This window comes from Myotis myotis, unplaced genomic scaffold (assembly GCF_014108235.1).
Source record: "Myotis myotis isolate mMyoMyo1 unplaced genomic scaffold, mMyoMyo1.p scaffold_m19_p_2, whole genome shotgun sequence".
In the NCBI taxonomy this organism is placed as follows: Eukaryota; Metazoa; Chordata; class Mammalia; order Chiroptera; family Vespertilionidae; genus Myotis; species Myotis myotis.
In genome coordinates, this window is record NW_023416324.1 from 194,334,289 (window position 1) to 194,406,377 (window position 72,089).

The 72,089-nt window shown below is 43.2% G+C and overlaps 2 protein-coding genes and 1 long non-coding RNA gene across 7 annotated transcripts; all 3 read right to left on the reverse strand.

Moving 5' to 3' along the window:
• Positions 1-19,868: 19,868 nt before the first annotated feature.
• On the reverse strand, positions 19,869-23,762 carry LOC118677610. Its single transcript, XR_004974434.1, has 3 exons — positions 22,149-23,762; positions 21,516-21,597; positions 19,869-19,918 (listed from the first exon to the last, which is right to left on the reverse strand). It is a non-coding gene; the product is annotated as an uncharacterized LOC118677610 (long non-coding RNA).
• Positions 23,763-23,827: 65 nt separating this feature from the next.
• On the reverse strand, positions 23,828-31,405 carry LOC118677449. The gene is made up of 2 exons (XM_036352575.1): positions 28,258-31,405; positions 23,828-25,693 (listed from the first exon to the last, which is right to left on the reverse strand). Exons 1-2 carry the CDS (start codon positions 28,258-28,260, stop codon positions 24,845-24,847), a joined length of 852 nt encoding a protein of 283 aa, XP_036208468.1. The 5' UTR covers positions 28,261-31,405; the 3' UTR covers positions 23,828-24,844.
• Positions 31,406-35,307: 3,902 nt separating this feature from the next.
• Positions 35,308-57,706, reverse strand: MFSD1 (major facilitator superfamily domain containing 1). 5 transcript variants are annotated; one of them, XM_036349914.1, is made up of 17 exons: positions 57,432-57,500; positions 54,310-54,362; positions 53,810-53,859; positions 53,361-53,473; positions 52,177-52,219; positions 51,381-51,448; positions 49,481-49,589; positions 48,071-48,173; positions 45,970-46,068; positions 45,437-45,548; positions 44,449-44,505; positions 43,954-44,110; positions 42,581-42,678; positions 41,949-42,061; positions 39,953-40,000; positions 38,387-38,444; positions 35,308-37,037 (listed from the first exon to the last, which is right to left on the reverse strand). In XM_036349914.1, the coding sequence occupies exons 4-17, from the start codon at positions 53,468-53,470 to the stop codon at positions 37,034-37,036; spliced, it is 1,179 nt and encodes a 392-aa protein (XP_036205807.1). In that variant the 5' UTR covers positions 53,471-53,473; positions 53,810-53,859; positions 54,310-54,362; positions 57,432-57,500; the 3' UTR covers positions 35,308-37,033. The 5 variants fall into 5 exon arrangements, with proteins under 5 accessions (XP_036205807.1, XP_036205805.1, XP_036205806.1 ...); XM_036349912.1 differs by lacking the exon at positions 53,810-53,859 and having other exon boundaries at positions 57,432-57,705; XM_036349913.1 differs by lacking the exons at positions 35,308-37,037; positions 53,810-53,859 and having other exon boundaries at positions 38,383-38,444; positions 57,432-57,706.
• Between the last annotated feature and the right edge of the window lie 14,383 nt (positions 57,707-72,089).

Consider the following 72,089-nt stretch of genomic DNA (forward strand, 5'->3'; position numbering starts at 1 on the left):
AGATGTTGGTGGACCACTACCAGCCTCTGTCCATAGCAATTTAATTAATCTCTTGTTTTCAGAACATTTTCTTTAACTCAACTAGATCGCAATGTCCTTAACAATAAGGCCTGTCTTCTTTACTGCGCTTTATGACATCTAGTATACACCGAGCATCCAATAAATGATGTAGAGAAAGAATTAATGCATAATAAACAAGCAAATTCTTAAAACCTTGGTAGCATATATGTAGCATATATTCTTTTCATGGCTTTGCTACACACAAATAGTGTGACCATAAGATGATTTCTTTTTCCAGTGTATATTATAAGAAAATAAAGACTTTTCAAAAGCCATGATTATAACAGCGTTAGAAACAGATTGGTTTTTCAGCAAACAATTCAGAACCTATGTACCCAAAGGAGGGTCTTCACCTTCAAAACAATCCTCACAGCCCACTGCACATCCCTTACAGTAGCCAGTGGCATTGAGTCTTCCATCTTTTCGGGGTATGTTTGGAATTTGGAAGCAGGGAAGTGGTCCAGGATCAAATCTAATGAATAACACATTAGATGATCCAGCCATACTATGCCATTTCAGTTTCTTTTAACTATAATGATATAGTAACTGGCCTAGATTTCTCATATGCTTTTAAAATGCCTGCAGGAAGTAATTTCAAGAGTGTGATTCCTAAAATGTTTTCTAGAATGGTGAATTAGTTAAATGTCATAATTAGTGGTTATTTAGCATGCTTTGTTATTTCAGTAGAATAATAATGTAGACATAGAGAAGTATATTAGAATGATATATATGTATTTATACATGTGTACAACTGTGTGTATATGTATACACATTCACACATTTATATATGTACATTTGCATACACACACTCATGCATGTGTGTGTCCTGCTATTATTTGATGAACAGGATTATCCAAAATGGAGCAAAACTTTTACCAATCCAGACCTTCATAATGTAAAGCTTTACTGGGCTCCACATTATCACAGATAGTTACTGAAAAGCAAACCAAAACAAACAAATGAAAAGAAAATACTCCAATAGGCAACTAAAAATACAATAACAATATAATCAGTTTCAATCATGTAATAATGTCTTTGCAGAGAAACTGAAGGCATTTTATAGTCATCAATTTTCCTAGGGGAAAACATAGGCCACATCTCTTCTGCCAGCAATTCTTGGCTGTTTATGCAATGCCGAGCCATTATCTGATATGTGAAGAATTTTTTATTAACCACAAGGAAAAAAATGAATCAATAATGTTGCTTAGAATGGACACAGCACTTCTAATCTTCCTAGCACTTTACCAACATTGATGAAATAAGCCTCACATGGTCCCAGTGAGACTAAAAAAGAGAGTCCGACTCTTTCACTTGGGGAAGAAGACAGAGCTAGGAGGTCAAGTCAATGGCCTTCAGCTCCGTGGGGAGTCAGGGTCAGGGCCAGCACTTAGGTGAGAACGCAGCGTGTGGAGAAACCAGCACTACACCCCACAAACTCAAGCCCCCCACTCACCTTCTCATGCTGTCTTCAGAGAACAGTGGCCTTGAAGCCTGGGCGCCCCACTGTCTGAGGCAGCATGGAGAATGTGTTTTCAAGTCAAATATCTATCAATCAACACACATCGATTTTCTTTAATTATCTCCACAGGGCAGACTTGATTCCAAAGAGCTTATGTAATTTGAAAAATGTATCACCTATTTGTCAGATATGTATAATTTATGAAGTCCTTTCCACTCAACATCCATAGTCCAAAGCCAGCAATTTTTGAGTTATTAACATGTTATTAGACATCTCCTATGAAGATTCACAGACTTTCAGCCCCTTACGGAAAAGCAAGAGAGACACTACGTAAATTTTCTCTTGCACTATTGAGCAGAGAGGATTCTGATTCCATCACTGCCCTGTGAATCCTTTCCAAGGAAGTGCCTGATAAATGAAACAATCCAAAAATTACCCTTACTTTACTAATTAAACAATTTGGTTTAAAACAAGCCTGCTTTAGGTAGACTTCTACTTTCCTGGAATGTGTTTCAGAGATTACCTTTCCATGCATAGCACTTGCCAATATTGATATTAAACTCAACAGAAACTCTTGGGAATTTTTATTGCCAACATATGCTTCTGAATTAGAGGCCAGATCATCTATTTTATAGGTGACGGACTTAAAAATAACTACTAATACTGCATCATTCCTTTTATGTTATGTGTCATTTATTAATACTAAGTAATGTTAAATTTAGATATGTCCCAAGAACATAGGAACTTCTATTAATCGAGTAAGATAATTAACTGTGTAGCTATTATTATCTTATGTACAGCAAAAATGAAGCAAGATTAAATAGGCATATCGCCATTCATAAAGAGGGATAAGTGAGTGTTAGAGTGTGACCTGATTCATTTAACCTCTACAATTCTAATTTCAGGTTAGTTAGTGAGAGTTAATAAATATGTATTGATCATACATCCTAGGAACTATGCCCAGCACCGGGGATCCAGCAGAGGTGAGACCAGCACAGACGCCAGGAAAGGGGATCAGGAAAGATGTTCTCTTTTGCTTTGTTTTTTTGTTTGTTTGCTTGCTTTTAATATATTTTATTGATTTCAGAGAGGAAAGGAGAGGGAGAGAGATCGACACATCAATGATGAAAGAGAATTATTGATCGGCTGCCTCCTGCATGCCCCCTACTGGGGATCAAGCCCTCAACCTGAGCATGTGTCCTCACCTGGAGTCGAACTGTGACCTCCTGGTTCATAGGTCAACACAACCACTGAGCCACATTGGCCAGGCAAGGAAGATGTTCGTGAAGAAGCACCCAGAGTTTAGAGCTGAAGAAACATGAGGGATAACAGTAAGCCAGGCAGAACTTCCAGCCTCTCTGAAGACCCCGGTGGGAGAGAACAGGGACTGTGGCAGGAGAAGAGAGAAGTCCAACAGGCAGGAGAGAAGCCTGGGCCAATGCTGCAGGGCTGCAGGCCACCTGAGGCTCATTCATTCTGAGGACAGCAGGAGGCCATGGAGGGTTTTGAGCATGGGGGTGGCAGACGCAGGGGAAGGGCCTCAGGGACATGTGAAACAAATTATTATGAATGAAAAAGCCCTGAGAGTCTAGCTTTTTTTCAAAAGCTATCTCAAATCTGAGTTTGAGGTGATGTTTTTAAATTAAAAAGAAAGAAGAGGTCACCTTCTCAAAACCACATGAAGTAATAAAGCACATCTACTAGAGGCTGTTTTTCACAGTCAATGCTACTCCATCTCTCTGAGGTTTATGTGAGGAAAAGGGGGAAAATGGGGAAGGGGGATGACTCTGTTATTATTAAACTAGAGGTCCAGTGCACGAAATTCATGCACTCAGGGGTGGGGGGTTCACAGCCCTGCCTGCACCCTCTCACAGTCCGGGGCTCTTGCAGTCCAGGACCCCTCGCTCCTTACTGCTCGCCTGCAGCAGAGGCAGGAGAGGCTCCCACCACCGCCGCTGCACTCACCAGCCGTAAGCTCGGCTTCTGGCTGAGCAGTACTCCCCCTGTGGGAGCGCACTGACCACCACAGGGCAGCTCCTGCATTGAGTGTCTGCCCCCTGGTGGTCAGTACGCATCATGGCGACTGGTTGTTCCGCCGGTCATTCTGCTGTTCAGTTGATTTGCATATTAGGGCTTTATTATATAGGATATTTCCCATATATCAAAAAGCATAAAGAAACAATAACAAATACCCTCAGGCCATCAGCAAGATTTAGCCAAGGTTAACGTCTATGATATTTGGTGGTGTGTATTTGTTTGTCAGTTAGTTTGTTTAGAAATAAAACATTACAGACATAAACTAATCCCCTTGGTATATTTTTTCCCTTCCTTCCCCAGAGGTAACCATTATTCTGAAATTCTTGTATATCCTTCTTCTACATGTTATTTTTATTATAAATGTGTGTAGCTATATGCAATACTGAGTCTTGTATTATATGTTTTTAAACTTCAAGTACATTGTTTCATACTGTTTGTACAATTCTGCACCTTGCTCTTTTTCACCCATGTTTTTGAGATATATTTACATTGATACATATAATTCTAGTTCATTTATATTACTGCTGCATAAATATTGTATGATTCCAGTACAATGTATTTATCAGTTCTCCTACTGGTAAATATGTAGACATTCTTTTCTTTGCAATCACAAACAATACTGCAGTGAACATCCTTGCATTTGTCCATCTCTTGATGCACATGTGGGGGAGTTTCCCTAAGGAACAACATGTATGGAAAATGTTTTAACAGATTAGAGGAAAGTAGTCCACTAAATTGAAGTAATATTCTAATTGCTAGTAGTGATAACGATGAGAGTGATGTGTTTGGATAGTTCAAAGCCACCACTTGACCTATATTCAAAAATATATTAAATCACTTAGACTGAGATGAAAAATGGGCATATGGAGGTCAAGCAGAACTTGGTCAAGTTTTTCATTCAGTGGCTGAAGCTCTGCAGGGTCCGATCGAAGCTGAAAATGTGGTTGAAAGAGCTGAGCATTTCTAATTTAAGATATATGCCAAGTAGACCCAAATAGCAAGGGGAAAAATGGGAATAGATGTACTGAGAGAAAAAAAATCTTGACAGGTTCAAGTTAGCATCTCACTTTCCCAACCCTTGAGGCTTATTTAACATGAAGAATCCTACAGAACTAGCTATAGACCAACGGGTTTTTCAAAGTCTGATTTTTTTCCCCTTAATTTTTTTTCTTCCAAAAACTAACAATTTAGGGCCAGGCTGGTGTCAGGGTTTCCATTCACATCCTACTGCTGCTTTTTTCATCATCCCTCATTGACAATACTCAAACAGCCACCTTGTCAGACTTGCCCTTTGGCTAACTGAACCGAGAATGAAAAATCCTTCTAAGCTGAGCAGCAGTCCCATGTGGGTGAGTGGCAAGGTATCAGTGGGAGAAAATAAGTGCAGATCCATCCTCTCTAATGTTGGCTCAGGGTGAAAATCTTAGATCTCGCCTCCTGCCTGCAAAGTGCAGAGCACCACTTTCTAACAGCCCAAGGAGGCCCTGCACATCAAGCCCTCAATGCTGCCTGTCACTCAGACACACCACCAGTGTGCACTTGGAATCAAAGGAACATGGACTTTTTTTATTTATAATGAACTCAGAGACCACTTCATTTAAGCCCTTTGTTTTGTAGATATGGGAGCACAGAGATACTAAATGTTTTGTCCAAGCTCATACAGGAAACTACTGGCATACAAAAACTCCACATTCTCGGTTTCATGCTCTTTGTCCTGCATCATGCAGCTTGTATATAATGCTAATGCATTATGACAATTACAAATATTCATTCATTTTAAAATTTTCATTCATTAGAAGTTGCCAAAATTTTTCAGCAGCAGTACTTTTAGATCACCATTAGATAGTTCCCTTGGAAGATTATACTAACACTAGCGGCCCGGTGCACAAAATTTGTGCACTGGAGGGGGGGGTCCCTCAGCCCGGCCTGCACCCTCTCGCAGTCCAGAAGCCCTTGGGGGATGTCTGACGGCCCCACAAGGAATGGGCCTAAGCTGGCAGTTGGACATCCCTAGTGCTGCCTTGGATGTGGGAGTGGCTCCCACCACTGCTGCTGTGCTCACCAGCCATAAGCCCACCTTCTAGCTAAGCAGCACTCCCCCTGTGAGAGTGCACTGACCATCAGGGGGCAGCTCCTGCATTGAGTGTCTGCCTCCTGGTGGTCAGTGCACATCATAGCAACCAGTCGTTCCGCAGTTTGATCGATTTGCATATTAGCCTTTTATTATATAGGATTCTCAATAATTTGCTCTGCCTCCCTGGATTAAACTGTCCCATTCATGACAGGCTTGACCATGTGACCTGCTTTGGCAAGTCATGTGAATAGAATTGAATCATGCCATTTCTAAGCATGTTTTCTGTCTCTCTCTTCCCCTGCCCCTCCCCCTCGCCCATGCTGTAAGAAAAGCACATCCTAAATAGGGACCACTCCTTCAGCCTGAATCCCAGGATGAAGAAGAGGCATAGAGAAGAGCTGACCCTCACTCACATCAATACATTGTGAATGGAAACAACCCTTTACTGTTTTAAACCATTAAGATTTTAGGTTTTTCTGTTATTGCAGCATAACCTAGTAAAAACTGACTGATACAGTTACTAACAAACAGCAGAGACAACAAAAATGCTTGGTCAGTCATCCCAAAACAATTCATAAATTATGAGCAGAGATCAACCTAACATGTTATTTTTATAGATGAAGGCAAGTCATAGTTCACTTTTTCCTTTTATTTATTCACTTCCACAATGCACAGAACTTCCGTTCCAGGAGCAGTGTGAAACATTGACTGTGGGATCACTAATAGGTGCTTTTCACTAATTCTTCTCAAGAACACACACCTCATATCAAAGGAATTGAGACTGTGAATGTGAAAATGCAATGTTCCACCTCATCACCAATGGTTCCTATAAAGGAGGCTGAAGAGAAGGGGCCATAGAGAAGCTCAAAACAACAAGAGCCAAGACCCTCAAGGCTGAAGGCTCAAGCTACTTATCTCTATGCCTACCCATGACCTAACAACCACTCTGTCAGAGGCCAGCCTGCTATCGTCTGTAGGAATCCAGCAATAAAAGTCCATCCTGAGCAAGACACTTGTCTCTAATCCTTCATGCAGCTGAGATCTGTTGAGTGCCTACTGTATCCAAGTCAGTTAGGCCTGTTAAGATATAATAAATAAATAAATAAATAAATAAATAAATAAATAAATAAAAAGACAAGGTCCTGACCTCAATTAATTTATATTATATTTTTTTTTATTTATTTATTTATTTATTTATTTATTTATTTATTTCGGTTATTCCTCACCAGAGGATATTTTCTGCATTGCTTTTAGAGTGGCAAGGAGGGAGGTAGGGATAGAAGCATCAATGTAAGAGAGACACTGCGATTGGTTGCGTCCTGCATGTGCCCTGACCGGTCTGGGGATTGAACCTGCAACCCAGGTACATGCCCTTGACAGATAATCAAACCCAAGACCTTTCAGTGTGTGGGGCTGGTGCTCTAACCACCAAGCTGCGCCGGCCTGGGCTAAGTTATATCTTAATGAGAGGCAGACAAAAACCAAACATATGAAAACATTTGTGAAAAATATGGGAAGTAAATAAGGTGCTACAGTAAGGAATTTCAGCACAGATTGTTTTAGATAGTAAAAACCCCTCTCAGAACATGACATTTCAGCTAAGATAGGATACAATGAATTCAACGATGCAGAGAAAGAACTGGGGAAAATGCTTCAAGTAATGGAGGCGGGAATCTCCAAGACTCTGGGACATGAATGAGCATGACATGTTCTGGGAGCAAACAGCTTTTAGAAAAATGGACTTCTTATTTGGGTCCTAGGACCAAACTCAGCACCAGCAAAACCCAGACTAAATGAGAGTCAAGTTGTTGTGGACTGTGGGGAAACACACTTTCTAGAACACTTTAACAGCTAAAGGCAGACACACTTTTGAGGCTTAACTGAAATACAATAGTTCTCCCCCGGCACCCTTATCCACAGTTTCACTTTCTACAGTTTCAATTATCCACAGTCAACTGAAGTCCAAAAAATTACATGGAAAATTCCAGAAATAAAAAATGTGTAAGTTTAAATTGCACACCATTCTGAATATTGTGATGAAATCGTGCACTATCCCACTCCATCCCATCCAGGTCGTGAATCAACCTTCTGTCCAGCATGTCCACACTGTAAACACCACCCACCCCTAGTCACTTAGTAGACATCTCTGTTATCAGAATCACTGTCACAATATTGCAGTGATTGTGCTCAAGTAACCTTACCGTCAGAAGGGCAATAATAGCCCAATGCTTTGTCATAATGCCTACATCATTCAGCTCATTTCATCTCGGCCTACGGGCATTATATCATCTCCCATCATCACAAGAAGAAGAAGGATGTGAGTTTAGTACAATAAGATACTTTGAAAGACACAGAGAGACCACATTCACACCATTTTTATTACAGTACTAGAGGCCTGATGCACGAAATTTGTGCAAGGGGCTTGGCCCTTGCAGCTGCGGCAGCTTGCCTCGGCCCTTGCAGCCCCAGCTTCATCTGGAAGGTCATCCAGAAGGACGTCCGGAAGGTTGTTTGGCTGTCCGGTCGAATTAGCATATTATGCTTTTATTATTATAGATATGTTTAGAATTGTTCTAGTTTATTATTAGTCATTATTATTATTTTACCATGCCAAATTTATAAATTAAACTATCTATCATAGGCATGTATATATAGGAAGAACTAGTATATATAGGGTTCATTACTAACTGTAGTTTCAGGCATTCACTACGTCTTCAAATGTGTCCCCCACAGGTTGTATTGACTCTCCTCCAATGAGGATGTGGCTTTGCTGATGCAGAATTTAGTTCAAACCTGGGAAATCTAAGTGCACAGGACACAGAATATTAGGCTAAGTCTTGATGTAGGTCCTATGTGTAAAAGAGTTGTTGTACAGCAAAAACCTGGCTGTTTTCTTAGGACCAGAAAGACCCTATCCTATTCTAGTGGACATTACACTGAGGAACCAGCAATGAGGCAAAGCCCAACCAGAATACCCTGCATCTGCTCTCATGTTCTGTGGCCAAAATTTTCCTGAACAGTTTCTGGGTCCTGACTATACCAATCAGAACATGCACACATGCATGTGTGTGTGTGTGTGTGTGTGTGTGTGTGTGTGTGTGTGTTCTCCAGTTGCCATTCCATAACCTACCTGACACCACAGTGAAATTTTGGGTAAGGAGAGAACTACTGTATTTCAGTAAAGCCTCGAGCTGGGTTGGCTGCAGCCCTGTGACTGAGGATTAGAATGGAAGATGTGAGATTGAATTGCGAGGTAGGGACAAGACTATGCAGGACCTTGTTTATAGTCCTGGGAAGACATTTGAGGTTTATTCTGAAGAACAGTAGGAAGAAAGATGAAAGTCTTTAGAGGGCACCTGGTCTGATCTATGCTTCATGTATATCTGTGCTTTGCTTAGAGTAGAAGAAAGGGTGGAGACTAGTGAGGGGTACAGTTGAAGTGGGCGGGGCAAGAGAATAGAGTGGGTAAGACCAGGGTGGTGGCAGTGAGTAGGCAAAAGTGGCTGATTTGACAGGTATTTGATGGAACTTGGTGATGGACTACATGGAGAATGATTTCCCGGATGTTTGCTTGAGAGACTGGACACTGAACAGTGCCATTTACTGAAACGATGAAGACTGTTGACCAGAGACAGATTTAGTGGGAGAAAAAAACAAAGAAGTTAGAAGCTCACTCTGGGCCACATTAGACTGGTGAAATCTGTAAAATATCCAGATGGTGCTAAGTGAGACATACAAGTCTGGAGCTCAGAGCATAGAACAGGGCTGTGGATGTGGATTAGGGAGTTATCAAGACATGAATGCTGTGAAGAAAACAAGCTTATATACTGTTAGACTTTATTCTTCTAGAATCACAAATTTATTTTTCTCAGCTAAATCAATAACCAGAAAACCCAGACAAAGGACCTTATGGTCTCTGACTAGAAATTGGGTTTATGAATTTATGTAGAAATAGAGTTATGAAATAAAGTTAGCGAGGTCATTAACAGTGTTGGTGGGCACGTGGCAGCTTAGGTATATAAATTCAATTTCCCACCCAGACATATTCTAATATAAACAGTTTCTTATATAAGATGTATAGTGAGTAAATTCAATTCCCCACAACAAATATGTAAAACAAGTTTTGCAGTAACTATAGCCTCAAGGTTAAAGATTGTATTCTATACATGATTATAATAAACCTCTGTAATAAAGGGGGAAATATCTCAAGAGATTTCCTTACGTTCCCAGGAAACAAACCAGCTGTAAATTCAATTTCACAAGGAGAAAAGCAAGTACATATAGATCTAACCTTAATAGGACTTTTAACCCACCTGGCCAATACATTTTATTCTCTGTGGTAACTATATGATAACTCTTCAACCTTGTCTCTTATCTTTGGAGCAAAGGATAAGAAGTAGCTTGGTGCTTTGCATTCTCATATAATACACTTGTGTCAACTATCTTTTTTCCTCTCAAGATTTCCCATTAAATACTATTTCTCATTAAATTCCACAGCCTACAATGTCAACTACCATGTTAGCTGAGGTTGACTCCACGTGCCTTCCTTGGGCTATGTTAATCTAAGCTTTCACTACAGACTGGATGAAATCACCTTGAGAGGAAGTATAGACCTGGAACGGAAAAAGGTCTGGAGCTGGGCCTGGAGGGACTCCAACATTATCTCAAGTTGAGAAGGGTAAGAGAGTGAAGGAGAACGAAAAACGTGAAGTAGGATACACATTAGAAAAATGTGGTGTCAGGGAAGTTGTAATGGGCATTTGTCTTTGCTGCCCAGTATTCAGTCCCTTTCTTGCGGTAATAGGAACACAGATATGCTCACTCTAGGAGCAAGGAATGTGGGTGAAGTTAACTCTCCCTTAAGTCGTAGGGGCAGAGAATTTAACAAAGGCCTAGCCAGTGGTCGGCAAACCGCAGCTCGCAAGCCACATGCGGTGTGGCTCCTTTGAGTGTGGCTCTTCCACAAAATACCGACTTCTGCGCATGGGCCATGAAGTTTCAATCGCACTGTACATGCGTGCCTGCACGTGGTATTTTGCGGAAGAGCCACACTCAAGGGGCCAAACCGCATGTGGTTTGCAAGCTGCGGTTTGCTGACCACGGGCCTAGGCCAATCCATATATTCCATCCTCTTGGCCACCGTGGTTGGTTCAGGGATGAACACAGTTTAGGACAAGACCCTATGACCAATCAGTGCTAATCTCAGGACTTCCTGCCGGAGACATATCTTTTCCTACAGGATTTGCACATAATTAAATGAAAGAGTAGAGCTCATGGCAGCCTCTCCTCTACGAGGGGAGAATGTCTATGAGAATGGAGCCCATTTGGAGGACGTGGAGCCAAGAAATAAATAGAAAGCAGTCTTAGTAACATCACCTGAGCTCCTGCCTCAGACCATACCTAGAGCCAGCCTCACCAAGACAATGATTATATGAGCCAATAAATTATCATTTTGCTTGGCCATCTTTGGCATGGGTTTCTCTCACCAGCAATGAAGTCCTAACTAACAGAGAAAGCAAGAGAAGTGACTGCTACAAGGAGTGCCCAACATCAGCATATCATGATTAGAGGTTTAAATTGAGTCAAAGCTTCCACAGAATTTAGCAACATGGAGGCCATCAGGAATCTGGGCAAGATCAGCTTCAGTGCACAGGTGGGCTGGAAACCAGATTCAGGGGATCATGTGGGAGATCCGCCATGCACATGTATTATCAATCATGGCTCCTAATTGATAAAACAGAGCAGGAAGAGTCAGAGAACCAGGAGATCTGGACTCCAAGTACAGATCGTCCACTAACCAGCTGGGGGGCCTTGGGCAAACTGCTCACTTAACCTCCTGCGGTTTAACAGTTTCCTCACCTAGCAAGTAATCAGCCTTGCCTTACACCCAGGGGCCCTGTAGCACTAAAATTCTCGGTATTTTGTTATTTTCAGCAAAGTTATTCTGTTCTGAAACTTCATGGGAGAAGAAGTCATCCATTAACATTCTCACTAGGTTCTCTCCTGTGCTGCTAAATTAAATTCTCCTTGGCGCAATTTTCATTTCATAGAAGCATTTCACTGAAGGCCATGCTGTGGTCAGCTTGTGTAGAGCATGGGGTATTGATCTCTTTTCTGCAATCACCCATACTGACATTGTCCCCACATGTCTTCTCTGTTTTGAGGTCCGTATTCCATTTCTACTCATTGTTGTTCTCATTGTTTATCAAAGACACAAGATATGGGCTCCAGTGTCTGTTCAGGAGTTTCACAGGCCTCTTGAGCCTCCAAAAGACAGAGGGCTTTGCTGATTAGCTTTCATTCTTAGCAGAATCTTTTCTGAAATGTTGACCATGCACTGCTTTTTACGTCACACCACAGACCAGTCCAATGGCAAACTGGACGTTGGCCACGAAGCAAAACACGCACAAAAGGTCAGCAGTTGTTAAAACGCATCCCTTATTCATCTCAATCAGGAGCAGGACGGGAGAGGTTAATTTTTCAATGGGGTAACATACTGTATATATCAGCACTAACAATGAGCTTTTATTTCCCTGAGTCAGCTTTAAAAATAATGTTGACTTTTATGGCCAATACATTATGGATCACCATATTTATGTCAGGATGTATTGGCATGAAAATAAATCAGTGAAAAAATTAATACAGGAGCCTTGTGTTTAAATGAAACTCCTCGCAACTCCACACCTTCCCCTCGTATTTCACCAGAGCGCGTTCCCAGACCTCATCGCTGACATGTTTTACTGAACATGACATCAAGGCCTGTTTCATTCTCTAGAACTACTGGTTTTAATCGGTCTTACACATGATGAGGTTCAAAAAAATATCCACTTGGTACTTTCGCGATAAACATACATAACTGCATTCCATCATTAACAGGACTGTCGATTCGAATGTATGGTTTATGCATGAACAAAATATCTCCGTGTCAAAGCTCTACTGGTACACAATTGATAAATGAAACTCTTTTGTGTTGGAGACCAACTCCAAATAGTATATTTGCTACCCACAATTGTTTTAGAGCCATGAGAAGTGTCTGAGTATGTGTTTTAGAAAGCAGGCTCCAAATCTAGACGCTAAAGAAAAATGGAGTTTGGTGAAAAAGAAAATTCACTCTCTCAAGTGTCTTCTCTTTCTAAAGCTCTTCTGTACTCATAGGATGCACCAAAGGCCAGCTGCCCACAGTGCCCTCTGAGAGGAATGCGTTTCTCAAATCCCCTGCAGAAAGAGCAACTCTCAATGTTCACTATGTTGTGTGGTCTTGCTTCCAACTCTGCGATCCATCATAGCAGCCCAGGCCATGATGGAGGGGCCACCCCGCCAGCCAATATGTGAGAGAGACACAGTGTGTGTGTGTGTGTGTGTGAGAGAGAGAGAGAGAGAGCACGCGCGCTTGCACACGCACATTAAAAGGGGATTAATTAGAGGAAATATTTTAATATTGCTATTTGCCCTTTCTCTATAATAGAAGTGTCAGAGATGAAAGAAAATTAGTAAAATGTATATGAAAATCTTCCACCTGTCAGAGTCTGGGGTGCACCGGGACCCAGAGTCAAGTCCCCACCCACCCACGTGCGCCTCGAAATCGCGTGAGACCCAGACCTGGCCAGCCCCACCCCCATTAGGCTAGACCCAGACCTGGCCGGCCCCACCCCCATTAGGCTAGATCCAGACCCGGCCGGTCCCACCCTTCTCAAGCCCCACTGGGCGGGATCACAGCCTCAGGTCCCCTGGCTTGGCGCCAGATGGGGGACGCAGCCTGAGATCCCCCATCAAGCCCTGCCAGGCCGGGGGCGTGGTCTGAGATCCCCCATCAAGCCCCGCTGGGCAGAGGGCACAGCCTCAGGTCCCCTGTCAAGCCCCAACAGGAGGGGGGCACAGCCTCAGGTCTCCCGTCAAGCCCCGCTGGGTGGGGGGGAGCAGCCTGAGGTTCTCCAGCCCAGTACTGGGACAGGGGGCACACCTTGAGGTCCTCCGTCAATCCCCGCCAGGAGGGAGGCATGGTCTGAAGTCCCCTGTCAAGCCCTGCCAGGCGGAGGGCGTGGCCTCAGGTCCCCCGGCCCGGCACGGGGGGGGGGGGGGGGGAGGTGTGACCTCAGGTCCCCTGGCCTGGCGCTGGGGTAGGGGGCATGGCCTGAGGTTCCCCCATCAAGCCCCACTGGGCAGGGGGTGCAGCCTGAGGTCCCCTGTCAAGCCCCGCCAGGCAGGGGGCGTGACCTCAGGTCCCCTGGCCCAGCGCCGGGGTTGGGGGTGCAGCCTCAGGTCCCTTGGCCTGTGCTAGGGTGGGGGGCATGGCTGAGGTCTCCCATCAAGCCCTACCAGGCAGAGGGCATACCTTGAGGTGCCCTGTCAAGCCCTGCTGGGCGGGGGGGTGCGGCCTCAGGTCCCCTGGCTCAGTGCTGGGGTCGGGGAGCATATCCTGACATCCCCTGTCAAGCCCTGCCGGGTGGGGGGCACAGCCTGAGGTCCCCTGTCAAGCCCCATGGGGGCTTGGGGGGCGCAGCCTCAGGTCCCTGCTGATTGCTCATTAAGGCTTGTTGTGGGAATTCTGCCTCCCCTGTGGGCACAGCCATCTTGTGTTACAGAAACCCCCTGCCTCTGCTGTGGGTGTCACCATCTTTGTGGTGGAGTGATGGTTAATTTGCATATTTCCTCTTTATTATATAGGATGTAAAGAACTCCTAGAAATCAGTTACCAAAAGACAGACAACCCAATAGGAAAAAAAAAATAAGCAAGAAGAAACTAGAAGAATCACTTCACACAAAAGGATACAGCTGGAGCCCCTCATCCCCCACACAGAAGCAACACAGAAGAGTCTGGGGAGGGAGGGGGCATCTTGCAAGGCAAAAGAAAAATGGGGTTGGGCGAGAGATGAATCTTTTCTGTGTGGCTCTTCTTTCTGATGCTCTCCTGTCTGCAGAGACCATGCCATGCACCCACCGTGGCCTGGCCAGTGGGAGACGCAGCTGCTGAACAAATGCTTCTTTCTGGCTCTGAAGACGCTCCTAAGGTTCACTGATTCAGGCTCTCAGAGGACAATCCCTTGGGCCTGAGCACTCAGTTGCCTTTGGTGGGCTAATTCAACACCGCTCCACCCAGTCTCCCGTCCCCCCTTCCTCATTGCACAGGTCACGCTGCTGGCCCCTCACTCTTGTTCCCTAGGATTGCACTCCCAGATAAAACGGCCGCACAGTGAACCTGGGCTCTGCTTTCTGGGTGACTGAGGCGAGGACAGCATCATTCTCCTCCTCCCCCACTGCAGAGCCATTGTGGAGTCTTCCCACACCACCCCCACCCTAGCAACACCCTAGCAACAGGAAAGGCTATGATGGTGGACAGAACATACAGTGTGTTACCACGTGAACGGCATTTTAGGGGCAGGCTGTGCAGGGAATTGGCTGCCTGAGGGGAAGAGTGGATCCAAGAAGAGGTCCTGGGATACAAGCCCTCTACTCTGAAATGCCTTGGGCAACTCACCGCTCAGCCTAGAGCCCCGGGCTCTGCTACTGATCTCCTCTCTTGCTCCAAACCAAACCAGCTTTCTACATTTCTCACACAGCACACAGGGAAAGAGTTGTGATGCCTTTAAAGGTCTTTGTCTGATGCTAAGTGAAAGGCAAAGGAAAAAGTTTAATAAAGACTCCCTTTTAGGGTCATGAGCCCAGAGGCAAAGATGGACTTCTACAACCACAAGACTGTATAGCTACTGTTCTTTTACTGCACCATTGATTAAAGTTAAAAATTCTGGGCGCTCTCCCTCCCTGGAGCACACCTGTGCCTTTCTCTTTTCCTTCCTCTTCCCTTTCCCCCTCCCCACCCCAGGCACCCCCTCCATACCCAAGCATCCCCTCCCACCTCAGGGACCCCCTCCACACCCCCTCCACACCCAGGCACCCCCTCCCACCTCAGGGACCCCCTCCACACCCAAGGCACCCCCTCCATACCCCAGGCACCCCCTCCCATCCCAGGGACCCCCTCCAAACCCAAGGTGTGTTACCTTTATCTTCCTCACTCCCAAGCTCGAAGGGCCCTTCCTTTGCCTCTATAACGTGTTCCTAAGCCCATTTCTTTCTTCTATGAATTGCTTCTTCTACCTCTGTGATTTTATAAACAAATATTCTCTTTTTAAAAAATTCTGATTCCAAAACTATTTGGGGGATCATCATTCGTACAGATGGAGTGAGAGATTATTTTTTTAGCAGCAAGCTTTCCGGCAGTCACATCAGTTGCAGAGCAGCACCTTCTCTGGTGACAAGACAATGCCAGGCAGTATTTCCCATCACGCCCTGTGTTTACACCCATTTGAAGCTGCCAATTATGTCAGATCCTTGTCAACAGAAAACAAAAATGGTGCAAGCTGCTATTTAAATTAATTATTGACATTAAGTAGTCCCTGTCTCTAGATCATTATGACTGGACAAATTATTATGACCACCCCATCAATACTTCATTGGGCCACCTTTTGCCTTCAATACTGTGGCGATTCTTATTGGCATTGACTCCACAAGATGTTGAAAGGTGATGCGAGGCATCTGACACCATGCCTGATGAATAGCAGTGTCCAGTTCTGTGAGATTTGATGGTTGTGGAACCAGCTGCCTGATGGCTCTTTTAACTTCGTCCCACAAATGCTCAATTGGATTGAGATCTGGTGATTGTGGGGGCCACCTAAGCAAGGTAAAGTCTCCCTCATGTCCTTGAAACCACTCCTGCACAATACGAGCACCGTGGCACGGCGCATTGTCTTGTTAGGAGAAGCCATCTCCATTGGGATACGCCATCAACATGATAGGATGAACTTTATCAGCAATGATACTTAGGTATGTTGTGCTATTCAAACATTTATAATGATCTGGCCTTGCAGCAACTTCAGCGCGAAATAGCTAATTTGCCTACAAACATCAGGTGGTCATAATAATCTGGCCACTCAGTGTAGATAGATATAGATATAGATATAGATATAGATATAGATATAGATATAGATATAGATATAGATATAGATATAGATATAGATATAGATATAGATAGATATAGATAGATAGATATAGATATAGATATAGATATATAGATACAGATATAGATATAGATATAGATTAGAGGCCCGGTGCATGAAATTCATGCACGGGTGTGGTCCCTAGGCCTGGCCAGCAATCAAAGCACGAGCGTCTGGCATGGAAAGGCAGGTCCCAGCTGACCTCTGGGCCCTGGACAGCACCTGGGCCCCCGGGCCCCCGCACACCTCCTTCTGCCTGAGTCATCAGGCCCCTTCCTGGTTCCCTCAGCACCTGGGAGTCGGGTGGCGGTCCCACCCCTCCACCACCACCACTGGTTGCCATCTGCAGGGCAATCGGTGGGGCGATCAGGCACTGCTCACACCCACCTTGACCTGGCACTGCCAGCTCAACTGCTCCACCCCGCCGGGGTCCTGCTCTCATCGAGGCCAATCGGGCCGGCAGCACCTCCACTGCCACCCATTGCCAACGCAGCATTGCTGACGCCCGCCATGTTCCACGTCGCCCCCTGGTGGTCAGCACACATCATAGCAAGCAATTAAACTCCCAATTGAGGGGACAATTTGCATATTAGACTTTTATTATATAGGATATATATATATGTATATGTATATACATACATATAGGAATCTGGGAATTTGCTGAGTCTCTCTACTTTGTAAAAGTAGTTCAGGCTTGGCTGAACCACTGAGCCCTGCCAGTATGGCTCAGTGGTTGAGCATTACCTATGAACCAGGGCACATGCCGGGATTGCAGGCTTGATCTCCAGTAAGAGGTGTGTAGGAGGCAGCCATCCAATGATTCTCTCTCATCATTGATATTTCTCTCTCCCTCTCCTTTCCTCTCTGAAATCAAGATATATATATAATTTTAAAAGTAGTCCAGGTTTTCCCCAGATCATAGCATATAGAACTTTCACAGGACCTCTCTGAACCTTGGTTTGCTTAGCTGTAAAATGGGAGAATGCCTGCCATGCTTATTTCACAGGATCCTTTGGAAAATCAATCACAGTAACAGATTGCTTTCACTAACTGTAATACCAATTCATTGTGCAAATTGAACTGTAACTGTAGACAAAAGACCCAGAGGAGGTGGTTTGTTGGTGGAATTTCTCTATGTTCTCAATGAATCATATCTCACCCACAGCTGCTATTCCTGGACTTGAGCCCTACCCCAATTCCTGCTTCCATTTGCAGGAGAAAACTGCAATCTGTCTGTCGGTCTTCCACGCCATCCAGTGGTCTGTTGGCCAAATAACACCAACTTATCCAGTGGATTTGAAAGACTTGGGGAGAGTAATTCAAAATAATTCAGACTACTTAAATCTACCACTTGATTAAATGTATTTGGGGCCCCCATTTTTTTTTAATTAAATCTTTATTGTTCAGATTATTACATTTGTTCTCTTTTTTCCCCCCCATAACTCCCCTCCTCCCAGTTCCCGCCCCACCCTCTGCCCTCACTCCCCACCCACTGTCCTCATCCATAGGTGCACGATTTTTGTCCAGTCTCTTCCCGCATCTCCCACACCCCTTTCCCCCGCAAGAATAGTCAGTCCATTCCCTTTCTATGTCCCTGATTCTATTATAATCACCAGTTCATTCTGTTCATCGGATTATTTATTCACTTGATTCTTAGATTCACTTGTTGATAGATGCATATTTGTTGTTCATAATTTGTATCTTTACCTTTTTCTTCCTCTTCCTCTTCTTAAAGGATACCTTTCAGCATTTCATATAATCCTGGTTTGGTGGTGATGAACTCCTTTAGCTTTTCCTTATCTGTGAAGCTCTTTATCTGACCTTCAATTCTGAATGATAGCTTTGCTGGATAAAGTAATCTTGGTTGTAGGTTCTTGGTATTCATCACTTTGACTATTTCTTGCCACTCCCTTCTGGCCTGCAAAGTTTCTGTTGAGAAATCAGCTGACAGTCGTATGGGTATTCCCTTGTAGGTAACTGAGTTTCTTTCTCTTGCTGCTTTTAAGATTCTCTCTTTTTCTTTTGCTCTTGGCATTTTAATTATGATGTGTCTTGGTGTGGTCCTCTTTGGATTCCTTTGGTTTGGGGTTCTCCGCGCTTCTTGGACCTGTAAGTCCATTTCTTTCACCAGGTGGGGGAAGTTTTCTGTCATTATTTCTTCAAATAGGTTTTCAATATCTTGGTCTCTCTCATCTTCTGGCACCCCTATAATTCTGATGTTGGTACGCTTGAAGCTGTCCCAGAGGCTCCTTACACTATCCTCGCATTTTTGGATTCTTTTTTCATTTTGCTTTACCGGTTGGGTGTTTTTTGCTTCCTCGCATTTCAAATCATTGACTTGATTCTTGCGCTCCTCTGGTCTGCTGTCGGGAGTCTGTATAATATTCGTTATTTCAGTCCGTGTATGCTTAATTTCTAGTTGGTTCCCCAATATAACATCAAGGGTCTCATTAGTTTTCTTGTAGATCTCATTAAGTTTATCGGCAGCTTCTAAACAGTTCTTGAGAGACCTTAAAAGTGTAGTTCTGAATTCTATATCTTCCATTGACAATTTTGTCCTGTTTCTTTGTCTCCGCATTTTGTTATGCTTCCTTGGTGCACCCCCTAGTGGTCTTTGTTCGCAGTCTTATAGTTAAACCTTGTTGTAGCTAATACCAGGGAGGGTTTGACCTCCAGGCCAAGTGGCTATGAGAATCAGCTGTGTCTGCAGTGAAAGAACTTCTGTCCTCTAGGGAGGTGTTAATCTGGTGTTTGCCTGAGACTATCCGGCAAATGCCTCTGTGCAGGGCTTGGGCGGGGCGGGTCGTACAGGATCAACAGGGTGGGCCAGAGAGAGCAGTTATGGAGGCTCTCAGTCCTGTCCCCAGGGGCTCTGCCTCTCTGAGTCCCAGCACCCTCTGCAAAGCTCGGAGAGAAAGCTGCACTCGCTCTGACCGAAGCCAGACAGTCCCGCTTCTCCCGTTTGAGTCTGGGTCCCTAGACTCGCCGGGATCTGGAGCTCAGAGTCTGCGACTCCCTCCTGATTGAAAACGCCAACCGCGCCCTCCGCCGCCAGCCCGCTCCGCGCACTCCGCACCTCAGAATTTGACTTCAGCACTGTGCCTCCTCTGAGTGTCCGTATGCGTTTCTCTTTCCTCCTAGTTGTAGGACTTCCACTCAGCCAGCGTTCCTGTGGTTCTGGGTGATGTCCCTTCCATCTTTCAGTTTCACTTTTGAAGTAGTTGTTCAAGGCAGCAAACTCCGGCGTTAACCTATGCCGCCATCTTGGTTCTCTCCTGGGGCCCCCATTTTTAAAAGCTTGTTGAAAAATCAAATCATTAAATTGTGATATGAACAATAAATCCCTAATTTATCTTTGTAAATTAAGAAACGCATACATGAATCAACAGTTTTTCAGAATAACTTCTAAAAACAAATTCTTATTGTCTATTAAATAGCTTAGTTGTTTACAAACGGTCTCCAGATGCAAGTAAAATATTTAATATTAAAAGGAAATTCATATATTTAAGCATATTTATGATACAGTAGTGGCATTTTAAAATGAAAATGAGCAATGCCTACTTTTTTGTCTCAAAATTTTTGACCCAATCACTCCTCTACAGTTGAAAAGCAGTAACATTTTGTTGTCACTCAAATTTATTCATAACTTTTCCTTTATCCGAGCTCTGGAAACATGTATCATAAATACTTGTTAAAGAGAGAACAGTGCTTTCATCTTAGCTATGTCATTTCTCTGAGCAGTGATAACTATTTCAGACCATTAAAGCGCCAAAGACCTCTTGTCCCCTTTGGAAGAGGTCCACCGTGCTACTCAGGGGCCAAGGCTGCTCCCAGGAGGATTTGCTGTTCAGCAGGGGCCAGAAATGGACCCAGGCTCTTGGGGCCGCACAGTGGGAAGAACACTGGGTCCAAGGTCAGAAGCCTTAGTGCCCATTTAAACCAGAGTTGGTCTGGATTCTCGCTTCATTCTTTTCTCAAGGCCCCCTCCCCAGTGAGCTCATTTAAAAGAAACAAATTCCAACTCTAATTTGTGTCTGTCTTTTTTAAAGCTCTTGAAGAAATGGTGATAAAGAGGGGAAATTGCATTCTGCAGTACACACTCACTTTCTAGAAGTGTACACATCTCTTCTCCTTAGAATCCCATCCACCATGGCCACTGTCCCCCAAATTCTCTCCTTTCTAACCCCCAGCTGGCCTCTCCTTCACTCTGGGTCTTTTCCTTGATTCTATGAATAGCTGCATAGCCTCCACTTCTTCATCCCAATGAATGCCTCTAGGGAGGCAGGAGAGAATTCTGGGAGGACAGAGGCTAGAGAAGGGACCTTCCAGGAGGTCAACATTGTCACAGCTTTTGGCGGGTAAATTAACACTTTATGGCCTGAGGTTTTCTCCCTCTTCCTTTCTCCATAATAACTTCAATGATGCACTAGTCTGAACACTGTGTAGTTCTTTTACACTTATGCCCTAAGAAAGGTCATCCTCTCACATAAAAAGCTGTCCCTCCACACTGGGTAGGCCTACAAGTGTGTGAAACGTGTCTTAGTCTGCAAGCTGCTGTAACAAAATACTACAGGCTGGATGGCTTAACCAACAGATAATGAACTCCTCACAGTCCTGGAGACTAGGAAGTGTAAGATCAGGAACTGTAGGGTTTAGTAGTGCCTGGCTTGCAGGCCACCTTCTCACGGGGGGGGGGGGGGGGGGGATCTACTGTCTTTTATTATAAAGAAGCTAATTCTATCAGATTGGGACCCATTCTTATGACCTCTTTTAACCTCAATTACTTCCTTACTCCAAATGCACACTGGGGGCTAGGCGTTCCACCTCTGATGTTGTAGTGGACACAGTTCTGATCACAGCAGAAGGTAATAACCAGGAAGAAATGTGACCTTACCCAGCTCAAGTAGCGAAGCCAGACCTGACCTCCCATCTTCTGACATAAGCCAAAGAGCGCTGGTTCCCTGGCACCACAGTCTCTAGGACAACAAGGAGAAAGGGGAGAGGGGGTACAGCATGTGTTGGATTTCTCCTTGTGGTGCGTGAGCCTCTCCTCACTGATTCTCGGAGCAACCTCACCAGAGAGACGTCCCACTCTACAGCTGAGGAGTCCCTGGCTGAGACAAGGTGATTTGTTTCAGATGGTCCTTGTGGTCCTGGCAGAGTGGGACTTGAGTGCTTTGGACCACCCACAGCACGCCGTGAGGGGCGGGCACAGGATGCCCGGCAGGAGACAGCCCACTAGAGTAGAGGGCGCCATGAGCCTACGGGCGTGTCTTCTCTGACCCTCCTCCATGAAACGGGACACTAATGCTTCATCTCAAGGCTGTTCTGAGATTAAATAAGACCATGGGTGTGAATTGCTGGCCGAACCAGGGCTCCACCAGGCTGCTTCCCTCCCGGCTTCCCTCTGAGAGCCCTCCCAGACCTGGGAAGGCAGCTTCGCCTGAAATAACTAAGCACCTGCCAGCCTCCCACATGCAAGATTACAGGGAACAAAATGAATGAAAACTCCATTCCTTTTACTCACCAGCCAAAAAGTCCTGCCCTCCCAGCGGGGTGGATTCTAAAGCCAGTGGGCGAGCTGTCCGTTCCTTGGCAGGCTGCAGCAGGGAGCCACTGCCCACAACCTGGGAACACCAGTCCCAGCCTTCAAGCTTCAGGCTTCAGCCCAGGCACAGGCCTCACTCCCCACCCAGCCTCAGCGACACCCCCGACCCCTCCTCAGGCTCATGCCCATGTCCAATCAGTCCTGTCGCTCCTGCCTTAGCAGCGTCTCTACGGTCAGGTCCTCCTCTCTGTCCACCTTGCATGGCTTCACCTGGGGTCCTGAGCATCTCTCATGCACATGCCCCCGCTTAGAGTCTCACTGCTCCAGGCCCATCCCGTGCTGCTGCCTCCGGTCATCTCCCTCAAGCAGAGCCTATCCCATCACCGTCCTGCTTAAGGAGATGCCCCCTCCTTATGGTGGCATCCTTGAGTTTCATGCTCCACGCTGGCTCTCCTGCCATCCCAGGACACTGAGCCCTCCCACCAGCTCCTTGCAGGCGCTCCCCACCCAGGAACACCCGACCCTCTCTGCCTCACAAGCTCCTCTTTGCTCTCCCAAGCAGCTAAGCAGCTCACAGGGCACCTGGTCTAGGAAGCCTCCACTCCACCCTCTCAGGGGAGAACTACCACATTCTGCTGGTTTTCACAGCATTTGGACCATTTTTCACATTGTCTGACCATTAGCTTCTGGGCTCTGTCTTCCCTGCCGGACTGCGAGATCCTGGGGCACAAGGGCTGTTTTATTCATCTTTGCAGTCCCAGTGCCTGACTCAATAGATGCTCAATAAATGTTGACTGACTGAATGAATGAGGTCTCTTCTTTTTATTGTGAATGAAGTTCTATACATTTTAAGTTCAAAATCAACCTTCAATGTATCTGAAATTACCTATCTTAATTTTTTCTCTCTTGCCCTGTATTCATTCATCTTTCTGAATGTTAAGTCCTAGAAATAAACGTCTTTCCATCCCTGTAGGCTCCATGTTGATTGGCTGACCGACCCACTGACTTCCCAATGGGACCAAATCTGCGGGCCCTACACACAGCTCCCTTGGCTGGTGGCTCTGCCCATTGGATCTACTCTCTCCGCAGGGATGGGAGTAAGGAAGAAGCCGCACCTGGCTTCATGGCTCAGGCTTGTTTTCTTGGCTGCTCAGGGTGCTGAGGTGGTTAATAGGCAAATCAGTCTCCGTATTCAAATACGCAGTTAATAAATCCTGAAAGAGATACAAATCCAAATCTTCCAGCAGCGCCTGTAGGCAAAACCTGTGCTTTTCCTAATCCCCCTTAACCCCTAAGGATCACCATCTTTTCCACCATGGCAAGTGGGCTTAGGACCAGATGGTGGGCAGCATCGCTCCCTGAGAATTCGAGCCTGGGAGATCTCCCCTGGGAGATTTCCTGACTCTATGCAAAGGATTCTCACCAGGGGAGGAGCCATGGCTGGAGGCTGTGTGCCCTGTTTAAATGCAGCAGCACCTCTACCGGCTACCATGTGCACCTGAGCTTCCTAGCACAACCCAGCCCGCAGCGGAGAGCATACAAGCCATTGCAGGGCCAGCCCTGGGACCTGGTAAGCCTAGAAGCCCTCGTGTTGAAGACACGCGTTTAATTCCCCCCTCCCCCCCCCCCCCCCCCACCTACCTCCGGAGCTGGTCTCTCTCAAACTAGGACTCTGACCACACTTTGGAGTGGAACCACACGTATGGTACAGAGCTGCCAGATCCAGGTAGAGGCTGATCCAGCCAAGGTCATGATGCTCTGCAGCCCCCCCCTCCCCTTTTTTTTAAATCCATCTTTTTTAAAATATATGTATTTTTATTGATTTCAGAGAGGAAGGAAGAGGGAGAGAGAGATGGAAACATCCATGATGAGAGAATCACTGATCGGCTGCCTCCTGCAAGTCCTCCACTAAGGGTCGAGCCCACAATCTTGACCAGAATCGAACCTGGGACCTTTCAGTTCGCAGGCCGATACTCTATCCACTGAACCAAACCAGCTAGGCCCCTTTTTTGTTGTTGTTAATCCTCACCCGAAGATATTTTCCCATTGATTTTTAGGGAGAGTAGAAGAGAGGAGAGACAGAGAGAAACATTTATGTGAGAGAAACACATGGATTCGTTGCCTCCTGTGCGAGCCCTAACTAGGGCCCCGGGTCAGGGAGGAGCCTGCAACCAAGGTACATGCCCTTGACCGGAATTGAACCCCAGGACACTTTGGTCCACGGGTCGATGCTCTATCCACTGAGCTAAACTGGCTAGGGCTGTGGTCCCTTTTGCTTCCCCCCAGGGGCAGCAGGAGCAGCAGGAGCAGCTGGGCTCCCAGAAGGAGCCTCCCAGGAGATGGAGAAGCTGGATACGAATGCCTCAGAGGAACAGGGACTCTGCCAGCTCTCGGAGGACTACAAGCAAATCTACCTCCCCCTGACCTACAGCATCATCTTCCTGCTAGGGCTGCCCCTGAACGGCAGCGTCCTGTGGCTCTCCTGGCGCCAAACCAAGCGCTGGAGCTGTGCCACCATCTACCTGGTGAACCTGATGGTGGCCGACCTGCTGTACGTGCTGACGCTGCCCTTCCTCATCGTCGCCTACTCCCTGGGCGACTGGTGGCCCTTTGGGGAACTGCTCTGCAGGCTGGTGCGCTTCCTGTTCTACACCAACCTCTACGGCAGCATCCTGCTACTGACCTGCATCTCCGTGCACCGCTTCCTGGGCGTGTGCCACCCCCTGAGGTCGCTGCCTTACCGGACCCGCCGGCACGCCCTGCTGGGTGTAGCTGCCACCTGGGCCCTGGTGGTCCTCCAGCTGCTGCCCACACTGGGCTTCGCCCACACGGCCTACATCGGCGGCCAGATGGTCTGCTACGACATGACCAGTCCGGAGAACTTCGATCGGTTTTTTGCCTACAGTATGGTTCTGACGTTGTCCGGCTTTGTCATGCCCTCCTTGGTCATCTTGGTGTGCTACTCGCTGATGGTCCGGAGCCTGGCCACGCCGGAGGAGACCCTCGAGAGGGCGGGGAACACCACCCGGGCCAAGTCCATCCGGACCATCCTGCTGGTGTGCAGCCTCTTCGCCCTCTGCTTTGTGCCCTTCCACGTCTCTCGCTCCTTCTACATCACACTCCGCTTCCTGGCTTCCCAGGACTGCCAGCTGCTGACGGTGGGCAGCATGGCCTACAAGGTGTGGAGGCCTCTGGTGAGCATGAGCAGCTGCCTTAACCCGGTCCTGTACTTCCTGTCGGTCGGGAACAACAGAGTCAGGCTCTTCCAAAAACTGAGGCATGACAAGGCGGGCGAGCACCCAGCTGGAGGCAAGGGAGAGAGACCCCGGGGTGGGCAGATCTGGGTAGTGCCAAGATGAAGGTGGGGGAAGCGAGCTCCAAGATGTTACAGTTACAATGACTTGGTGGAAGACAGTCCTGTGCTGATGGGAGAGGGACTCACGATTGCCTAGTGGTGTCCTGCTGGAAAGGGCTGTACATTGATGTTGAGATGTCAAAATAATATGGAGAGACCTATGTGGAATCTAATGAACAAAATAAACTAATGAACAAAACAGATCCAGAGACATAGAAGCATGGAACAGACTGTTGAATCTCAGAGGGAAGGCAGGGGAGGGTGGGTGGGTGGGTGGGAGGAGATCAGCCAAAGAACTTGTATGCATATATGCATAACCCATGGACACAGAGAATAGGATGGTGAAGGTTTGGGGGGTGAGGGGACGGACGAGGGGGGAGGGGCTAGAAGGGATCAATGGGGGACGTATGTAATACTTTCAACAATAAAGATTTAATAAATAAGTTTTAAAAAACATACACAAAATTGGCAAAAGAAAAGAAAGAATATGGAGAGAGCCACCAACACAAAGGAAATTTTTATTTTAATGACAGCTGACATTTATCACATCATTCAGGCCTTTCAGCTCAAATGTCACCTCCTCAGAAGCCATGCCAGCCTATCAAAGCTAATGTTGGTATCTCTTCCCATAACGCAGTCACTGTATTTTCCTACCCATTGTCTTGTTAACACTTATTAGTATCTGGGCTTGTTAACTAGTTTACTTATTTATGATCTGTCTCCCCCCCCTAGACTATGGGCTACTATAGGACAGGGACCTGGTCTGACTACTGTGCCTCTAATGCCAGTCTCCACAGCAGGGCCCAAGACATGGTGAGGGCACAGGATAAGGGGGCTGAATGAATAAGTGAAGGAATAAATGGATGGGTGAGTGAATTACTATGGAATCACTATGAACTGCTATGTAAGAGCACTTTACATGGAGTAACTCACTGAATACTCACAACAGCCCTTGGAGGTGGGAGCTACTGGTGGCCCCAGGTACAAATAAGAGGACCACAGCACAGAGCTCAGAGTAACCTGTCCAAGATCACCTGGGGAAGGCCCACGCCACAGTGCTGCCTGGAAGCTCTGGACCCAGGAACTGAAGGGCACACTCCTAAGACGGGAGCACATGGCCCCGTCCAGAGACTGGTCTGAGCCAGCCCGTGCCCCTGGACAGTCGGCTGGTTTTATGTCAGCTCGCTCATTAATTGCTCTTCTCTACAGACCATGCATATATAGGAGGAGCTCTTTCACTATCTTACTAAGCAGTGTTCTGGCTGAGGTTAGAGAGAGCTCTGCAGGTAAAGTGGGGGTGCAGGTTAAAGTGACTTCATGAATGCAGGGTTCTGTTGGAACATGATGCCTCAGTTTATGACAGATAAGTTTTACCACTGTCTTAAATCACAATATGATGTTCATTCTCTAAAATAAAAATTATTTAAAAGCCAAGGTAATTCAAAAAAATGACCTTTAAAAAAAAAACCTCCTATTTAAACAATAATGATCTGCAAAGACTTCTCAGATCTAATCACATATTATTTAAGAATTCATTATAATCTCTTTATGAAGAGGTGGATAAACCTTTTTCATAAAAAACAAAGTGAAACCCCTCATTACCACCCCACTCTAATTACTAAAAATGTCTGAGTAAACCATATATATGTCTAGAGTATAAAATTTTATTCTAAAAGTTCAGTTTATTGCTTTCAAGGGCACACAATAATTAGAGCTAGACGAAGTGTTGCCAGCAGATTTCCTTAGGATAATTAGCTTAATGAATAGGGAAGGATGTTTTCTGATTAGCAGGTCAGCTGTTTCCTCATGAGTAAATGTTTCTATAGTAGCTGAGAGAGCTTCAAGCTGTTTGCTCTTTTGAACATTCGCTTAGCTTATTAATTTTTGTCTCTTTCTTTGCATAACACACTGGGAAGATTCAGCCAACTTAGAGTCCGAATGATCTATCCCCCCTTATAAATGAATGAAGTTTAACATTACTGGAGAATGGGTGCACTAGGCTCCCCCAGGCAGCTTAAACCCACCCCACACCTCACTTAGCCATGACCTCTAATGCCCACCAGTCCTGGAAGTGGGAAGAAAATGAACCTAGAATCCTCGGGATGCATCGCCTTTATCTGAAAACCAAGTGCTTTATACCCCTGCCAACATGTGCCAGCTAACCTATGCTTGCAATTACTTCTCTGATCCATATAATGCTAATTGTTTCTGTGGTCTTTTGACCTCCTTAACAGCAAAGAGTATAAGCATCCATTTCTAACTTTTTTCTGGATAGTTGGGATCAAAAAGTTTTAACGTAGCTGACATTGTATCCCGGTTTTCGGGGACCGTTAAGACAAAAGAAACAAACTAGACTAGTGGGTCCCCTTTGTAAGAGGAGCTGGGGACGCACTGTCCAGCATAAGTTTCTCCCGTGGTTATGGGAAACCCATCCCACAGAAGGGGACAAGGAGACCAGAAGAAACAAAAGTTCTTCCTGTGCCCTAGCTGCTCTGGCTCAGTGGAGAGAGCGTTGGCCTGCGCACTGAAGGGTCTGGGTTTGATTCCGGTCAAGGCCACGTACCTCGGTTGCAGGCTCGATCCCCGGCATGTTAGAAGTCTCTCTCTCACAGGACACATGTTTCTCTCCTTCTCTCTCTCCCTGTCCCTTCCACTCTCTCTACAATAAATTAATGGGAAAATATCCTCGGGTGAGGATTAACAAAACAAAAAGTTCTTCCTGAATCTACCCACCATCCTGGTGAAAGCTGGGATCTCTAAATGTGGTGTCCCTCTGGGTCCCGAGCATCTTGCATGATCTGCCTGGTTGTTTGGCAGCTTAAAATAAAATCAAAAGTCAGCGAATATTATCATGTTCAAAATACCATGAATGCGGAGCAGTACTAGATGCGGTAGCCACTTACAAAAGTATCAAGCACAGTGCCAGTCTGTAAGAAGGCTACAGGAGAGACAAAACAAACCTAAACAACAATACGCACACTAATCAACAACTTCAGCAGCTATGGAAGAAGAAGTCATGTCAATTACCGACTAATCCAAATGAACAATACAGACAGGAAATATTAGGGAAGTTTGGGGGAGGGTGGTGAGAGCACTTTCAGCTGAGAGAGAGCCAAGAAGGGTATTATGAGTCTGCTGAAGGCTGCATGAAATTTCAATTATTGGAATTCCCCAAGCAATGCAGAAAATGAAGCACTTTTGTGAAAGCCAACGTTTGGTTCCTAAAGGGGAAGAGGGAGATCATTCTGGGAGGGAAAGAACCACTGTTCAAGGCACAGGGAACCACCAAGGGTATTTGAGCAGGAGAGGGTGATATGATCAGAGATGTGACTTAGAAGTGTATTGGCAGCCCCCATGTTTGAATGAATTTGAAAAAAGAAACAAAATGTGACAGCAGACTTCAAGGTCTCCTTACTGGTCTTCCTTTCCCTCGAAGACATCCCACATAACACCTCCAGATTTTCCTTAAAACAGCGTTTTTCATACATCACCGCCTCCCCAATTGTGTCAGTTTCCTTCCTATACCATCATTTCCATACAACAAAGTTCAGATATCTCCTGTTGGCATACTAGGCCCATCACTGTCTACAAGGGAACTGTTCAACTCACAGGTCTCCTACCACACCAGGTGGACGTCTACCCCTCACATTTACCACAGGGCCACCATCTGCCAAAAAACAATAATCCCTTCTCCAAATGCCTAAGTACTCATCTTCCCAGACCATGAGTTCTCCTTCCTCCAGCTACCCCCAAACTCACTCACTCTGCCTGCTGACTTACCACCACAATCCACTGGGCTTCTCACCTTGGAGTTGATGATGGGCTCCTTTATCATTTCAGTCTGTGTTTCTCCCCCACTATTTGACTGTTCAATCTATAGAACAGGGCATCCTAGTAACATTCTGAACATAGTAGACACTTAATAAGCAATGGTGATGCTGATGATGGAGGAAGAAGAAGGTGGTCAACATTCAGAAGACCACTGCAGTGATCCAAACATACAGATAATGGGCACGAGTAGAACTAACAAGACTTTAAGGCATACTGGAAAGAATGAGGAGAAATAAAATGATTATTTGGACACAAGTGGTAAAAGAGACATAAAAATGACTCAGGGATTCTCAGCCTGAGGAACCAGAAGAAAACTAGCACATAGTGGGTGCTCAATAGTCTTGGGGGAAGAAAAGGAAAGAAAGGGAGGGAGGGAAGGGTGGGAGGAACGGAATGAGGCTGTGCATTGTGGGGGACAGTTCAGACTCAGACAAGTGCAACGTGAACTGCCTGTGAGACGAGTTGGAAATGTAGGATGGAGGATCTGAGACAGCTGGGGCTCAAGCTCTGGATTTAGAGTTATCTGTCCAGGCGAATATTTACAACTGCAGACATAAATAATCTCTCTGAGGGAGAAGAAAAAAGAATGAACGAACAGAGGACCTAGGAGATACAGGAATCATAAAACCTTCTGACAGGGAATACAGGGATAGGGGTTGGGGGTAGATAATAGAGCACTGGAAAATCAAATGAGGTTTTAAGAGAGTTGTCAAGGGTGTTACATAAAACAGACCAGGCAAAAAAGCACAAACAGATGTCTCTCAGCAAACAACTCAAATGCCCTCTTCTAAGGAGCCTCCCCTGATCGCCCATCAGAAGGCCCTATTCCTTCTCTGACCCATCAGCCGTCCCTGTGAGGGGACACCTTCCCTCCTGCCAGGTCTGAGCAGCATCATTTAAACCCTCTTCTCTCCCTTCCTGCAGGATCTAGCAGAGGCCTGAACACATGGGGACTCACTAAATCTTTGTGGAATAAATGAATATACAGCAAACAGTTCTCCTGTGTATGCTTTCCTGGAATTACTGCCTAAACCCAATTTATAAATGTGTGCCTATAAAACTAAATCACAAGTTGTTTGGGATTTATTTGTTCTAACACCAACTCCAATTCACTGCAATTCCAGGACACACAATACCTACAAGCATTCTCACTTTTTAGCCCACAACTCAAAGACAATGAAGAGGGGAAATTTTTCACAAAGTCATTTGCAATCCAGCATAACCTCAGCTTATAAAATCATGTATTCTCATTATCATTTACTTTCTTGTGAACAAGCCAAATTTCTGTAGTATTTCCATTTCTCAACTCTTTGTTGAGGGTTGGTATTTTTTAATGTATCAAACAACTTCCAAGGTAATGGCTTTAAGAATTACTCCATGATAAGAGCAGAACTTATGTTCCTGCAGCAAGCTATAACTGGGCGTTTTTATAGTGGTTAAATCATGAACAAAAAGCAAGAAGTGCCACTCCAAGAAAATTAACGAATCAGAGAGTCTGAGAATGTTCCACTCCACAAGTGGAAAAATACATTAACAATGAGACCTTTCGAGAGTGTTATCCCAACAATCAAAGAAACAGCCATTCAAGACTCCTTATGTTCTCTCTTCTTTTATAGCCTAGTTTCTTGCAAGGGGAGATTATACTTTTTTCCTTTTCATTTTTATTTTTTTGCGCAATTTCTACCTTGAAGTTATACTCCAAATCTTTACAAATCAGCTGCTGCCCGTCCCACTGCAATTGCTCTCAACAATGCATCAATGACTTATCAGTTACAACTGAATGGGCACCCAGACCCTATCCTGCTTGAGTGTCGGGGCATTTGCCACTGTCACCCACTCTCTTCTTAAACTCCCCCTTTCTTCCACAGAATGAACCCTCCCCTACTTCCCTTCTCATCTTGTCCTGCTCCCACCCTGTAAGTGTGGGTGGGTGTACCTTAGGATTCTGTCCTCTGATTTATTTTAAATGTGTTTTTATTGATTTTAGAGAAAGAGGGAGATAGAGAAACATTGATGTGAGAGCACAGCATTGATCGGCTGCCTCCTGCACGCCCCCTACTGGGGATCGAGCCCACAACCCAGACATGTGTCCTGACGGGGAATGGAACTGGTGACCTCTTGGTTCATGGGTTGACGCTCAACCACTGAGCCACACTGGCTGAGCTTGGCACTCTTCTCTCGTTCCCACACTCTTCCTGCACAATCTCACTGACTCCCTGATGGGCCAGAAATCTTCTTGTATTTCAAATCTATGCTTCCACCCATACAACAGACCCTCGGGCACTGCAAACTTCAAAATGCCAAAACTGAAATCATTTTCCTCCCAAACCTGCTCTTTCTGGTAAAGTGGCAACATCATCCATCCACACCGGAAATCTGGGAGTCATCCTCAACTCCGGCCTCTCTCCCTCATCACAGTCGTGCTCACAGTCAGTTCGAAGGATCACTAGAACCTGTTCTCTCCTTCCTCTCAACTGCCAGTGCCTTCGTTCAAATTCCCATCATCTCTTGTGGGCTTCACTGCTCCAACCTACTGACTCCACATTTGTTCCCCTTAACCTGCAATTAATTCCCTTCCTTCTGGTAGAGTCATCTTCCAAAATGTAAATCCTTTCTTAATCCCCAACATAAAAATCTTCCAAAAGCTCCGATTTGCCTTCAGGATTAAGATAAAAATAAGTCAGGCCGGAGTGGCTCAGTTGGTTGAGCATCGTCCTGTGCACAGAAAGGCTGCCAGTTCAATTCTCCAGTCAGGGCACAGGCCTGGGTTGTGGGTTCGATCCCCAGTTGGGGTACATATGTAAGGCAACCAATCAATGTTTCGCACATCAATTTTTCTCTCTCTTTCTTCCTCTCAAAGCATTTCCTTGGGTGAGGAATTTTTTTTAAAAAAATCAATATGAACATGGAATGAAAAGCCCTCAGCAATGTACCTCATATGAAAGCTTTCAACCTAAACTCTCCATGCGCCCCCTTCATCCCACTTCCATTAACCAGCAGACTCTCAGAATTAGCTCTGGAACCTCTGACCCTCCCCCAATTTTACCCACACCTCCTCTGCTTAGGTGCATTATCCTACTTATCCTTTACGATGCAGCTCAAAGACCATCTCTGAATACCATTGCTCTGAATAGCCATTGCTCTATGGTAGTGCTCATCAGGCTGCACCACAATCACAGCCACTGGTCCTTTGTCCATTTCCCCCCTTCATCAATGAGACCCTTAAGGAAGGTGTTCCACATTTTCCACATCTCTGAATTACCACCTCTACTAAAGAGCCTAGGTTCAGTGATGCCAGAAAGGAATGATAACACAGAAATCTGCATATCTTACATGATCAAGCATTATTATAGGCTCACTAGAGGCCTGGTGCATGAAATTCGTACATGAGTAGGGTCCCTAGGCCTGGCCAGCCATCAGGGCTGATCAGGGCCTTCCTTCACCTGGCTGCTGGCTGCTGGCTGCCAGCCGGGACCTTCCTTCATTTTGCACCACCCCCTGGTGGTCAGCGCAAGTCATAGCGAGTGGTCAAACTCCCGGTCGGTTGAACTCCCAAACTCCCGAGGGGACAATTTGCATTTTAGCCTTTTATTATATAGGATGCTTGGTTTTTCCCATTACTACATTCCTTTGAATCATAAGATGATGTCAAAGACAAGATACAGCCAATTTCAGAGACATTAAAAGGTGAAATATGCCGAACCAGTTTGGCTCAGTGGATAGAGCGTCGGCCTGCGGACTCAAGGGTCCCAGGTTCGATTCCGGTGAAGGGCATGTACCTTGGTTGCGGGCACATCCCCACTGGGGGGCGTGCAGGAGGCAGCTGATGGATGTTTCTCTCTCATCAATGTTTCTAACTCTCTATCCCCCTCCCTTCTTCTCTGTAAAAAATCAATAAAATATATTTTAAAAAATTGTGGGGGAAAAAAAGGTGAAATATTGTAGTCTCTGAAAGACAGCATATTTATTTAAGTAAAAGAAACATAAAAAAGTTATGCACTTTGTCGTCAGATTAGAAAAGCATTTCAAAAGTCCAAGTGCTGGAAAACAACTCAAAACTTTCTAAAATAACTCTTAAATGAAGGCAGCACATATATGTTATCTTAAAACATTATAAATAGTTCCCCTTTGAAATGTTCATTAAGAAACTGTTCCATATCCTGGTGTGGTAGCCAGAACACAAATCTAATATCTACTGAAATTCACAGAACTATAAAGTCATTAAAATAAAACATTTTTAAATGCCCATTAAATACACCCATTCCCCCTCTTCCCCATCTACCCGGTCTGGAATGGATCCATCCCCACAGACCCCACAAGAATCCAAAGAGGATTCATATTTCTCCTCTGACACTCGCTCCATTTCATGAGCAATGACTGTTAAAACCTGAGATGGCCTGTCTCTAGGCCCATCTGCTGACTACCTTCATGTCCCACCCAGGCTTCCTGCTGCTAATATGGGGCCGTTCTCTTTCCAGCCATCTCCAGCTCTCCCAGTTCAAATCCAGCTTCTCTCATCCTTCTCCCACCTCATTCCACTGACAGTGTGTCCAGCTCTTGTCCACTGTACCCTCTGAAATCTGGGCTCTACTGGGCTTAGATGGAGGAAAGAGGATCACCTATTATCCTGACACTTTTATTTACCTCTTTTCCCCAGGGCAGATAGGATCTGCTTTGAAAGGTTAAAACCACCCGAATGTGGTAACACATAGAACCCCAGCATCATCAGATTTTTCCTTGGAGAACTGAGCAAACTGATACTCTATGTGCTAATCAGGAAATGGAAGCCCAGAGAACTACTACCTAGTAAAACTCAGGAGACAAGCACGAGAGATGATCCATTCCAAAAAGACCAACTCCTACCAAGTACATGGTAGTCCCAAATGGAGTAACTCATAGGTCCACTGGTTTTCATTTCACAATTGATTTGTAGTCAAACCAATGGGGGAAGTCAGTTTAGGGAGTATTGTAAATTAGAACAGCTGCCCTGATGTGAGACTAACAAAGATCTACCAAGGAGATGACTGATCACTTAAGTACATGACCATATACACAAACACCTCAGGGGAATAAGTGGTAATAAGTGTGTCCTAAGTTGGCTGTCTGGCCTACCTGCATGATGTCAAGGACTTTTCAGTATTTCTTACAAAACATCAAAGTTTTCCCCACCAACTTAACGGCAAACCCCTGCTCAGTGTTCACCAACCTCCCCATCCTTGCCCCCAGGGGAGCTCTCCAAGAACAAGCAAAGGGAAGAAGCCAAGGGGTAGTAAGAGGCTGAGGTGGAGGCATTCCAGAAATCTCGGGCAGCTTGTAGACAACTTACAGCTGTTCTTTGCTACCACTGGGATCAAAATGTAAGTGCATTATTTCAGTTAGTCCATACCCCATTCTCTATTGCTTTGTCTCCTACAGTTCTCATCCTGCAATTTTCTTCCTGTAAGTGCAAATTCTATTTCTAACTCAGGGTTCTGTTTAACTCCTTCCTGTATCCTCAAAGTTCTTTGGAAAACACCACCTTCCTCCCTTCTAACAATAATACCACTTTCTTCAGACTCAAAGACATTCATGTGCATACCCTTCAGACACGTTTGTGTTTGCTTTTACAGGAACAGCAGCACTGAGTCTCCCACATAATAAAGCCATCATTGCCTAGGTCAGTATGCACGCCAATGAAACCATGTAACGGCGCTTCCTATTTCACTTTAGGCACATGATACTTTGTACTTGACTGGGAGGTTTCCTATTTTAGGCTATTATAAGCAATCACGCAAAGAAGATACTTCCTTAAAATATATAAAAATGTGTATCTATCTGATGGTTTCCTTAAGATAAACTATTAGAAATAGAATTGCTAAGCCAAAAGTCTTGCAGCTGACCACTCTACCCCTTTCAGGTCTTCTTATTCACATTTCCAACTTATCCTTCAAAAATGATACTCAAATTTACTCATTTTATTTATGAATAATTCAAAAAATATTTATTCAGTGCTGGGCACTATCGACATAATCATTATTAACATTAGCAGACACAGTTCTTGCCCTCAAGGAGCTTACAATCTAAAGGAAGAAACAGAAACCCACACCATCACAAATTCCTCATTGGAATAAAGGCTCAGGTAAATTAAGAAGCAAAAGTACAGGGTTTTTCCAAGACCATAGGAATAATTAGTTCTAATAGGTTCTGAGCTGGGGCTAAGATTGTTGGAAATCAGGTGAAACCAGGTCACAGAGAATCCAGGACAAAATACTCTAAGCAAAGGGAGCATGGACAAAGCCCCTGAGAAGGGACGGAACCTGATTCGACTGAAAACAATGTAAGCAGGTCACTGTGCTGGGCACAGAGGTAGTGGAAAGACGAGGGCAGGGCCAGACCACAGCCCTCCGGCAGCAGCAGCAGCTGACCTCCTGCACCATTCCCAACTGTGAGGCCAGCATTCACTCGCCAGGGGCTAGAACAGGCACAGGGCAGTCAAGCCCACAGAACCAACAACTGAATAATGACACAATACCCTGTAAATCAGAAACATGGATGAAAGTAAACTTACCCTGAAAAGGAATGCACTTTCAATCTGTCCCAGAAACTTTAGGCATACAATATTATGCCACATACTTTAAACAATATAATCAGCTAAACTCATCAGTTTAATAGTTGTCTAAAATATCTGTGTGCACATATAGCAAAATACATGAAAAAGTCTTGACTTTAATATGCTAAGACTAATAAGTCAATTAAAAAGCATTTAAATCTGTCAGAGAAATTTCATATCCACATTTTAATGTGAAAAACATAAATGTCACTTTAAGGTCCTACACTAGAGAAAAAGCTAATCCCCATAATCTTTCAATGAATAATTAGGTAAATTTTCGTTAGTCCAACACAGATTTTCTTATAATCTTCCACATAAATAAGAGTTAAAATCAGTGTTTTAAGATTTTTTTAAAAACTCATGTAGATTCCTTTTACAATGTTTTTATTTATCCATGTAGAAATGGAGTTATCATCATTTAGAGGACATTTTCAGTAATTAATTAGACTATATTAAAAAACTGTACAGAAAGTTCATACCACAAACTTATGTCCCTAAGTAATAAAGGTGCTTAGTAACAGAGAGAGAGAGAGAAGCTCAAAAGGGTCACCGCTCAGCAACCTGTCTCATAAGTAAAAAGAGCAGAACACAATCTATTTGTAAAAATGAAGAGACTTCATCAAGTATATTTCAAATAGTCCCTATTACAAAAGGGAATGCCTATTAAAATGCCATGGTTTACACTATAATAAAACATGCCTTTACTCCCTCAAAAGCTTTAAAAAATATTTTTTGCTTTAAGATAAAGAAAAGGCCAAATCTCTATGATATACTTTGTAAAAATGATCTCAATATAAATCCAATGATCTCCATTTATTGTCCTTACTGAAATTCACCTGCAAGTCCCAGAGCAATTTCCTAAGCTTCACTGTTGATTAGCCAATTCTGAAGTAAAATTCTTCAGCAACACACAAAAGCAGAGAGTAAAATAGTCCTCATAAATATACTTAGAAGTACTTGAAATATAAATATAACTTTCCAGACCATTTTTTTTCCTATTGACTAAACTCTATATAATAATTTTTTAATGGAGGTTTTCAGATCAATGATGTGTGCAGCCCACTCTCATGACACAGTCATTTAAACTTCTCATCTGCAAAACAGAATGCAATATATTATCAAAAAAGGGAGAAAAAAACACAAAGCCCCATCTGGTTTACAAAATAAAAACCATAAGCATTACAAAACACATAGCGCCAAATACTGAGAGTCCACATTTTGCTGAATAATCTTTTAACTCCTCATGATTGTAAAAGTAACACAGGACCAATTTAGAAAATATAGAAAAGCAAAGAAAAAATAAACTCTTATAACCCTACCATTCAAATAGAACTGTTAATATTTGGGTGCTTTTCTTTCATTTTTTCCTATTTTCGTATTTTTTCTATTATATACAAATAATAGGTTTAAGAGATACACGTTTGCATACTTTAAAAATAATTAAATTAAAATATTGCATTTGCATTTTTATCTTTTGCTTACTTAACATATAGCATGTTAAATATCTCTGACTTTAAAAGTCCTTCTAAAACATAATTTTCAAAACATACTATATGGGTGTATCATAATATATTTAACCATTTCCCTATCATGGGACATTTGGGTTATTTCCAATTTTTTTACATAATAAACAGACTATCGTAAATGTATTTAAAACTCACAACTCTTCTGATTATTTTCTTAAAATGTATTTCTAGAAATAGAATTACTATTTTAAAAGGGAATTTGACATGACCAAGAATCACCCCCGGAACTAAATAGCCTTGTTCTACCAGATTTTAACTTATTCAAAATTCACAAAACTTACAATTAAATGGTATATGTTTAAAAATAAATTTTTAAAGTGAAAAAGTATTCACTATCGAAAAAATTAGAAATAATAGGAAACAGAATCACTATTATATTATAGCAATAGTATATGATATACACTATTATGTTGTACAAATGATAGGAAATAGAATCACCATTATGTTGTAGCATGTAGAATCACTATTAGATGGTAGCATATACTCACGAAAAATATTAATTTAACTTAAGACACACTATATACTTTAATTTGTTCCAAATGAGTCAAAGAATACAGAATAGCATGTTAGTACCAAGAAAAGATGAAAAACAATCTCAACTAGTTAAGAAAAAGAAAACATCAGAGAATAGAAGGGTGAGCTCAACAGAGAAACTTAGGACAAAGACCTTTGTCTCTCAGAAGGCAATTTAAAGCCAAATTCTCCCACCCTGCCTTCATTTGAGACCTTGATATCCACCTTTTACAATTTTCTGACACAAACAAGAATGTTGTTATAGTTCCAGAAATGATAATTAGCTCTCGAAACACAAGAAAAAGACTGATTTCTTAAAAATCCAATCCTAATACTTTGAAATACAATGCTAATGTCCAAGATTTTGAAAATAAAAAAAACTTTTCTCTTTTTCAATGCTTACTCAGCATGAGAAAGTTTCATTTCTTCCCTTTGTCTTGCAGAGTAATTTAGGTTCCCACCTAAAACACAAATAAGCATAAAATCTTTTCAATGTAACTATTATAAAAATTCAAACATGCACGCAAGCTCAAGCACACACACACACTCACACACACACACACACAAATACATTTGCACTGATATACTATGAAATATGAGAAAGAAATAGTTTATCTCCTGGAACCGTCCCAAGGGAAAAATGTTTTTTATTTTTAAATCCTTATAGGATACAAGTAGTCACTCCTTAACTTTAGCATTTTTTTAAAGTTTGAACTTCTGTATTTCCTCAGGTTTTCTTAATAGGGACATTGTATTAATATTCAGTAATAGTGAAAACTTAGAAAAATTAAAGAAAAGACCTAAAATTATGGAAACAGCACACGTATACATTCTTCTAAATATACAGCAAACAACCTTTAAGGATAAGCCAGTTAGAAAAAATTGATACAGGAAACATCAAAATCTTATAAAGAACCCACACAAAGCACAAATGCATGTAGTTCACATATATTCGCAAAAGAAAAAAATCTGCAATTTCTCATTCTATATCAAATACTTTCAACCTTAAAATGAAAATTTCAGCTGACAATTTATTTACTTTTTTTTTTAAATATAAGACAATAACACAGGAAGGGCTTTAGGTTCTAAAAATGCTTCTTTATGGCCCAGTCGGTGTGTGGCTCAGTGACTGAGCATTGAAACATTTCCTTCTCTCTCTAAAATAAATAAAAAACATATTTTTAAAAAAATGCTTCTTTATGCTAATATACAAACAACATCTAGCCTGGCCAGCATGGCTCAGTGGTTGAGCATTGACCTATGAACCAGGAGGTCATGGTTCGATTCCCGGGTTGCAGGCTCAATCCCCAGTGTGGGTGTGCAGGAGGCAGCTGATCAATGACTCTCTCTCATCATTGATGGTTCTATCTTTCTCTCCCTCTCCCTTCCTCTCTGAAATCAATAAAACTATATTTTTTTTAAAATCCAAAATTTTCTAAAACTTACATTCAACAGGCCAGAAAGAACATGACAACAATTTTAATGAGCGTGAAGGTCCAGAATAGATAATCCTATATAATAAAAGTGTAATATGCTAAGTGTCCAACCAATCAGTCGACCGTTGTGTTGACTGTTCGACCAGTCGCTATGACATGCACTGACCACCAGGGGCAGATGCTCCAGTAGGTTAGCTTGCTGCTGGGGTCTGGCCAATCGGGACTGGGCAAGAGGCCAGAAACCTCCCTTGGTCTCTCCCTTGCCGGCCAGCCCTGATCTGCCTTGATGAGGACTGGGCGAGACAGCCCCGAACGGCTCTGATCGCAGGCCAGGCCAAGGGACCCCACCCGTGCATGAATTCATGCACAAGGCCTATAGTTATATAATGAAATATTTCCATCACTATGGACAGAATGTTGTTATACTTGAGCTAAAACACTCACTGGCTTCTAGAAAGGCATGCAGACAACCCAGTGACCCCACAAGATTATCTATCATGGGTTAAGAAGAAAATGCCTGAACTTCTACTTACCTCGGGCACGGTTCACCAAATAGAGTAAGACCACAGCTAAAAGTGACACTGGAAGTGAAAAAACATAGGACCCTTAAGACATGCACTTTTTCCCAATGATTCCTATGTCACCATAATTACGAAGTAAAACTTAGACAAATCAAATCAACTTTTATTAACCGGAATTTAAAAATAAAATCACTATTTACATTATTTTTCTGAAAGCACTATAAATAAGTCATACACCATTTTCTCCAGGGGCTGCCTGAGCTCAGGGATGGCAAGGCCAGAAAGGGAGAAGCAGACACCCACAGGAGAGGGACAGGCCCACCCATGGGTCATCCCTGCCACTCTTTCCTCTCACTTACAAGTGCTGGTCCTTCCCAGCACTTCCCCAAAACTCCTGCCAGCCCTAGACGTGTGGTTGGCAAACTGCGGCTCATGAGCCACATGCAGCTCTTTGGCCCCTTGAGTGTGGCTCTTCCTAAGCCTTAGGAGTACCTTAATTAAGTTAATAACAATGTACCTAGCTATACAGTTTAAGTTTAAAAACTTTGGCTCTCAAAAGATATTTCAATCGTTGTACTGTTGATATTTGGCTCTGTTGACTAATGAGTTTGCCGACCACTGCCCTCGACTATTATTTTACAGAGAGCCAAACAGAAGAAACCTTTTTTTTGAGGGGGGGGCGGGGAGAGATAGGTCTGAAAATACCATGTCCATTTTACAAATTAATCAAACATTAGGATGTGGTCATTAGACTCCCAGAAGCCCAGAGCCAGCTCATACCTCAGAAAGTCAGATGCCTGGTTTTTTACCTTAACACTTAGTTTATTTAAAATTAACATGGCAACAAAAACATTTTAAAATGATGTGCTATTTGGTTTGGGAACCAAATAATATGAAACTGAAACTTGAAATTAAACCATATGTTGGAGCATTAAAAGTAGACAAAAATGGCCCTAGCTGGTTTGACTCAGTGGATAGAACATCGGTCTGTGGACTGAAGGGTCCTACATTCAATTCTAGTCAAGGGCGCATGCCCAGTTTGTGGGCTTGATCCCCAGTAGGGGACAAGCAGAAGGCAGCCAATCAATGATTCTCTCTCATCACTGATGTTTGTATTTCTCTATCCCTCTCCCTTCCTCTCTGAAATCAACAAAAATATACTTAGTTTTAAAAAAATAGACAAAAACACTTTCATGACCGTTTTTTAAACTCTTAAACACTTTTTTAAAAAACAAATAAAGCTTTTTTTTAATTTGGTGTGCTTATTTCTAAAATATGAGATAAAATGTATTCAGGCTATATTCATAAGCATTTCTCTGCAAACACCATACTTCAAGTATAGATAGTCATTATTCCCTGTAAATGAAAACGAAGCCTGATAATATCTTCACTGGGATTTGCCTTTTTAAATACATGTTATCAAAGTATAAAAGGCATCTTAATACATTATTTGAGAATTTTTTTCAGATGAACACAATTTGTGTATGTGAAGACAATCAAAGGAAAAATGCTCGTTTATTTTTATAGCTTTCAACTGTATTCTAACACATGCTATTTTTAACCAACAAATCATTACAGGTAAAAATTACATAAAAGGACTAAGAATAAAAATAATTTAAACTGCCAGATGAATTAACCCTGAGCACACCTAAATCACACATATATCCATATAGTCACACCTAGGACCCTTCAAAGGGTTCTACTTTAAAGGAGTAAATTTTTTTTTAATGTAAATATTTAAAACAGAAGATAATGCATATTCTACTGCTGCCTTTAAGAATAGGAATCTCCTGAAAAATGCCTGTGAGTCTTCAGAGAACTACAAAGTCACCAGCTGGAAGCTCTGATGCACAGGCTAAGAATCAGGCAAACCTGAGAGCTGCATCTTAGATATTTGATTTAAAAGAAGGGAAAACAGAAAGTAACAATAACACCTAAAAGCGGAAATAACAACATTCTGCTACATATTACAAGAAAGTAAACAAATGTTGCCACATGGCACACTTACAAGACACACAGGCAATGAAGAAAACTTCTAAAAACAAATATCCCCGAGTATCCAGTATCATGCCAGCAAGGATAGAAATGATCGCCAGACCAAGATTCTGAATGGACTGCATGCTGAAATCGAAGGAATATAAAAACACATTTCAATTTCAAGTCTCCATAGAGGAACAATTCACTATAAATATCAACATCTACAAACAACATGGTATTAGTGTTGAGACATTTTCAACCAGGGATTTTTTTAAAATTCCATGACTGTTTCCTCTACTAAACCTCATGCTCAAAGGTAGGGGAGCTTGCCTTATTAAGTGCATTATGAACTCAAAACCAAGTGAATACAAACCAGAACTCAACTTCTCACTAGAAGCCCTCAGATACACAGGCAGTGGGGTGATAATGGCAGCAATTACCTCTCCGGGTTAGCTCACCTCCCGCTCCCTTGCTGGAGCATTTTCGTTGCTCCAAGTTAAGCATAAACAGATTAACTGAATTTTTTAGTTATTTCCAGGTTTAGAGCTGTCCCAGAAGCCTAAAGACGACTAGATTCGACTAGATTCACCGAGACCTGGAGTTTCATATGATAATAAGTTGGTACAGCAGAGACATCACATGATTCCTGGTCCAAATACTCACAAGCCGTATGCAGTTCCCAGTTGATGTTCAGGAACTACAAACGCCACCATTGGCCACAATGCGCAGGCAAGCAATGAATAGGAGAGTCCCAGGAGACTCTATAGAAAGTGATACAGAAAAGGGTAAAAGTCTTATACTAATCAAAGTGACTTTCCTTTGACGCAGATTAGCAAGAGTGGCATATTAGCTAACATATGAATCTTCATGCAAATGTTACTGTAATCAGGTTAAAACTCATATTTAATCCAAAAATGTCCTGGCCCTCCCTTAGACGTATCCCTCTAGTGAGAAAATACATGCACACTGTCTTAATCACATTACTTATATATATACATAACTGCCTGGGCCCAGGGTACAGTCAAGAACCAAGAAAGAAAACAAAGCTAATTTGTAAAAAATTGTTGCCAATGTTATAGACAAGCTAATTTTCCAATATTTATTAGGAATCTGAAGTTAAACAACCAAGGCAACATCATTTTTCTTCAATTAAAAAGGGAATTTTATCATTTAAATTAAAATAAGAGTTATACTTATCATGTGAGTAAAGATTAAAATAATGCCAATATCCAACAATGACAAGAACACTAAAAACAAATACATTCTTATATTACTGACAGAGCTCTACTGAATGTCTACCAAGATGTTAACTGTGCAAAGCCTCTACTATAGCATTTCTACTTCTAGGAACCTGTCCTACAGAATTCTCACCTAGTGCACAGACGCAAAAGTAAGTTTACAATTGTGAGTGCATGAAACAGTTTACTCTTGTATTATTATTTAATTATTGTATTATTTTCCATAAGAACAACTGTAATTCTACTTTTGCCCCGCCATATGTATATATTTTTTTCTTCAAGATATTCTTTTATTACAGGAAAGGAAAATAGCACTTAACCCTGTGGTCTTAAAAATGACACTCTGAAGAACAATCACAAAAATTTGATGAATTCCTTATCACTTTTTGACCTGCTAAATGTCAAAGACAAAAGGATGTGAAATCATGGATACTGGGCCGATAGGGGTTTTTTTTGCCACCTATAATGGAAGGACAACTTTTCATGAAGAACAGAAAAATAAATGGAACTAATAAGCACTTTGGCTTTCAAAAGACTATTTTATTTCAGATACTATTTTGGCATTGAGGTTACCCTATTAAATAAGTCAAATGAAATTAAAAATACCCAACGCATTAGTAATTAATATTTATGCACTTTAAAAATACTAGTAGTTATTTTGTAAACACTGAAATCAACTCATTGTTTTCCCCACTGTCACAAAGCACTGCTATCAGAGGAGCTGAGTGGCTCCTGACATGCAACTTACAGGGTCCTCCCTGAAGCCCCGAGCCCCCCAGGTGTGAACAGCCACGTTACCATAGCAATCCACGGGTTCCACAGCGTGAAGGCCAGCAGCATGTGGGAAGCAAGGGTGGTCACCACTGCACACAGAACCCAGATGATGTTCTTCCCTGTTTTATCCACCATGAGCCCAAATATTGGGGACATGGGAGCTGATATGACATATACAACACTGCCCAGAGAATATAAAAGGTATTATTTAATGAAATGTATCCCAGCTACAAAAAAAAAAAAAAAAAATCCAAGTCCCTAAATCCATTAGGCAAAGCAAATCCTAGCACATTTAGTTTAACAATCTTCTAAAATGGTTGTTGGTAAATAGGAATATAAAGCTATAAAGAGTGGTCCAACACTTCTTTGGTTTTCCAAAGATGGCCACCCAGGATCAAGTCCCAATTTAATTTTGATTTCACACTGTGGATGTTACATCACATATGTCTTATAACATTCGGTTATAATTAAAGACCCACACTAGGCACACAATAAGCACTTAAAGAATTAATGAAATACCTGTTAATAGCACTTGCTGCCTGGGAAGAAAATCCAAATTTCTCTATAAAGAACACTCTAAAATAAAGAGAGAAATAAGCACTTTAGAGAGAACTACTCTGTTTTCTGTTTTGTTTTTGAATAAAGGCAGAATAAAAACTGAATACAATAATTCTAAGTTTAGTCAACTTTTTCATCTTGATACTATTTTCCCACCTTATTTGAAATTATTCACATTCAAGTAACTGGCTAAAACTTCAGTGTTTATATAAATATTTCACTGACTAAATAAAATATACTGATGCCTATTTTTCCCCCTATTTACATATACTGAAGACAGCACACACAAATGTTCAGAAAACCAATGCACTACCACAGGGGATTAAGAGAGCCTCTTTTCCATAAAAGCTGTACTGGCCAGGTTTTTTGCTATATAATGCATAGGATTCTTGTCTCAAATTATTTAGAATTACAACCTGAATTTTAAGGATTTTATTACAAACACACACCCCCATAAACACATTCACACTCACACACTGTTCTGTTTAAGCAGCTGCCAAAGAAAAAAGACAGAGAGGTAGAAGATAAAGTAAGAAAAATTTGATTTGAATCCTGAGTTTGAATGTGGAGGAATTACAGTCCTAAGAAATAAAAATACGCCCAATCACTATAAGCCAGTATGCGGTCTTCATTCTCAATAAGAAGCTTCCTAACCAAGGAATAAAGAGGAAATTTCAAAAAATCTAACCTAAAATCCAGCAGTAAAATAAACCAGTATTTTGAATTAAAACTGTTATTAGGTATTTCTTCAAAAAATATTTAAAATATATTAAACAATACTAAACCTTAAGCTAAGAAAATCAGTTGTATCCCAGGATATGAAACAATTCCTGTGCATATATAAACTATAAGCAGAGAAGCAAGGTTAACAACTTAAACAATTACATTTATGTGATTGGAATCTCACTACAATTTAGTCAGCAGAAGCGGAATGCTAGAGAATACTCACTTCCCCAGTCCAATGAAAGGGAACACCGCCACATAATAGAAGACACAGATGATAAATATGAGCCACAAGGGCAAGGAGAAGTCCTTCACGTCCGTTAGCTTAATAACTTCACCTTAGACAAGAAAGGGAAGAGGCATCAGTATAATTTCACATAACAAGTCAAGATCATTTTTTATTGATCATGTGATTAACCTCTGCAATTAGGTCAAAAAACACTTTTCTCAGTAAATAACTGGGACATAGTTTCTGGGATAACTTAAAAAGACATGAGAAAAAGCAAAACCTAAGATTAGTATCTACCTACCTAATGATGAGGAATACTCGTCATTTTGCAAATACACAAAGAACATATAAGGGGGAACATGTACCCCAAAATTTAGACAAATAGAAATAGATTTGGAAATAAGAGATCAAAAGACATGTTTTAAGCCTCACTGGGTTTACAACACTGCATTACCAACTTGCATAATTGTACATTATTTCAAAAAGGCCATAATTCCCCAAAGTCCCACTCTTCTCGCATTGAGACTCACCTGTTTTTCCTTGTTCTTTATGAAGAATTCTTTCTGCTCTCTGATCCAAGTAAGCAAGGGCCAAGGCACAAATTAGTGAGAGAATACAGGTTATACCCCCTGTAATTAAAAAAAAAGAGAGAGAGATTTTTAAAAGAGAGCCAGACTGAAGGTTCCTTAAAACACAGCACATCGCATTAACAGCTGAAAAACTTAGCAGCCAAAGGGGATAGTATTTCGATACATGTAAGAAATGCCCACAATTACAAGTGAGGAGAGAAGGAAGGGAAGAGCATGTGGTAAGCATTCAAAGAACAGTAGTCACTATTACCATATTATTTCCCAGTAGAAGGTTGGAGAATAGATGGAAAAGATCAGAACAAACTAGTCCACTCTTCTAATACAGAATACAAAAGGAAGAAAGCTGATAACCAGCTAGCAAGTTAGCCCTACTTTCTTAATTCAGTCTAAGCACCAATTTTTAATGGATGTCGGGGGAGGGGCGGGGTTATAAAAGCAAAGTCTGATTCTGTGATCACCTCATCTTCCTTCTGATTCCTTCCCAAAGTCCGTCACCCTTGCTCCTAGCCTCTGGCAGCCTGGGGCCCCACCTTCCCACGCACAGCTCACTCAGACTCTTTCCTATGCATATTCAGCATTACTCACTAACGCTGACCTCGTATTACTACTGTAAATCAGATAATTAATCAAGTTTACACTTGTCAAGAATTTTTAAAAAAGCTTAGTAGCTCCGGCCGGGTGGCTCAGTTAGTTGAGTGTTGTCCCATACACCCAAAAGGTTGCAGGTTCGATTCCCGGTCAGGGCACATTCCTAGGTTTCAGGTTCCACATATGGGAAACAACTGATCCGTGTTTCTCTCTTTCTCTCTCTCTCCCTCCCTCCATTCTCTCTCTCTCTCTCTCTCTCTCTCTCTCTCTCTCTCTCTCTCTCTCTCTCTCTCTCTCCTCTCTCTCAAATCAATAAACATATTCTCATGTGAGGATTTAAAAAAAAAAAAAAGTTTAGTAAAATAAATGCATCTTTAACTGGCTGACATATGGTCCAGTTGAAAAACTGCTGAAATGACAGACAGCAGGCATTAGCTCTGTTTCTGCCACTAACAAGCTGAATGATCTTAGATACAGAACTTAACCTCTCTGGGCTCAAATTTCCCCAACTGTAAAATAAGAGACTTTGATTCATAACGGCACAGGTCTTTTCTGGCTCAAAAATTCTTTAACATTCTCAAATTCTCCATCATGGAGGGAACTAGAAGAAATATTAAAGAGCGTTTAGAGTAAGAAAGAGGGTTTAAGTAAGGCAAAGGATTTGAGGAGACGTGGGAGGAGGAGGAATCTCTAGGTACGAGTCTCCTGTCTAGGATTACTGCTCCACTGTCCTCTTCTTACCAGGCTGTACCAAGGAAACCTAAGAAATGAAAGATGGCACAGGACATTCACGCCCCTCCCCCCCGCCCCCAAAGGTCACTCAAGGGCTCTGTAAGCAGCCCTCTTCACATCATGGGGCTCAGGTAGACAAGTTCACTGCTCAGAGGAAAAGCACCGGTGGTGGAATCCATTCGCTTCCCAGTGACCCGCCCAGCCATCAGCAGGTGGAGCCTCAGCTAAGAGAACTTAGGGCCAGGAGGAACCTGTACAGTTTTGGCCCAATACCCGCAACCTCACAGAAAAGAAAAATGCGACGCAGAGGTTACCTTCCTTGTCCAGGGTGACTGACCTGTCAGAGCCAGGACTAGAACCCAGGCTCCTGACCCCCAACTTAGTGGATTTCCCACCACACTGTATCATCTCTACAAAATCTAAGCTCTACATTTCTAAATTCCTGACGGTTTCTTTTCACATACAAGCTCTCAGTTAATCATCAGGACAATGCTAAGTAGACAAGAATAGGACAAGATCCTCCTTTTCTTTAAGAACGTAAAAATGAAACCAAAAGCATGAATGCCTCGCTGTATCTAATCAGGTCAAGTAACTCATGAATTGTGCAGGCAAAATGATAACCAACGTGGTCTAACCCAGATCCCAGGGTTCCGTCCTCTCTGCCGCGATACTTCCTATGACGTGTTCAGAGACAGAACATGGGACATCAGGATTCACTAACCAATCATAAGTGTGACTCCAAGGGTTGTGTGACCAGCAGAACCCAACGAAGCTTCAACCTTGGAATACAGCCATCCCATGAGGTTCATGTTTACTGTACTTCCCTGAAAGAGAGGGAGAAAAAAATCAACCTACATCTTCTATATCGCCCTGCCTTGTTCAAAAACTAGGATGTGAGGTGGCTTAGAGAATAGATATATAGGACTCAGATTAAACGGAGGTAAATTTTTTAAAAAACATTAGAAAGGAAAAAATTAAAGTAAAGCCACAGATGAGATTACTACATGCCAAAAAATGCCAATTTATAGAAAATGCCTAGTATTCAAAATAGCCCAGTACATTTGTAACTTCCTAGTAGCCTAAACAAAAAATGAAACTTGAGTTACAAAATTCACAGGGAACTGATGACAAAAAAAACCTTAGCTCAGAAAAAGCACAGCTCTTTTTGGAACTGACATCTGAAAAAGAATGCGTCTTCTCATTGTCCGTAAGAAGATGGTAAAAGTTATAGACAACATCCTCATTCGTTTATTCATTCATGTAGCAATTACTGAGCCCTAATTTTATGTCAGTCACTGTTCTAGGTATCAGAAAAACCATAAGGAACAGAACAAAAAGTAAATTTTAGCTCTCATAGGGTTTACGCTTTAATGGGGTGGTAGAAGAGGTAAACTATATAGTATATTAAATAGTGTTTGGAAAAAAAAGGGGGAACATATAAAACAGGGAAGGAGAATATAAAGAAGTGGAGGCCTCCCTGAGAATGTGACTTTGGAGTAAAAGCCTGAAGGAAGTTAGCTGTGAGGACATCTGGGGGAACAGCAATCCAGGCATAAGGAACAGCCAACCACAGGAAATGAGCCTGTCTGACCAAGAACTCAAGAGCTGTCTTCATAAGCAAAATGCTGGTGCACAGCAAGGAGGTAGACATTAACTACAGAGGGCAAGTTTGGAGCAATCAGTAAAAGCTACTTGTGCAGGCAGATTCACCTCTACATGAACTTGAACTTCATAAAGTTAACTGAAGTCGATGGGCTGCCCCATCACACACTGAGCTTCGATCACTGAAAAGGCAAGCAAAGCCAGGAGAAGACCGTATGTGAAGACTTTGACAGCAGGGATGCCCAAATGGATAAGACATTAGAGCATGAAACCTGCTAAGATCCATTCCAATGCTCAGCTTCTCTGAACTAATCAATGTTCATTTAGCCATGTTAGACTGTCTCTAACAGAAGTAAGGTTAGAAATGCCTTAAAGTAAGGTACATGCTATACTGTGGTCTAGAGAAATATATTAAAAAATCAATACCTAATCTGTCATACACGACCCTTCATCCTGTAATTTTTAAGAGATCCCTGTGATATTCAATCCTGTGCTTCCTATTTGGCTTCATTAGGTTTGCCATACTTACAATTCTAGCCATGCTAAGTTGGAGTCCAAACACCAGGTTCAGTTCTTTGCCTTTAAACCAACTCACAGCATATGTATTCTGGGCAACTGCTAAGGACTCCCCACCAATCCTAAAAGTGGGGAAAGGGAGAAAAGTCAAGCTTTTGAAGAAAAACCACAGTCAGCAGCAGCAGGTTTAAAGCTCTGACACCCCTCTAACTGAAGATGGTAAAAGCTATAGATGGTGGTGTCGCTGCCTCCTCCCCTGAATCCACCATAGACTATGGTAAATGTAATGCTGTGTGACCCAAGACTGGGTCATAGAAGATGAATCTGCTTTTTCATCAAACACTCGCACATGGAGCCCTGAGCCACCCTGTAACAAGTCCAACTACCCTGAGTTCGCCATGCGGTGAGAGAGCCAAGCCATGCTACACGGAGAAGCCACCCTCAGGCACTGCAGCCGGCAGTGCAAGTCTTCAAGTCGCCCCAGCCAGGTGCCAGCCAAGTGAATCAACGAGCTCTCAGATGACTCCAGCCCGGACCCATCCATGCAGCTTTCCAGCTGAGGCTCTAGGCAGCAGGTGCACAGACAAGCTGTCCACGCTGTAGCCTGTCCAAATTCCTGACCCACACAGTCCACTGCGAAGCTTTGGGGAACCTGATGTGCCGCGATAATAACCATGACAGGCAAGAAAAGCACTCTGGGTTACCGCATCACCATCTATGTGACATAAAAATGTTCATGTGAAGCCCTGGCTGGTTTGGCTCAGTGGATAGAGCACCGGCCTGTGAACTGAAGGGGTTCGGGTTTGATTCCGGTCAAGGGCACATGCCCAGGTTGTGGGCTCGATCCCCAGAGGGCAGCGTGCAGAGGCTGCTGATCAATAATTCTCTCTCATCATTGATGTTTTTATCTCTCTCTCCCTTTCCCTTCCCCTCTGAAATCAATAAAATATATATACATATATACATATATATTTTAAATGTTCATGTGAAGAGTGAGCCATGCTTTGTGAAAACACAAAAATTCACTTTTCAGGTGTATACTTTCCATATGCAACGTTCTCCTACTTTCTTTCTGTAAGTTCTACACATTGACCAGCCCCACACCCAGGCCTTCAGCTTCTCTTCCATATCCTAACTCTGAGCCTCCTTCACCTCTCCGTCCTAGTTCAAAAACAGTTCCCCTCTCTTCTGCTTATCCAAACCCTACACTGATATCAAGGCCCACTTGGTCCATGAAGCCACTTCTGACCACAGTTCCATATGAATCCTTTATTTTTATATACATTTCGTTTCCTTTTCTCTCCCTTAGAACAGTTTTTGGAGTATGTCACGTTTCTATAGGTCCTTAGTACAAATGAAAATATTGAATGAGTTGTGCTTTTAAGTTAAAAACTAAAGAAGTTATTTCATCTGGGTTAGGAAGCCCAAGGCTGGACTCAGAATGGGCTTACTGAACAACACTGAAATTCATGAAGGCTATTGGTATTTTGTTCATTCAAGCCTTTTCAACAGGTTCAAAAGGACCTGCGCTTAGCCACTAAGAAACAGCAAACTGTCCGTGAATCACCAACTTAGAAACTGATGGTCTACACTATCATCTACAAATGAGGTTTAAATCATAGTCTTCAATATATCAGAACAGCAAAACACCTAGGAAAAACATCATTTCTAGAGGACTATCTAATATTCAAACCCACACAGAGTTAAATTAACTATGGTCACTCAAAATTGTTACTTACTTTAAAGGAAAATTAAGACAACCAATAAACAGTCTTGTGTATATGTGGCTACATTTCAAGGACTTGAAGTAATTCTCCATAAGAGACAATAACATATTTTTTAAATCCTTAATAAACTGATAGCTGAACACTAAAAACAATGTATTAGGACAAATGAAATTATGCATAACTTACCCAAACACAAACCTTCCAAATTCCATCAGCCAAAAAGCATTAAATATTCCACCCAAAGCAAAAATAACCTATAATATAGAATATAACATAGAATCAATTAAAAAGTTAATTAAAGGTATTCAAGAGAAATAAGTAACTTATGATGAATCACAGCTTCTTCCATAATTTTAGTATTCCTTGTTAGTAAATCTGTGAAATTAAAACATTAAAATTCACCCTAACCCAGTGGTCAGCAAACTCATTAGTCAACAGAGCCAAATATCAACAGTACAACTATTGAAATTTCTTTTGAGAGCCAAACTTTTTAAACTTAAACTATATAGGTAGGTACATTGTTATTAACTTAATTAGGGTACTCCTAAGGCTTAGGAAGAGCCACACTCAAGGGGCCAAAGAGCCGCATGTGGCTCGCAAGCCACAGTTTGCCGACCACGGCCCTAACCAGTTTGGCTTAATGGATAGAGCGTCGGCCTGCAGACTGAAGGGTCTCAGGTTCAATTCCGGTCAAGGGCATGTACCTTGGTTGCGGGCACAACCCCAGTAGGGGGTGTGCAAGAGGCAGCTGATCGATGTTTCTAATTCTCTATCCTCTCCCTTCCTCTCTGTAAAAAAATTTTTTTAAAAAACATTAATGTTCATCTGTCTCAAGCCTTAAAATGAATTATGCCTTTTACTATATGGGCATTTGTGGGCCTTGCTTAATTCAGTTAGGCATTCATTAAAGACATCTTTGCCAGAATTAGAAAAGAATTCACATCACTATCACTTACTCAATGAATGTTTTCGCCTTCCTTACCTGTCCAATGCAAACAAAGCAGCTAAAAATAATGGTGCCCCATCTGTTGGGAGAGAATATGAATTAAGAGTATGTCAGTCACCACATCTTTCAGTCATGTTTTCTTGGACCCCTCTCTTTTTAAAAGGACAAATATCAACCATGTTAATAGAGTTCACTCAAAGATTCTACACTTGCAACATCTGATTAATGTTTCCCCAGAGTAATAACATGCCTGTGTTAGAAGAGCCTTAACGAGCACAGGAGTAAACGTCCTTCCAAAACTCAAGCCCTCTCTCCACCTGGTGAAATGGCCACACCGCACTCAGCACTGGAAAACCCACTATGGCCCCAAGGCAATTCATGACCCATCCTATCCTGTCAACCTAAGTGAGCAAGGTCTGTAACATACGAAGTGGAATCTATCCTCCTGCAGTTTCCAGCTAATTCTATCCTTTTAGATCAAGCAAAATAAATGTAATTCTTCCTTTATACCCCAACTCTTCAAAATGTTTTAAAGTTAGTCCCCAAGTCTAAACACCCAGTTTCTTCAATTCTTTTCCACCAGACATGGTTGGGAGACCCTTCATCATTTTGCCCTCTGTCTCCTGAAAATATTCCCAGTCTACACCCCTCTTAAAGCCTCCACTAACAACACACCTACAATCATAAAAATGAAAAGTAACAAAGCTTATAGTGTGATTCCTCCCTCAGTATCTAATAGGAGTGGTCACAAAGTTCAACCCTAAGAACAGCAGAAAGGGAAAGTCTCAATAGGGAGAGGCAAATACTACATATGTGCTGGCTACTGTACATCCCTCTCAATCCTCATAACCACCTTGCAAGGCAGGAATTATTATCCATATCCAACCAGTAAGGAAACTGGAGCTCAGAAAGCCAGGAACAGCTCAGAAGAGTTGGAAACTGAGCAAGTGGCAATAATGGGATTCGGACCGTGGCCTGCCTGATCCCAAATGGGGGCATACCTGAGCTACTTTATTTCATGAGCCCCAACCTTATCTGAAATACCAGCCTACTTTCAAAAACCAATTCCAGAGACATAAAAATATCTTTAAATAAACACTAAAGCAGATTATCATGGCAATACAGAATCTTATTCAGTTCTTTCTAGAAATTTAATTTAGTTTTGTGTTTTCCTAATAACCAGATTTTTGCCATAGGAGAAATATTTTTTTCAAGCTTACCGTATTCCAAATACTCGGTCTATCAAAAAGCCACCCAGGAAACACAAAACTACATTGGGCCAAGAATACCAGGCATACAGCAGCATGAATTTCGTGGTATTCACCTGCATATCCTATATGGAAAAAAAAACAAAAAACTATTTTTTCCAAATAGTTAAAATTAGTAACTAACAAATTAAAACTTTTTTTTTTCTGTGTAAGACAGGAATTTCTTAACCATTTGTAGTCACTTAACTGCTTTGGTTTCTCATGGTAGCTATGGCCTCTGCCTCAGAAAAAGGTCACATCTGGGACCTTCTTGGGTCCGCATGCCATTCCAGATCCCCCACTATGGAGACCACCTCTGTCTGCATCTGCCCAAATATCTATCTTCTCTTTGCCCTATGCTAACTGCACTGGGGCTCCCCACAAGGAAAAAATAATCTTAGCCTCCCCCTACTAACTCGTACCTTCTTTCCCTTTCATTCTAGAATGTGAAGGGCCATCTATGCATTTCTCCCTGTCCAAAGACAAAGAAAAGAGACTATCAAAATGCACAAGAAACTGGAACTATCAAATTCATTTTTACAAAACCAACGTGGACAATCCTCTGCAATCAGTATCCACATTTTAAAAACAAAATAACAACAAAACATACTAGCAAATCATTTGTCATTCAGGTGATTACCAAAGAGAGAGTGAAAGGCAAACAAAAGTCTCCGAATACTTGCAGTAATACTGAGGAAATAGCACATAACTATTTATCTGAGTGTGAAATCATATCAAGTTACACATGAGTGCTATAAACGAATTTTGTGGCCACTCATTCCAACTCACAAACTCTCCTTGGTGACTACAGATATTAAAATGGACTCACTGGAGACTGTTGCAGACTAGGCAACCTGAGAGCTAATGAAGCCTCAACAAATACACCTTCCCTAAAGCAAACAAAGGTGAGAAATCAACTTACCCGTTTAACCTGAGTCTGAAGGGCAGCCGGATTATCATAGCAAAAATAGCTGCCTAGAAAAAAGAAAGAACAAATATTTTCTAAGTACAAATATTATCCACACAAGAGTTTCAACTTGTAATTACTACTCAAATGGTGATTTTTAAATGTTTATACTTGAGGTTCGAGGACTGACACTATGGAAAATTCTTTGAACCTTTTCCCTGCCCATCATTATTTCCTAAGCTGTAGCCAAATAATCCAGAGAACACATGTCAAATCACTTACAAATTATTAGCCAGCACATACAGCAGTGGTTCCCAACCTTTTTGTGGCCATGCCCCACCTAAGCATCTCTAAAATCCTGATGTTCCCCTCCCCCCATAACATAGAATTCTTATGATTCAAAAAGTGAACTCCTATTCATGTGGAGGAAGCCTAAAAGGCAATTAACTTGGTCTAAACAGGCTTCCAAAGAACATGGCATCCATAAAAGAGAAAATTAAAAGAACAAAAGGACAGTTGAAGTACTGAGGAAGAAATCACTGAGAAATTGTTAAAAAAATAATAATAATAACAATAATATGAATTGATATGAAAAAATAGCAAATAGTCTCAAAACATATAATAGAGAACTGAAATAGATAAATATGTCACAATATATTTATACTAGAGGCCCAGTGCACGAAATTCGTGCACTTGGTGGGGGGTTGGGGGATCCCTCAGCTCAGCCTGCGCCCTCTCGCAGTCTGGGACCCCTCAGGGAATGTCTGACTGACGGCTTAGGCCCATCCAGGGGGAGTGGGCTTAAGCCACCAGTCGAACATCCTTAGCGCTGCTGTGGAGGCAAGAGAGGCTCCTGCCACCACCACTGCGCTCACCAGCCGTGAGCCCAGCTTCTGGCTGAGCAGTGCTCTCCCTGTGGGACTGGACTGAAACCAGCTCTCTGACATCCCGAGGGGTCCCGGCTTGCGAGAGGGCGCAGGCCAGGCCGAGGGATCCCACCGGTGCACGATCGAAGCTGGGGAGAGATGCAGGAGGTTGGCTAGTCGGGGAGAGGCCATGAGGGTGCTCCAGGGCATGTCTGGCCCTTCTTGCTCAGTCCTGATCAGCCAGACCCCAGCAGCAAGCTAACCTACCGGTTGGAGCGTCTTCCCCAATGGTCAGTGCACATCATAGCAACTGGTTGACCTGTCGACCAGTCGGCTGCGCCCTGGTGGTCAGTGCATGGCATAGCGAGCAGTTGAGTGGCCTTAGCATATCGTTAGCATATTACGCTTTGATTGGTTGAATGGCTGACCTGTCAACAGCACACTTAACATATGAGGCTTTTATTATATAGGATACTGTATGTGCGGCCCCCTAGGACCATAAGAAATGAAAAAAAAACTCACTGTTAGTAACTCATTCTCGAATTGCCCCCCTTAAAAATCAAACTGCCCCCCTGTGAGGTGTGTGCCCCACGTTGGGAACCACTGATATACAGCAAGTACTGGGAACCTGAACCATGAAGTTAACAACTAATTGTTCTTCCATTTTATTTTCATGATGCTTCATATATCTATTACTTTCTTGGCATCTTCATGAAGCACTACATTTTCCTTATTTAAAATTATGAAAACACACACACTAAAAATTTCTCAAACTTTGTCAGCAGTTTCCTGGTAACGTTACCTGAGATTACTATTTACCTTGAGAGCAGAGGAATGGAGTTGAACTACTCTGACTAATATTTGAAACAAGAGCTCTAATTCTATAAACAGATTGCTCCAAATATAATAACTCAGCAAACACAGTGCCAGGAGTGAAGAGAAATAAAAGAGAGTTCTAAAGGATTAAAGACATAAAAATATCTGTTGACGGATAAGAGAGAAGTGGAGAGAGGTTTGACATTCATTCACTGAGCTTTATTCCTAAAGTACTACAATTGACAGATTTATGGTTGGCTTCAAGATAATACTGCCTCCACTTCCCCACTCTCTCTAAAAGTACATATTAGAAAGTACAGATTCAAGAGGGGGGGGAAAATTGTCATTATTAGGGTATGAATCTGACTTCTGAAACCCAGGCAAATAGCCATAATTTACCAAAAATGACCTTTCTACTTCAAAAGAGATCATTTTTAGTGTTTTGTGTTGTTCTTTTTTGTTCCTAAACCAGCAACTTGTGGTTCCTGCTTTAATCGCCATTGTAAAGGGTACCGGTATCATGATTTAAAGTTAATGGATGGGCATCTCTTTCCAAAAAGGGACTGGCCAGGTTGCTCACAAGGCTGCGGGTTGGATCTCTGGTCAGGGCATGTGCCAGAAGCAACCAGTGAATGTGTGGGTAGCTGGAACAACAAATCAATTTTTTTTTAAAGGATGGGGGGAGAGAGGGCTCAAAAAGACTGGCAAAGAAACCAAAGCCCAGAGCATCCTAGGTATCGCAGCAGGAGCACCAAGTCACCCGCCATAAGGCTCCAACACTTGTTGATTACACCGGCTCCTGTGGGCGCCCTGAAAACACACTGTGACTTCCATACCAAACGAATATTGACATTCAAAAGTTGCTGAATAAGTTAGCTGCTGGAACACGGGAAGGTGTTTCAAAAATTATCTCCAAAAACTGCCTTCAGATTGCCTAAGTGCGACCAACCACCGCCAAGACCGCAAGCCCAACCCAGCACGGGGGCTGCGCAGTGGCCGGGCGGAGAGGAAGGACACAGCTACTCGCTGCCGCCGCCAGCGAGCTACCCTCAAGTCCCAAAAGCGGGAGAGGAAATATGACGCTACCCACAGAATTACTGATTTTTAAAAAGTCTTTCCCCTGCGGAGGGCAGAGAGGCAGTTCAAACTTTCTGCACAAGGCGCCAGGAGAGGGCACTTGGCCCAGAGATCCCTTCGGTGTGCGGCGCGGGAGTGAGATGCTGGGAGCCCAGGAGTAGCGAGGGACACCGCTCGCCCGGCGCAGCCCCTGACCCCGCCTCCGGACGCCACGGGTGTGAATGGGGGCGCCAAGGGGAAAGAAGGGGGGCCCAGGCGCTGACCCAGCGGCTGTGCGGAGGCGCGGTGGCCCGGGTGTGAGCGGATCTCAGGGCTCCGAGGGGGACGGTCGCGGTTTTCCTGATGGTCCGCCCCGCCCGACCCGGCCGGGCAGCTCACCGAAGCCGAGGAAGCACATCAGCAGCAGCACCAGAAGCCGGTGCGCCAGGCGCCTGGGGTCGCAGAGCGCGGGCAGCGCCCCGGGGACGGCGGGGGCATCTCTCCCGGCGTCGTCGGGGCCGTCGGCCAGCAGCCCCCGCGCTTCCTCCTCTTCCTCCTCCATGGCGCCCGCGGGAGACCGAGAAGCGAGAGCGGCGGCAACCCCGGCACCTCGCAGGGTCGCCCAGCCCACGCCCCGGCCAGACGGAGGGCACGTGACCGCGGCCGCTCACGTGACGCCGCGGAAGTCAGCAGGGCTGCGCTCACGTGATCACGCGGTGGGCGGGGCCGGCGGGGGAGCCCGGGAGGCGGGGTGTGGGTCGGTGCTCGCAGGGCAGCGAGTGTCTGTGGGGCTGCGGTCCCTGGGGCGTCCGCCCCCCGCCTTCCGGCGCTTACCGCGTGTGCTGCCGTTTCCCGACCTGCTTACAGGTGCACCCCCTGCAGACCGGCCTCTGCCCCGGGAGAGGGGGCCCCCGTCCAGCCGCTCAGCGCCCGGCTCCTGCCCACCGACCCGCGCTAAGGACACCGAGACGCGCGCCACGCTCCGGCAGCTTGGCTCCCCGCAGCCCCGTCGGCTGCTCTGATACTCACAGACTCGACTTAGTGCCTCCCGCGCTAGTCTCAGACCTCAGAGTTCTCGGAGAGGTCAACAGACACTGATACTTGGGAAGCAGCGTGAGGAATGGATGAATAGTGATGGCGAACCTTTTTGAGCTCGGCGTGTCAGCAACATTTTGAAAAACCCTAACTTAACTCTGGTGCCGTGTCACATATAGAAATTTTTTGATATTTGCAACCATAGTAAAACAAACACTTATATTTTTTATATTTATTTTATATATTTGAATGCCATTTAACAAAGAAAAATCAACCAAAAAAAATGAGTTCATGTGTCACCTCTAACACGCGTGTCATAGGTTCGCCATCACTGATCTAGGAGGTGAAACGGAGGTGACTTTATAAATAAAAGCATATGAGGTCTGAAGGAAAGGAAGAATTTGAGAATGTCTCCCAGATTCCTAGCTTGGGCCCCAATAGAGATTGGAATACAGGGAGAGAGTGGGGGCGTGTCAAGAGATAGATCAGTTTGGGAGTGTTGCCTTGGAGATGCCTATACATGATGTCTCCACTTTCCACCTCCCATGCTCTCTTCATCTCCAAAGGAGGCGCCCCCAGTCTAGTGAAACCTCTTGCCAAGATGACTAACAACGCCATCTTCCCACTTACCATGCTCACTTCTCTGTCCTCATCTTACTCGATTTCTCAGCATCAGTTGATGCCGTTGGCAGCTCCCTCTTTCTTGGTCCCTTGACACTACATTTGTCTTGTTTTCCCCTAGTTTACTGGGCTCTCTCATTTGCTATCTCATTGTAAACTCCTCCTCTCCTACCTCAAATCTAAATGTTCAAGAGCTCCAAGGCCACGTTGAGACAAACTGACATATGTGCCTGCTGACATTATGCACTAAAACAAACACAGCTCTCTGTGGTATAACTAAATGTCATCATGAGGAAAACATCAGACAAACGCAAAATAAGGGACATTCTACAAAATAACTGGCCTCTGCTCATCGAAAAAAGTCAATGTCATAAGGAACTGCTGCTGGTTAAGGGAGATGAAGAGACATGACAACTGAACCCAACACATGGTTCAGGATTTCTTTAGCTATAAGAGACATGGTTAGGCCCTGAACGGTTTGGCTCAGTGGATAGAGCGTCCGCCTGCAGACTGAAGGGTCCCAGGTTCGATTCTGGTCAAGGGCATGTACCTTGGTTGTGGGTACATCCCCAGTAGGGAGTGTGCAAGAGGCAGCTGAATCGATGTTTCCCTCTCATTGATGTTTCTAACTCTCTATCACTCTCCTTCTCCCTTCCTCTCTGTAAAAAATCAATAAAATATATTTTTTAAAAAGAGACATGGTTAGGATAGTTGACAAAATCTGAATAAGGTCTATGATTAGATCATTTTATTCTATCAGTTTTAATTTCCTGATTTTGAGGTTATATTGTGATTATGAAAAAATACACATTAGGATATTTACAAGTCAAAGAACAATATACCTGCAACTTACTCTCAAATGGTTCGTGGCAGTGTGTGTGTATATGTGTGTGTAGGCACAAACATATATATGTATATATGTACGCAGAGAGAAAGAAAGAAAATAAATACGGTAAAGCGTAAACATTGGTACATCTGGATACAAGATATATGGGAATTATTTGTACTAGTCGTACAACTTTTCTGTAAGTCTGAAATTTTGTCCACAGACTTTGACGTCCTGAGAGCCTTGGGAGTCTTTGTATCTCAAATATCTAGTACAGGGCCCAGCTTGAAAAATGCTTAAGTGAAGAGATGAGTCCCTCACATCAGAAGAGAGTTGCAGCAGCGAGTGGTGTAACAAGGAAAGCTTACTGTCATGGAAACATTCATTCCTGCCTACACAATGAACTTGCTCGTTCTAACTGCACTGACCTATTATTAGTAAAGCAAGTTGCACTTGTGTAATTACCGAGTGATGAAAAAGTGAGAATGACTCAGGGGATAGGTATAGACTTGATTATCTGGGACACACGGCCACTGGATTGACCAGCCAGTTTCATTGGTGTGGGCATGGCCTCAGCCTCTGGAGCAAAGTTAGCCCGCCGGACAGAAAAAAATACTTCTGGGTTCTCTCAAAAATCTAAGTTCTAGACTCAGCCTTCTTGTGCCTTTACTTCCTACCACTCCTCCTGAGGGCAGTGTGGGTCAAAAAATTCCTCCATCACCATGCTGTGCGGAAGCCAAGCTGGAAACCTCACAGCCTTCCTCAATGCCTTCTTTCCCTCCCCGGTCTGCTCCCACCTCATCCTCTCCCCCCAGCAGTGTGAGTTTCTAAGTGGGACCAGAGGGAGGCGTGTCTGACTCTGCCTGGGAGCCCAGAAGCGATGATAAGCGAGCTTGATCTCAAAGAATGGAGGAGACTGAACGGAAGGAAGAGGGATGGGAGAGGAATGAGACTATTTCAGGCGAAGGCCACATCGCATGCAAAGGTTTAGAAAGGGCTACAAAACCACATCAACGGCCATATCAGCTTCATCCAACTCTCTGTGGACGCTGTGCAGGGGAAGCTTTGAGTGTCTGGTAAAAACAATGAGAATATGGTCTGAGTTATGGGACTCGAATTTAAGTCTGGTTTTCCCATATATCGACTCGTGAAAATTATTTCATAGTCTCTGGTCAAGTTTATATAATCACAGGGATGAAATTTTGTATGTTCTTATTTGAATGAGGGACAAATTTCAAAAGAAAAAGATGTGCTTTAGTTTCGTAGTATAAGATTGCCCTTATATTTTTAGAATGGAATAAGCAGAATCAGTGGCCCAGATAATAGGAAGACATGCACTCAGAGGTTTGGGGAGTCTTGACTAATATTTACTAATCATTCTTCAATTGCCTCCTTTACCTTGTTTTATTTTTGCATTGGCACCCGTGACCTGAGAATCAGTGTCATGGGTGCTAACCTGTGTCATTCTGCCTGGTACCTTGCCTTTGACTGTTCCCAGTATGGAGAAAGCATTTTCTTCACCTCTCAGCTCCAGGACTCAACTAAATGGACTGTTCTTTTACCTCCCAGCTCTGGGATTCAGATAAATGACCTGTTCATTTATTAACATTTCTCTCAGCAATATGTTTGCAATGAAGTCCACTCCGGACACCTACTTCCTTTGCCTAGAATATAAAATTCACTCATTTGTAAAGAACTATAGCATGCTATACAGCTGAAATGATGTCTTGTAAAGCTTAATTTTAAAAGTTGCCTGAAATAGACATATTTTTTTCAATAAGAAAAGATATTATATGATTTGGGCTCTTTGCACATTTATGCACCTTAAATTTCCCATCAGTAAAAAGCATATTTGTAACCTGCATACTCTATTGGGATGCCAAGCTTATTGTGGGATTTTTAACCATGTTAATGTCCTCATATGAAAAAATACCGATGTATGCATTCATCTTTTAATCTATTTCTATTTTTCTCTTTCTGTATGTGTCCAGCTATGCGATCATCCATATGCCTCCGTCTACTTATACAGTTATCTATTTATCTATCATGACTATAGAAGCCTGTTTTATAGACAAATTATAAAGATAAACTATATTTTTCCTTCTTCATAACAGATGAAGGGGGTCAGGAGAGAACAGGCAATATTGTATTTTCTGGTTGGAAAAATTTAAAGGAACTCTCCAGCTTGATAGAAGAAAAAATATATGTATGTGTATATATACACATATGTATATATGTGTACATATTCAAATATTGAGCAGTGAAAATTGTGCACATATTTATGAATTACATATCGAAGAAGAGAAAGACAGAGGATGAGAAAATATTTTTTAATGTTCAGTTGTTGGAGGAACAGCCATGGGAAGTATATGGGCACTGCCAGTAGGTTATGGACTTACTGTCTGAGCTGCAGGGTCACCCTTTCCACCTAGTCTATGAAAATTTTTAAATGTTTCCTTTCTCAACTGGCACAATGTTAAGCTTGGTCAGTAGATGGCGCAGAAGAAGCATCTCAGGCAGAAAGTGTTTTTGTGTGTGTGTGTGTGTGTGTGTGTGTGTGTGTGTGTGTGTGTTTTATTTTTATTAAAAATTTTAGCCCTGGATGAGTAGTTCAGTTGGTTAGAGCATTGGCCCTATTCACCAAGGCTTTGGGGTTCAATCCCAGGTCAGGGCACATATAAGAAGGAACCAATGAATGCATAAATAAGTGGAACAACAAATTGGTGTTTCTTTCTCTCTCTCTCTCTCTCTCTCTCTCTCTCTCTCTCAAATTCAATAAATAAATAAAATAAAATTTTTAATCTTGACATTATTGCAGATTTCCCCCTTACCCCCCACTTTGACACCTTTACCCACCCCTGCCACCCGCTCCCTTGGCCTTCACACACTATTGTCCGTGTCCATGGGTTATGCATATCTGTTCCTCAGCTAACCCTTCACCTGCTTTTCTGCCTCCAGTCTGTGCTCACTCACGGCTTTGGCCAAGTCGTGCACAGCATCTCGTGCCCAGTTCCTGTGGCACCAATGGACTTCTTTTAAGGAAAATGTTAAGAAACCCAGAGCTTAATAGAAGGAATAAATCTATAAAATAAGCACCATAACAGAATTATATTACTTATAACAAAGGTACCTCTGGAATTTAAAGTGAGAAAAGAGAAAAGAATGAAAAAAAAAGTTAACTGATTTAATAAAAATAGCCAGTTTGTTGGAAGAACAATCATAGAAAGGGACGTGTGAGCAATCCTCTACAGAAGTCCGGCAGCTTTTACAGCTTGGGAGGTACTCTAACCCTGGAATTAAATCCACACACGTCCACGTCAAACAGATCAGTGTAAAATCTTGGAGTGAAAACTTACTAGACTCTCGTCCACCTGCTGCCACCTACTGAAGTGTGATTTGTCTGTGAATACTACAGCATGGGGTTCAAATCATCCACCTAAACCAGGACACACATTTTATTATCTGCGTGAGTTATCTATCTATCATTTGTTATCTATCTACCTACCTATCTATCATCTATTATCTAGCTAGCTATCTACCTTTCTATCTATCTGATCTGCTCCAATAGATTGCAATCGTGAGCATGTCAGGAGGGCTGGCCAGTGGAAGGCAGAGACAGGTATGCCTGATTATGCCTGATTATGCCTGAATATGCCTGATTCACCACAAATTTCTAGTACTGAAAATTTCAATTATCTCCTGAATCAGGTCAAAAACAAGATTACTAAACGTTGTTCAAAGTTGTTTCTCTCTGCTAGCAATATAGTCTGAAAAGCACTTTATATCAGTTCATGTAGACCTTACTCATTCTTTTTGTATCCCTGCATAGTACTATACCACATCTATGTAATATGGTTTATTCAACCACTCTCTTATATAAATTAAATATTAGGTTTTTAGTATTTTTCAATTATAAATCATGTTGCAATAAATAATCTTGTGCGTGTATATTTTTATGTTGCTAGGTCAAAGGATAAATGCATATATGGCTTTGGCAGATACTGTCAAATTTCTCTTTAGAGAGGTTGTAACATTTTTCATTAGGAAAATACCTGTTTTCCCACAACCTTACCAAGAGAATATATTGTCAAGCTTTTGAGTTTTTGCCAGTCAGGTTTGGCATAGGTGTCATAGATTTTCAAAAATAACATGAAGAAATGTATCTAATAGTGGATATAAATTGCTAAAGGCAGACGCATTTGCTTTTTAAGTAGATATATTCTGCTATGTAGAGTATCTGTCTCCAAATGTTTTCTTTCTCTGTCACTCATCAGAGGTTAGCTGTCTCTCACAGGTTCAGCAAGGCTGTTTGGCCAGTGGATGTCACTCCAGTGCTACTTTAAGAGACAGTTTCCAGCACAACCCTCTCAGTTCATATAATGTAGGGCAATAACTCTCTTTTAAAATCCCATCCATGGCCCAGCCAGTGTGGCTCAGTGATTGAGCATTGACCCATGAACCTGGAGGTCAGGGTTCAATTCCCGGTCAGGGCACATGTTTGGGTTGCAGACTCAATCCCTACTTGTGGGGAGGAAGGGGCTGTGCAGGAAGCAGCTGATCTATGATTCTCTCTCATCATTGATGTTTCTATCTCTCTCTCCCTCTCTCTCTAAGAAAATCAATAAAAACATATTTTTTAAAGAAAAAATCATTAAATTCCATATAGATGAAATTTTAATAGATATTTTTATCAATAGTCCCAGCAGGAAAAAAAATTATAGCATACACAAATTAGGATACTTCAAAAATGGTTCTAAGAGACTTAATGAAGACCACAGAAGATAGTTTTACTTGAGAAAAGCCAAGCTCCCCGTGTCGCCAGTGCAAATCACGTTCTTCCACGAGATCTCGAGTAAAGCATTTCACAGACCCACACACAGGAGACTGTGGTGTGGCAAGCTTTATTCAGGTGGAAATAGAAGGCTCCCCTCCTTCGTTCCCAATGTCCCATCTCCATCCAACCCAACGTGGAAAAGGTCCAATCTTGTCTTCATCAAGGCCAAAACAAAGGTCAGTGTCCAGAGTTTCTGTTTCATGATAAGCCTTAGTCGTTTGGAGCCTGCACGGTCTGCCTCGGACCCCAGACAGCTGCCAGACCCTCATGGTAACACATGTTCCTGGGTAAGAAAGAGTGTGCTAAAGAATGGGGTGAACCCACATACCCGTTCTAGAATAAGTTTAATTTTCAGTGAGCATAACCATGATTAATAAAACTGAGTACAAAGGAAAGACACTGAGTTCTGACATCAACAGTTAAATCTCTCCTCATGACAACCCTTAGCCAGGTGTGGCTAAAAAATCGTATCCATTCTGAATTTCACTCTCTGCACCGTGGAAGTCCTGCCACACGTCCTCACCTGCAGGCTCCGTTCTTGTTAGGTCTGACAGCCTGTGTTCCAGTGCCAGACAGTCCTGAGTTCTTGCTTATGTTCTCATTCCAAGGCCAGCCAGTAGTGTGTGGGTTCTGGACTTCGTGTAGGAAAGATTTCCCAACACAAGGCCAGGTAATTCTGAGAGTATTATTAAAGCTGGGACATTAAAAAAAGGAAGGCCCAAGCGTAGAAGAAGCAACCAGAGTTGAGCCTAGGAGAGGCCGCTTTGGCTCTCTAGGAACGTTATGGGAAAGAAGTGAGCCTGGGCAGGGCTGCTGTCGGCTCACTGGACATCAGAGAAAAGGGGCCCTTGGAGACAGACTCAGGGATTTAGTCCAAGAGAAGCTACTGCTGCCCATTGCTCCCCTGGTTGCAACTCTTGTGAGGACCCTTAGAGTTTAGGAGAAAGAACATTCCCTGGAAAAGGAGATTTGAGTGGGTGTGCTCCAAAGAGGACGTGCTGGCTGCTTTGTCTTAAGGGGTTGTATCTGCTTTCCCAAAGTGAGGGCTTTAGGGAAGGTCTCAGGGAAGATCTCAATAGAATATTCATCAGCTTTTCCAAATGTGCCCTTTCAGAGTTGTGGTCTCCACTGATGGGTCAGCACCAGGGAAGGGGGTCATTAGTCATTGCAGCTGGTCCTGGTGTCACCCACCTGGCTTTGCTGCTTTTGTGGGCCTGGAGCTGAAATACAGTTGAGGCCTTGATGTTATCTCTAGGGGGGAAAGGTCAGGGGAGGGTCCAAACCACAGGACCAGTGATATGCCAGGGGAGGAAAGGTCACCCGGGCTTCTGTACCTGCCTGCTAATTGCTTAGCCAGTTTGTGCAGCTATCTGTCTCAATTCCCCATTCTACTTGCCAGGGAATTTTCCTCGCTTCCTGCTATCCTGCCTCAATCTGAAGTGCACTCTTCACAAAAGAATTCCCAGGAGTGTCTTCTTCCTTCCACTATGCTTGTTAAATCACATATTGTTAGTGTAGGCAGCTAGGAGTTAACAAAAGAGAAGGGAGCTAGACTAGCTGGGCCTGACTGAGTATGGAAGTTATACTTAATCGGGCTTAAGTCTGCAATTACAGCTTCAGATACCCCAGAGGACAGCTGAATCTCACAAAGGTGATTAATATCCTCCCATCCCCCAGTTAGGGAGGAGGGACCAACTTTCCAATCTCCCCAGAGAACAACTGGTCCACTTCCTGGACTATAAGGGGGCGGGTGGGGAAGATTCCTATACAATAAAAGGGTAATATGCAAATTGACCCTAACAGAACGACTAGGAATGACTGGTCACTATGACACACACTGACCACCAGGGGGCAGATGCTCAATGCAGGAGCTGCCCCCTGGTGGTCAGTGTGCTCCCACAGGGGAAGCACTGCTCAGCCACAAGCCAGGCTGATGGCTGCCGTACAGCGGTGGTGGCGGGAGCCTCTCCTGCCTCCTCAGCAGTGCTAAGGATGTCCAACTGCAGCTTAGGTCTGCTCCCCACTGGCAAGTGGACATCCCCCAAGGGCTCCCGGGCTGCCAGAGGGATGTCTGACTGCCAGCTTAGGTCCAATCCCCCGGGGAGCGGGCCTAAGCCAGCAGGTGGACATCCCCGAGGGGTCCCAGACTGCGAGAGGGCACAGGCCGGGCTGAGGGACACCCCCCCCCCAAGTGCACAAATTTTTGTGCACTGGGCCTCTAGTAAATAATAACCGGAATCTCCTTTGCCTGACACATTTGCAGTAGAAGCCAAGATGGCCCAGGGGGAGGTAAGCACACATGCAGTAGAAACCAGATGAGGAGGCAAAACTTTGAGACATGTGCAGTAAGAGCCAAAATGGTGACATAAAGGGGCGGAGTCCAGCCTGGGAAAATCTGGGAAAAGGATCAGATTGGACAAGGGATGCAGAAACACTGAAAGATCCAGAAAAGGGATTGGATAGGGGGAGGACCCAACACAAGTCTGCAAAAAATTAGGAAAGAGATTTATTAGTTTGAAAGAAAGCCCAAGGTAATACAGACAGTCCTCAGGTTATGTCAGACTCAACGTATGTCGTTTCATGGTTACGTCACCATTTCCCATTTATTTATTAAAAAAAAAAAAAAAAGTTCCGTCATTTTGATGTATGTACATATGTGCTTTATGTTTTTTATTATTTATTTACCACAAGTAAAGGTCAGGAATTGGGATCTTTCTTTAAATTTTTTTTTTACTGTTTCACTTCATTACTGCTGTGTATGTGCTCCATGTGAGTGATGTCGGTGCCTATGTAGGTGGGTTCCAACTTAGGGCGAAAATCCGTTATGCCGCGCCTTAGGAATGGATCTCCGAGGACCTACTGTATAGTCAAAGCTTAACAAAGGCCCCTCTCCGAAGCCCGCATTGGTTAGTTAACCCAGTTGTTCACGCACCCCCTCTCTATAACAGTGACATGGGCCCAGACGTGGGCCCAAACATGTTCCTGTGTGCAGTGTTGGCCACAGTCAGGGAAAAATCAAAAAACATCCCCAAACTAGGAAAAGGTAGAATGAGCACACTGTAGGTAAGCCAGAGAGTTCTGGGACTGTAGGCACTCTACCGAGAGCAGGCGGCATGGATCAGCCCCAGTGGACCCACACGATACCCAGATACAGAGTGTGTCCCTCAGTGGGAAGCCTGATGGAGGAGTCAAATGCCTTGAGAGGAAAACCAGAGGCTCAGGCTAGGCGCCCCTTCTGTAGAAAAGGAAGCCCTATTGATCCTACTAATTAGACTGAGCTAGTAAAGAGGTAAAACAAAAGAAACCATGACACATCACTGTGTTGTTCCACCTATCTATGCACTCACTGGCTGACTCCTGCAAATGCCCCAACCAGGGATCGAACCTGCAACCCCGTTGCATGGGGATGACACTCCAACCAACTGAGCTACCCAGCCCGGGCTGTGCCTGCCATATTATTTAGCTGAGAGTTAACGAATAACACTTGTCTCTTATCAACCTGTGCTCTAAGACACAGGAGTAGTCAGAGAGATGGAGATAAAATGGAAAGCTATTACACTAAGTGAACCTATGTGCAGAAAAAAGTTAACATGGCAGGCTACGCAGCTGTCCTTGAAAACAGCAGCTTGCAAGGTTGGTCCTGGACTGGCATCTGGAAACTTCGATTTCAGGAGGTTCCCACCCATTAACTGACAAATGTGGCTCACTCTGCCAAATGATGTGGTTTATACTGAACATCTGCTTTCCTTCTAGAGCCTGGAATTTGTGTACATTCTAGATAAAGAGTGCCATGTGATCAGCCCCAAAGGAAAGCTATGGGCACTGATTCCCTACTGGCTTCCCTGGTTGGCACATTTCACATGCATTGCCACAATGTGATGCTGGGGGGATGCAGTGTCCCGTACGATCCATTGGGAGAGGACTCTTAGAAGCTTGTACCTGGTTTCCTCCAGACTTCACCTAGTGCACCATATCCCTTTGCTGAGTTTGCTTTGTATCCTTTCTCTGTAATAAATTATAACCATGACTACGACTATATGCTGAGTTCTGTGAACCCTTCGAGAGCAGGGGTGGGGAATGTCCGGCCCTCGGGCCATATAAGGCCCTCGGAATCATTTGGTCTGGCCCTGCTAAGGCATTAGGGGTGACTTAAATGTTTGACTAAATATAGCAGTCTAATTTTTTTTTAAAAGCTATTTTTATTGATTTCAGAGAGAGGAAGGGAGAGGGAGAGAGAGATAGAAACATCAACGATGAGAGAGAATCACACTGGAAATTGAGTTCACAACCCAGGCATGTGCCCTGACAGGGAATCAAACTGATTTCCTGGTTCATAGGTCAACACTCAACCACAGAGCCACACCAGCCGGGCACAGGCTAATTTTTAAGTTGATAATTTTGTATAGCTCATGAATGATGTTACACATATCCAAATGGCCCTTGGCAGAGAAAAGGTTCCCCTTCCCCCTTCTAGAGAGTCCTTGAACCTGGGGGTGGTCTTGGGATCCCCACAACATGGCTTACTAATACTCCCTGAAGTAAACTTACCCCAAACTGCAGACTGCAGAGCGTCCTTTGTTGAGGCATTTGAAAAGAAAGACCCCAGACTTTTAATTTATTTATAAAAATAAGCCCACAATACTTTCAACAATAAAAATAACTTTTTTAAAAAGAAAAGAAAAAAACCCACACATGATATCTTAAGAATAATAGCAAGAAACACCCCTGCTAGTCAAAGGAAGGCAACAGGAATCTGTGCCTTTGCCCATGCAAATAGTGTTTTCTCATGACTTTGGGGATTACTGTGTACACCCAGGATGAACTCAATAAATACTTACATATTTAAAAATGTACATTATGCAACAAAAAAAATAAAACAGAATCTTTTCCAAATTTTTTAGTATTTTTTCCGAATGTTTAAATAAACACCTCTTAAATTAGCATTAGAGAAATTGGGTATTTTTTAAATTACACTGCCAACTATCTCATAGGTGAATTAGATTTATTTTTATCAAAAAATAGCTCTAACACTGTCTAGAAATAAATATTTCTCACTCATTCACATGGACTCAATTGTAGATAATGTTCTCCTGTCCCGAAATTACTTTGACTGTAGACTCTCTTACTTTGGTTTGTACTGAAGCAGCTTTTGAATTAATTGAATTACGCCACCCTAGTTGTAACCACACTGGCAAAATAAGCATGAGATAATCTGCGTAAGACTACACAGACCTCAAGGGAATTATGTTGAATTAAAAAAAAAAAAGAAAAGCCAATCTCAAAAGGTTACAAATTGTGTGATTCCATTTATACATAATTTTTTTAAGTTTTCCAGCCTAAATTTATAGCTTGTGCTGATATAATCATTTTTCTGTAAAATAGATAACTTCAAAAGAGTTGGAAAACAAATGTTGTTGCTCTCAAAGAAAGATGGTCTCCTTTGAAATTGGTCCTCTCATACATAATTCTTGAAATAACAAAATTATGAAGATGAAGAAAAGATTAGTGGTTGCCTGAGTTGGGAACTGGGATAAGGAGGTAAGTGTAAAAAATAAACTAAACAGAACATGATTATTAATCGGGACTGTAGAAAGATGAAATCCTATATATCATTTATTTGAAAAATATTTATCATTACACATTTGATCTTTTTCATTTCCAACCATATACAGTTTTCACCTTGGTGATGACCTTGCTGAGTGGGAAACATAATATCTTTAATACATGAGTTAAATCTAAGATGATGGTCAAATGGAGTGCAGGTAACTGTTTATGTCAATAATAAATACAGTAGATTACTTTTAAAACCCATACTTTGGACTTTTTATTACAGATGCAATTGCTGACTTACCATAAATCAATGTGCTTAAGGTGCCATATGATATCAAATGTTTAGCTTAACAGCATAAAATTGAGCAGAAACTGTAAAACATGTTTTATAGGGGCTATAAAACCCCGGGGCTGGAGGTCCTGCTTTTTTGCATTACTCTGATCCATCAAGTCCACTGAAAATTCCAGATAACCAATACACCGGGGAATTGAAAATTGGCTTTCAGAGTTTATTGACTTCAGTTAATATAACCTCCAGGGATGGCTCTGTTTCCTGCTATGAGGAGAGAAGCACAGGCCCCACAGAAAGGTAAAACATTATATTCTTTATAATCCCTCCTGCTGTATCTAATCTTTCCCACCACAGCCCTTGGGGGACCCTTTAGCATCTGGAAAGAGGCAAATTGATATGGCAAGAGGGAAGTCATTGTTTATCTTTAAATGTTTGTTTCCCTGAGTAGCGGACACTCATTCATTCTGCAAGTTCAGTTACTGTTCCACTTTTAAATACTGGTCTGTGGCTCAGCAACAGACAAGACAGGGTCAAGACAGTGAGGACAAAGAGAGGTGATTGATGTGGGAGACCTTTAGGATACAGGCCAATCAGACTTGGTGAGGAAAGGGATGAGAAAGAGGAAGAAGTCAACGATAACCCCCAGATTCTTAGCTCAGCAGCTGGGTGAGCAGTGAGACTGTTCCAGTGACTGCTGCCGTGAGCTAGAGCCAGGCCAGAAAGAGATTGCTTCCCGTAAGCATCCTCAGAGACTGTCTGATCAGAATTGATGCTTTTCTTCTGACATAAACCAGTGCCTCTCCCCTGTGTCCCACACACGCTGGTTCCTGGAATAGGCTGTGGTCTTGACCTGGTCAAGCATGTAAGCCATTTTCCCATACCTGACACTGATCACATACTAGTGTCCCTATCCATCCTGCCTTGTTCTATGTAATTCTTTGGCACCTGTCAAGCTACACAGAGGAAATTTCCTTCACCTTGCAGTCACCCAAGATGCACCTTATATGCACGTTTCCCTTAATAAACTCTGTCTTGGCCTTCCTCTTTCTTCAGTCTTTCCCTGTCCACTGTTTATGGAGGTAGATTTTTCAGTCTTGGAGATTTTCCCTGAGCCCATGTGTACTAACAGATGGTGGTGCTAATGACTGAGTTAGAGTACAGAGAAGGAAGCTGGGGCAGTGAGGACACATTGAATTTGAGATACTCCTGGGTCATCCTGTGGAAATGTCCAATAGCAATTGCTTTTATGGATCAAGACCAGAGGGCAAATTAAAAGGAGTTAATTGTGGTAAACACCACTGATGGTGTTTTCTGTTGTTGTAAATGCAGTCCCTTCCATTATAAAACCATGCACCCCATTGATCGCCAGCCTTTGAATGGATGCTTGATGTGACAGATGTATTTTCTAAAATTGGCTGTAAAATATTTCTGATTTCATATGTTCATCTGGAAACTTGCTGTTCTTTCAGTAAGAGGTGGAAGCTATGTCCCTTCCCTTGGGTTGGCCTTTATGACTTCTTCAATAAAAAGAGCTACTTGATGCCACCCACCTATACCCCTCACTTCCCCCAATCCATGTGCACCATCCTTCTGGGCTGTCCCTCTCCCATTGCCTCCCTGACATGGGGCTCTGGCTCTGGAGTTCATCCCCACCTCTTCTCCCAGGAACCACCCATTGCTCTTCTTTAGTCCCTAGGGAACTCTCTTGGGTTTCAGCTACTGCCCTCTCCCCAGAACACCCTGTATTTCTGCCATCTCTGCAGGGTCCCTCATAATCTGCCTCCAGCAGTTCAGGGGATACACCCTGCCTCTCTTGCTAAGGATGGGGTTAAGGGTGGGTGCAATATGGGTGGGTTGTTATTAATGAACGTGGTGAGATAATGTCTTGAGATGTTAATC

Coding starts and splice junctions, on each gene's coding strand:
- MFSD1 (XM_036349912.1), bottom strand. CDS start 57,594: ATGGAGGAGGAAGAGGAGGAAGCGCGGGGGCTGCTGGCCGACGGCCCC. Junction 42,679..43,953: donor GGAACCCGTGGATTGCTATG/GTAACGTGGCTG, acceptor CACTTTCTATAG/AGTCTCCTGGGACTCTCCTA. Junction 40,001..41,948: donor CTTCATTGCCTGTGTGTCTT/GTAAGTGTGCCA, acceptor TTTCACTTCCAG/TGTCACTTTTAGCTGTGGTC.